This window comes from Nuphar pumila, chromosome 2, assembly GCF_984573655.1.
Source record: "Nuphar pumila chromosome 2, dmNupPumi1.hap1.1, whole genome shotgun sequence".
NCBI classification, from domain to species: domain Eukaryota; kingdom Viridiplantae; phylum Streptophyta; class Magnoliopsida; order Nymphaeales; family Nymphaeaceae; genus Nuphar; species Nuphar pumila.
Genome location: NC_143250.1, coordinates 68,794,208 through 68,865,799, shown reverse-complemented (window position 1 = coordinate 68,865,799; position 71,592 = coordinate 68,794,208). Strand labels below are relative to the sequence as shown.

Here is a 71,592-nt window from a genome sequence, read left to right as displayed (position 1 = left end):
GCAATATACCCTACCCTTGCGATGAAGATATGGACTACCCGAATAAAATGTAAGTTCTTATTAAACTAACTAACCCACTTTCATAGGAATCACGGTTGCATTTAGCTTATGCAACAAGTGCTTTTTAAACACCTGGGTTACCTCAGTGGACGAGCAAGGTCTCGTGAGGGTTTGCAGAGATGCTTCCCACAAACAACAGATATCATGCAGAAATTCAAAATTTTCTTCTAAAATGCTAGGCAATTTCAGAAATCAATCTTAGCAAATATTTCATGTGATTTTCATTCTCAGAACACAATTAGAGATTTTATGTCTCCACGATAAAAATCTTTCTTTCACTCTTCTAAAAATCATATTTATCTATGATTGTTTCTCAGAAAATCGTGTATTGTCATGTTATTGTTCATTTTTCATCACTTGTGTCTTTTTCTGCATAGTCTTAAATAAATGCTAGGCAATTTCAGAAATCAATCTTAGCAGACATTACATGTGATTTTCATTCTTACAACACAATTAGAGATTTTATGCCTCCACAATAAAATTCTTCCTTTCACTCTTCTAAAAATTGTATTTATCTATGATTGTTTCTCAGAAAATCGTGTATTGTCATGTTATTATTCATTTTTCATCACCTGTATCTTTTTATGCACAGTCTTTCATTCTACTTCTAAGCAATAAATTTTTTTTTTTCATTAAGCTCTCTTTTTCTTTTCATTGGATTTTCAAAAAAAAAAAACAATCTTTAAGATTCTTTTCTTTTCTTTTCTTTTCTTTTCTTTTCTTTTGATAGCTTGCGTGTGGTCTGCTTTTGTGCCCTAAGCAATGTTAATGCCTTCTTATATCGCTATTTGTATGTTAAAGACAATAACTAGACCCAAAAGTGACTTCCTTCATTTACCCCTTCGACATGAGGTTCAGACACTTTAACTTGTGTCTGATCCCAACTTCTAAGGCTCACGAAGTTCTCACTTTCCTTTTCGAATGAAATTCAAACTTGCATCTAAACTCATCTTACTCAGAATTGTAAGATTATCCAAACAACCTAACGCATGCTCTTTTCTTTTGAGCTCGAGCTTTTTCTTTATATTTTTCATTTACCTAGTAGTTTATTTCAAACTGTGCATACTTATACTTTGTGATTCAAAATTATGTCTTCACATTCAAATACAGTCTTTTCTTTGAACTTCTCATAAATACTCGCTCTTTTTAGCTTTGTTTAGAAAAAATTTTCCTTATAGGGCTTCTAAAAAATTCTAACATGTCAGATTATGTCAAAAACATTCAAATGTGCTTAAAACTTTTCTGAAATGCCTAATTTATGAGTTTTAGTTACTGAAACATGATAAACATGATAAAGTAGTGTGTATCTATTGAACCACTCCTCCATGCTTGAATGACTCTGTCCCTAGTGGCATGCAGAGATATAAAAATGCAATGTAGATGCACACTAAAAGAACTTGAAATCAATACAGGAGAACGGATATAAACAACCTGATATGCGGGGCCGCTTGAGCTGATTCTTGACTGGATCATGCTCCACCACTAAGCATATGCCGATGCTCAGTTTTTAGCTGACCTAATCGATTGTCTGCTCTAAAGCCATGTCCTAAATTCAATAACCTATACTCACACATTGAATATCAGATAAGCCTGTATGAATCAAAGCAAATATAAGCTCATGTGAAATCAAATAACAAAACAAAAACAAAAATAAATGCTATACTGAAAATCCTAATTCTAGTATATGCATATGATACATCTTTCTGCATTCAAACCCTAGTCTTTTTCTTTAGGGTTCATCACAGCCTGACCCGGCAAGCTTCCCTCAGGTCTCCTATTTAGCACTTTCGCTAATTGTCCCATTTGTGATTCTAACTTTGTGATCGACTGCATATGGGAACTCAACAACTAACTGCACTGCGCAAAGGCATTTTGGCTTGAGGTTTTCACCTCGTCGAATGCTTGGAGAAGTCTCTCCTCGAAAGAGGTTTGCAGAGCAGACTCTCGTGAAGGTTGGGGAGGATAAGGAGTGGATTGAGGATAGATCAGCCTCTGAAATGTCTGAGTGAATTTAGGCGACCGAGTGGGTTGAGTCTGGGTTGAAGATTGTGGGTTCTTCCATGAGAAGTTAGGGTGATTACACCACCCCATACTGTATGTAGACGAATATGGGTTGTTTTGGGGCCTGGCATAATCCTGAGTTGTTTGAACCTGCTCTTGCACAAATTCAAGGTACTGAGCTGCCGAAGGGCACTCAGTAACAATATGTGTCGGGCTGGCACAGAGAGCACAAACCTGATGGATGGGGGGTGGGCCTACGATAAGTTGATCTAGCTTCTACGAAAGCATATCCACTTTGCTTTGCAGCGCAACAGTCGAATCAATCTCAAGAACGCCACCTTTCCTAGAGGTGTTGGGTGTGATTGTGGCTCTCTCAGAGCAAGAGGTAGAGGCATGGTGTAAAGAGTTCTCGGCAATAGTATCGAATAAATGCCAAGCCTCATCCTCACTCTTCAACATAAATGTCCCACCACATGAAGCGTCGATCATCTGAAGATTTCTGTCAGGCAATCCATCGTAAAAACTTTGCACCAGCTGTCATCTCGGCACCTAGTGGTGGGGACATTTTCTAAGAAGCTCTTTCATCCTTTCCCACGTCTCGTGAAACTGCTCATCATCCAGTTTTAAGAAACTGGTGATGGCTCGCCTAAACTGGTTCATCCTACCGATGGGAAAGTATTTCTTCAAAAACTTTTGTTGTAATTGATCCCACGACCCTATAATGATCATATCTAAGGATTTAAGCCAATACTTGGCTTTATCCTTTAACGAGAAAGGAAAGAGGTTCAACTTCAGCGTGTCATCCTCAAAATTTTAAATTTTCACTGTTGAACAAATTTTGAGGAACTCGGCCAAATGCCGATAGGGATCTTTGTGACTAAGGCCATAGAAATATGGGAGCATCTGTATTACACTAGCCTTAATCTTGTAATGAGGCGCCCCAATAGCTGGTCTGCGAATGCATGACGCCTGGGTGTACTTCGTGGGTAGGAAGTACTCCCTCAGAGGGCGCACAAGAGCTTTGGGTTCTAAGTCCCTCATTTTGGATCGGTTCCGAGATGAATGTATAATTCTCTCTGGATCCTCAACGAGCGGTTGGAGCGGGACACCCAAATTCTTGCACCCTTTTATACACTGGAACTAAGTCTGGATGTGTGCAACGTAACCTAACTAACTAGGCGACCTAACTACATAAATGAAAAGAAAGCAGTAAACAACGAACAAAAACAAGAAATTAAAACTAAATGCATATAAACTACGCTAATCGTGCTTAAAGGGAAATTCAACTACAAAATTAAATCTATTCTAAATATACTTAAGTACAGAAATAGGAATTCAAACTATGTTATCTTGGACTCACCTGTCTAATCGCTCCAGAAGCATGCAAGTGTGTGAATCCTAAATGCGCAGAACGTGAATCTTATATGTACTCACTACGTTAATCCTACATTTACTAACTAGTCCTACTATCTAGAACAATCAAAATACGACTAACTAAACAAATATCAATAACTTACAATGTTAGAATTAACAAAATATATACGTCGTTCCCCGACAACGGCGCCAAAAACTTGATCGGATTTTTGTAATCGTTATTTAAAATGTTTTTTTTATCGTTGAAAGCGTTTTGGAAAATCACCAATCAAGTAATAATAAAAACCGACTTTCCATGAATGTGGTGAGTCAGATCGATCCACACGAAATAGGATATATTCAAATTAAAACTAAAAATTGCATTTCATTGATATCGAACTTGTTCAATTACAGAGAATAATACAATAAAAATTAAATTTAACAAGTTATGAAAAAAAAAATAACGAGATGAATCCAAAGCTTTACGAAGTATGCTGAGAGTTGCAACTTTGTATCACCTGCAAAACACAAAAACGAAGTTAGTTAAGCTAACTCAATGATTTAGCAATAGCTAAGTCTATGTTAATACTAAAATTAACTAATAATCTAATTTATATGTAAATGAGAATTTACCAGATCTAACTCCCTAAACTAATTATTCTAACACTTCAATTAACTCTGGACTAATATTAGAACAATTAAAAAAAATAGAAAAAGACAACTAAACCCATGTGCAACCCTAAACCCTAATTTCAGATAGACTTGTAGAAAATGAACAATGGGCTACTCAACCAGAGTCCGATTGAAATGATTTTGGTTCTGTTGTATTTCTGACTCGATCATGAATCCAACACAACTTCCAGAATATGAATACCAATCCGGAAGCTCTGGATATAAGCATCACAATTTCAGCGGCAAAACAATGATAGGTCTAACGAGAAAAATCTAAACTAGCAAGGGTTAAAACTACAAAGACATGAACCCTAAGAGGCTAATAGCAACACTAACACATGCAGACACTTAGTATTCCACTGATTACCCAAACAACTTGCATAAAATCGCAACTCTAAATTGCTAAGGCTCTTCTCATAAGTTGGCCCTCCGGTTAGGGGTGGACCCTAATCGGTTTTAGGCAAACAAGCAAAGTTGGTTGCGATGAAACTACGAGACACCAACACATACTTCATCTAACATAATTGCACTCTAACTTAGATTGGATATTAATTGCTTAAACTCAGGAACAAGCTAGAGCACAGTCCTAACAACAACTCACAGACTTAGGAAATGAAACACCTCAATCGACTAGAATAACTCTAGTCGAATTGGGGTATTGGGACAAGATAACTATTAAGTCAATTAACAATCACTAAACCTAGATACTACAAAATTGTCCAAACTAATTATTACCGCATCTACTATCGAACTAATAACTAGAAACATACTAGATAACTGGAAAACACTAGCAAACTCGCCTACCTAAAAACCGCAATCGGCTAGAATAACTCTAGTCGACTTTTAGTTTTCAAGTAAATTAACTATCAAAAAAACAACAATGAGAAATAACTGATCTAAAACATCTAAGCTAATTAATTTAGTATTCACTAACTAATCAGTAATCAAACATGCTGGAATTGTAAATCTAATAACTACTCTACACTCCTAACCAAATACACAATACGAAAATAGCATAGAATATAACTATATCAAACAATGCTTAATCAAAAGAGCTAAGCTAATCTCTAAACACAATTCGGCAACTTATTTGAAACTAATACTGAATTGAACCACCACTTAGGAAATAATCTGATGCTAATATGCTGCTAAAACTGAAAATCGATAATGTATCTAAAACTAAACTAAAAATTGGCAATGCCTTTTACTCAATTTTTGGCTTTTTGATAAGAACATTAAAACTAAGAATCTAAATTGAATGCAAGTAAGCTACATAAATATATATTAATCCAAAATACATAACACAGGAGTGAAGCATGCAACAAACTGAGTTGGACTCCTCTTGGAACAAGACCCATGGTCTACTAGAAGGACTCTAGTCGATTTAGGGGCAAGAGGAATCCATCACAATGCAACTTTCAAAATTCAAAACAACAAACACTTACCGAGCTAAATTCTACTAGTTCTAGAATTTAAAACTACTAACAAATCTCCAGAAATAAACTAAGCCACAAAACGTAAACAACCCAAAGGCTTAAAGCTACTAAACCACAACCAACTAGAAGGGCTCTAGCCGGTTTGGATACAAAATGGCAATCGGTTATAATAAAACTTTCAAAATTCAAAACGTATAACCTCTTGCATTCAAATTACAATATATTAACTACAACTAACAAAATACAATTAATCTACTGCTATTCCTATTAAAAACTAAACATCAACTACGTAAAACCTCTATACTCAAGACATCTAAATCGGGTAGAAGAACTCTACCCGATTTTAATGTTTAGAGGCAACTAGAAACCAGACAACATTTAAACAACCAAAACCTTGCTACAGAATTAAAAATGACGCATAACATTCAGCATAATAAATTCTATGCTAATCTATCTAGTTATAGTTCTAAGGAAAACGCCAACCGGCTAGAAAAGAGGAATATGTTCAGTCGAGTGCTGAAATAACCAAAAACTGACATCGACTAAAAACAATATCTCTAAGATACGACTTAGATGTTGTTTGACACACCATCTACACGCTAAGGCTGGAAAACCAAAAAAAAAAATGCATACAACCGAAAATCAATCACACGCATGTGGGTTTTAACTAGAAGAAGTAAAGGAAGAAGACATACTGATCATGCGGCTGTTCGACGAATGATGGGGTAGACGGGGTGCAGAATCTGCCTAGGGGAATATGCCTACAACCTTTGGTGGTGTTGTAGGGGTGTTCTCTTTGCTGCAAGTTGTTGTAGCACGCAGATGGGGATTGCTCGGAGATGTGGCGTGAAGAACGAGCCTAGCTCAAGTGGTATAGAGAGCGAGAGTGTTAGAACTGGCTAACCATGGAGGGGTAGATGACACCCCATCCATGGCTAGTGCATCCTACAGTTGTTGTACCTGCAAGCATGAAGCAAACAAACATTAGCTTCAGCACGGTGAGAAGAAGGGAAGATATGAACGAAGGGAAATGGAAGGAGTTAGAAATGGCAACTCCATGGAAATGCTTGGAGTTCCATGCATAACCAAGGAAGAAGGAGAGGTGGGGTGTAGGGGCGACTGAGAGGGTAGATGATGGTCTGAGATTCAGGCTGGGAGGCGCATAACCCTAGGCAAAAACGATTTCCTAGGGTTAGTAGCCATTATTTATAGCAAAAATCTATCTTTTGGTTATTTCCAAAAAAAGGATTAAAAACAATAGTATTGTTGGGCACCCTTTTTGAGGGGGGTTTTAGCAATTCTTTTCAAAATCGGGTTTGGGTCTGATGTGGGGTGGATTTGATCACTTTTGCATTGATCCATGGCCCAGATAGGCCAATTGGATCCATTTTTTACCCATTTCGCCTCAAGGTCCGACCCGCTACATTGTAAATGTGATATCTCTCTCATTTTAAGTTTGATTCGAACGAAATTCGAACCATATCTCAATGACATATAAATGCATCTAAATGTGTGTTCTAAACCTATAATTGATGTGTTTATGCAATACAAATATATTATCATTACGAGTATTTTACGCATCATCATTAACATATATGGACGATGAACTCATTACGGTTTTTGAGGATTACCCTACATCAAAGTCAATGTTTGAAGCCATATCCAAAAAATATGACACAACCTCAGAAACCCACATTCAACTTCTCTTGTATGCAAAAAAATGAATATGTTATTGACTCTATCAATAAAAAGATAGTTATGGCCATGAACCTGACAATTATTGAGAATGTAATTCCTGACTGGATGCAAATATCTACCATTCTGCATAGTTTACCGTCATCTTGAAATATGATACAAATTGCTCTTAGGTTGAATTCAAAAAACCTAACCTTAGAAGAACTTCTTGCTCAACTAAAAATTGAGCAACAACACATGCAACAAGAACGAAAGAACGAATTACACTTCGCTAAAGATGAACCTTCTTGGGGCTATAACTCTTCTAGACGCACACAATTTAAGAAGAAATGCTTTAAAGAAAATGGCAAATTTGATAAGAAAAATGGCTCAACATTCTGTAAGCTGCCTCACAAGTGAAGTGTTTCAAGTGTGGAAAACCTGGACCCTTCAAGAGAGATTGCAAGAGCTGGACAAATAATAACACTGGTAGAAACAATGAAAGTAATCAACAAAAGGAGAGGCAAGATATTATCTGCGTGATATCAGAATGCTCTTATACGGACCAAGCTCTTTCTAGTTGGTGGGTGGGCTCTGGGGCAACACGACATATTATTATGACAAAGGAGGGGATAGTGGACATGATTGACTATAAACCTGGTGTACATGGTCAACAACACCTACTCTGATGTTATGGGTGTTGGGACTTATCAAATTGAAACCTTTAAAAATAATGTTTTGTTGTCCAATGTCCTGTTTGTATTATCTTTGAGACGTAATCTAATGTTTGTCCCGACCTTGGTTGCCAAAAGTTTTGAAGTTCATTTTTTACCAGGGAAGGTCACCATATGTAAACATGGTCAAGTTCTGTTTGATGGGGTCTTTGATGAGAACCAGAGATTGTTCAAAATTTGCGACTGAGACATGAATAAAATTACTTTGACTTCTACTTATATTGGTATTGTCTTTAATGTGGATGTAAATGTATGGCACCAGAGACTTGGTCATATTAACCTTAAAAAGATTAAAAAAATGTGTTGAATTGCAATTAATACATGACTTTAATGAATCTTCATTTCATAGATGCAAAACTTGTATTTATGAAAAAATGACAAGGAAACCATTCCCAAAAAATGTCACTAGAGCATCTGAATTATTAGAAATCATACACACAGACATATGTTATCCCTTCAGGACTCCAACTCATAAAAGGAATGTAATATTTTATATCATTTATTGATGATTTTTCTATATACAGTTATGTTTATCTTATAACTTATAAATCTGAAGCATTAGATAAATTTAAAGAAAATCATAAGAAATCGAAAATCAACTTGGTAGGAAGATTAGAGTTTTACGATCTGATCAGAGAGGATAATATACCTTAAATGAATTTGCTTAATATTGATAAGTCAATGGGATCAGACTTCAAACTACTACTTCGGACACACCTCAACAAAATGGTGTGGCTGAAAGATTTAATAGAACTCTTCTTGATATGGTTAGATGTATGTTATTTAACACTTTATTACCTAAAGTATTATGGAGAAAAGCTTTGCATATAACATATGTCCTAAATAGAATTTCATGTAAAACTATTCACACAACCCCTTATGAGTCATGGACATGAAGAAAACTTAGTCTAAGTCACATTTGTAGATGGGGTTATGTAGCTCATATAAAAGTTATAAACTCGATACAATATCTATAAGGTGTATTTTTATCGAATATCTCAAAGGATCTAAAGGCTATAGATTCTATCACCCAGATAAGGGTTTAATCGAAAGTAGAGATGTTATCCTCTTGGAAGATCAAAACATGAAAAAAGTTATTCTAGAAATAAATAAAAATGTTCATCTTGATCTACAATATGATTCTGATGACATACAAGAACCTATAAGTAACAGTGAACCTTTTAAAATCATTCATTCTTCTTCTTCTTCTCAACAGTCTCAGGTTGGACACAAAAGGTCTAGAGCTCCTCCATCTTATTTAGATGACTATTATGTCTATCTATCGGAAGAATTGGGTTATGCTTTAGACATAAATGACATGGAAGTTAACTTGTCATATGGTGATGCAATAAATTCACGTGAGTCAACAGACTGAGTAAAAGTCAGAGACGAGGAAATTAAGTCCATTAAGAAAAACAGGTCTGGGAATTGACTTATTTACATAAGGAAAGAAAAGCCATTGGTTGCAAATAGATATTTAAAGCAAGATTAGTTGCTAAGGGTTTTTCTTAGAAAGAAGGATTAGATTATGTTGACACATATTTGTCGGTTGCAAAATTTGCCTCGATAAGGATAATTCTAGCGATAGTAGCTCACTATGACTTAAACCTATATCAAATGGATGATAAAACAGCTTTTTTTAATAGTGAGCTTAAGGAAACCATTTTTATGGAGCAACATGAAGGTTATATAATAGAAGGAAAAAAAACAAAGTATATAGGTTGAAAAAATCTCTATACAAACTCAAGTAGTCACCACATCAGTGGTACTTAAAGTTTTATAAGGCTATTATGTCATTAGGGTTTGTGGCAAATAAGTTTGACCACTGTATTTATGTCTAAAAAAGTGAGAGTAAATTTGCTATTCTCTTACTATATACGGATGACTGGAAACGACAATGATAAATGAAATACATGAGAGAAGCATTCTATGTTCTTGGAATTAAAATCACTCGAGATAGAAACTCTAAACTATTAAGCTTGAGTCAAGAAGGGTATTTAAATCATATATTCAAGAAATTTAAAATGAGTGATTATAAGCCAATTAGAACACCTGTAGTGAAAGGTGTCAAGTTGAGTAAAAATGATAGTCTAGGTGATGGGCAAAAAAGACTAAATATCTCTTACACTCAAGTTGTCAGAAGCTTGATGTATGTTATGCTTTACACTAGGTCGGATATTAGCTTTGTTGTTAGCCTTGTTAGTTGCTACCAGAGTAATCCTAGTTGGCTACACTGCAAGCAGTAAAAAGAATATTTCGATATTTAAAATGGACTATAAACTTGAAATTATATTTTCAATGTAATTATTTAGAATTAACTGGATATTTTGATACTGACTTTACAGGAAACAGAGGTGACATTAAATTCACCTCTAGATATGTTTTCCTCCTGAGAGGAGGAGCAATTTTTTGGTCTTTTAAAAAACAAGGTTGCGTAGCTCAGCATACTCAGGAAACTGAATATATTGCATACAATGCAGCTGCCACATCTATCATTTGGATAAGCCACTTCATTAATAATTTAAAGCATGAAATAACCAACAAGCTAGTCTAGATTTATTGTGATAATCAGGTTGCCATCTCTCTTATGAAGAGTGAAGCTTATAATTAAAAAAGTAAACATATAATGATAAAATACCATTACATTCATGATATGATTGAATGAAATGAAATCAAAGTCAGCTACTTACCTACACCTGATATGATTGTTGATTCTTTAATAAAGGATATATCAGAGGAAATGTTTTCAAAACATGTATCGTGCATGGGATTAAGATATGTCTAATATAGACATATGTCTGGATGAGAAACTCAAATATATAACTCATTCCAGGATATTGATGCAAGAAAAATACTCAAATAGTGGGAGGCCAAATCTTGCATCTAGTTTTTGTTTCACATGGCCAAGTGAGAGATGTTGATAACCGTGACCATGTTTCATGGAGAACTTTCACCCGTTAAAGAGAGAGGAGGGCCCACTCTTTGTTTTAACAGATGAAACTCCCTTGGATCAGGGCCTTATCTAGAATGATCTCCTAATTATGGATAAGCTCCAGGTGAAACAACGTAACAGTTGCTGGAATAAACGACTACCTAGAGGGAGGTAAACTCCCAACAACCCTCTTCTATAAATTGAAGGACAGATTACTCACTGAAACACAAGCGTGAGTTAAAACCTCCTTTGATGCAGGTCGTTTACAAACCAATCTCAATCCCCTTGTTGACTTGGTAATCTTGTTCCTTCAATTTTGACGTTCTAAACCTTTATCAGTGGTTCTATCTCATCTGGAGTTGTCAATGGGTTTAGTCTTTTTTTCAGTTATCGGATTTGACCTGAACCTAGATATACACATGGGTGTAGAAAATGCTGACATGAACTTGACTCAAGTGAGTTGGGTTTTTGGCATGAGTATTTTTGGGTTCAAGCATTGGATTTATTAGATATTTTACCTCAACTCACTTGACGTGATTATTTTTTTATGAAAAAAAGAAAAAAGATTTGCAATTTGTAAATATTGTAAATCAGGTTTGAGATTCCATTTTCATGACCCAACTTAACCCAAATCTAAAACCAGAATGAAATATTTTGTTTATTTATTTATTTATAACAGAACACAATGACCAGGTCGCACCGGTTAAACCTGCCATGCCTATGGTCATCGTGCTGGTAGCATAAAACTCTGAGGCTAAGGACCCCCATCAGCTAGGCTAAGGATGCTCACACCCGATCTTGGCTGCCTGTCTAATGCCCAAGGCCTCACCCCACTACGCTATGTTTTAAATTTTAAAAACATAAAACATAAAAAAGTATATATCACTATAAGAAAATATGTTGTTAGCGACGGACGTTAGTGACAGAATCTTTTCGTCACTAGTTAGCGACGGATTAACAAGCGACAAACATCCGTCGCTATAATTAATGAAGTTTATGAAAAGAGCGACGGAATATAGTCCGTCGCCCAGTCCGTCGCTACTTAGCAACGAATTTTGCGACGTAATGTTTTGCCGTTACAGTCGCACCATTTACCGACGAAGTTGGCAACCGAATCTAGTCCGTCGCTACTTAGCGACAGACGTGGCGCCGGAATATAGTCTGTCGCTCGTTCTGTAAATTTGATTTACGTTGGCTTAGCGACGGAATTAATCCGTCGCTAATTTTCGAATAACCCTAATCCCAGACAGCTTTTCCTTTTCTTCTTTTGTTGCTCCCGCCGTTCGCCGGTCCCATTCTCGTTGTTTGCTGGTCCCACTGTCCACTGGTCCCAACCCTCGGAGATAGGTAAAGGAAGGCCCCCCCCCCCCCCCCCCCCCGCGTTTTCAGGCAGAGGGGCAACCCCCTGCTGTTCTGGCAGGGGGTTTAACCCCTGCCTTTTCGGCAGGAGGTCGACCCCGACAGGGAGTTAACCCCCTGCCGGAACAGGTAGGGGGTCGACCTCGGCAGGGGGTTAACCCCCTACCGGAACAGGCAGGGGGTCGACCATTTGCCTGATCAGGCAGGGGGGCGACCCCCTGCTGTTCCGGCACGGGGTCGACTCACTGGCGGAAAGGCTGGGGGTCGACCCCCTACCCGAACAGGGGGTCAGGTAGCCCCCTATGTTCCGTAAGGGGGTCGACCCCCTGCTGGAACAGCAGGGGAGTCGACCCCTTGCCGGAACAACCTCTTTTTTTTTATGGTGACTTCATTTTAAAACTGTGTTTTTTTTTGCAGATTTTTCAACGGAATCAGCTCGTGCTCAGCCACTTGTGGTAAGTAAGTGACAAAAATAATGCAAATCGGGTAAATACTTGTGATAAGTAAGTGATGCAAGTGTATCACATGTTATTTAAATTATTAGATGTAACACTTTATTGTTCACACACTCACTTAGTGGTTGATATTTAGGGTTACTTTGTTGTAGTTCGGAGATCATGCTGAGCATGATTTTAATGTATGAATATTGAAGTGTTCTTATTTTTAGAGTACGGAGTCCATGATAAGCATGGTAGTAGTTAGTGAGATATTGAAGTGTGTTTGTTGCAGGTACATGTTTGTCATTTGTTTGATATGAATGATTACGATGTATTGTAATGTTTGATGTAATTGTATTAATGCTTGCATGTAGTTACTTTCAATTTGATTATGACTTCCATGTGAAATTGTATAATGAATGCATGTTTCAAATGATTGTATCGTGTCATTAATAGTTTGCACATGAAAATATTAAGTTATCAATGCATGCATCAAAATTCTTGTTATTGCATGATATCATATATTGCATGATAAATTTGATATTTTCTTCATCGTAGCATTCTGATTGTTCTCTTTTAATTCGTTAGGCTATTATTCGTAACATCATAAGAAATATACTGCAAACCGTGAATGGATGTACCGTAGGATAGTGGACAATGAGTTATCGCATGAATATATGGATGGTGTTGACAGTTTTATAGAATTTGCAACGGCAAGTGTCAGTACAGTGGATCCCACAGGTCAGATTAGGTGTCCCTGCAAGATTTGTAAGAATAATCTATTTGTAGAACCTCATAGCGTTAGACATCACCTATACAGGAAGGGTTTTGTGAGTGATTATCAGAATTGGACGTTTCATGGAGAAGAATTTAGAAACGATTTTGATGCACGGGTGAATGTGGTGCACGATAATTCATATACGGATTTGATATTTGATGCTGCAGGAACAGAACTGGGTTCTGCTATGAGTTCTAGTGATGTAAGAACTGTCGTAGATGAAGAATCACCAAACGATGCAGCTAGTAGATTTTATGATTTACTTAGAGATGCTGATGAGCCACTTTGAAATGGTTGCGAGAGTCACACTATCTTGTCTGCAGTTCTTCAACTAATGAATTTGAAATCCGAGTATAATTTGAGTCAATCATGTTTTGACCGTTTGTGCATGATTGTGAAGAGTATGTTGCCCAAAGATGAGAAATTGCCACAAAATTTCTATCGTGTGAAAGTTATGGTCAACGCTCTTGGTATATGTTACAAAAAGATTGATGCTTCTCCAAATCACTGCATGTTGTATTTCAAGGAGCAGGAAAACAACATATCATGTCCGTCATGTGGGCATCCTCGGTTAAAGTCAAAGACAAGAGGCAATGGTAGCACGAGATCAAAGGAAGTTTCATACAAGCCGCTCTCCTACTTTCCTATCACTCCTAGATTGCAGCGATTGTATATGTCTTCAAGGACAACTAAACACATGAGATGGCATGAAAATAAAGTTTAACACGATGAAAACAAGATCACGCATCCTATTGACGCTGAAGCTTGAAAGCACTTTGATCGTACTCATCAGAACTTCGCAATGGAAGTGCGAAATGTTAAACTCAATCTATGTACAGATGGATTTAATCCATTTGGGGGTAAATCAACTTCATACTCATGCTGGCCAATATTTGTAACTCCATACAACCTTCCACCAAGCTTGTGTATGAAACGTTCAAATCTTTTCTTGTCTCTGTTAATCCCTGGTCCGACCTCACTTGGCCAAAATCTTGATGTATATTTAAGACCATTGATTGATGAACTAAAAGTACTGTGGGATGACAGTGTTATCACGCATGATGCCCACCAAAAACAAAATTTCAACATGAAGGCCGTTGTTTTATGGACAATCAGTGAATTTCTTTCATATGGTATGCTATCTGGTTGGAGCACACATGGGAGGTTGGCATATCCGTACTGCATAGAGGATTTCAAAGCTTTTAGATTGAGGCATGGAAGGAAGCCTTGCTGGTTTGAGTGTCATCATCGATTTCTACCCAGCGACCATTCGTTTCGACGACAAAAGAATGCGTTTAAAGCAGACACAACTGAAATGGAAGGTACATCCTCAAGATTGTCTGGCATAGAGATTCTAAGAAGATTGCGATACTTTTCAGATGTATTAACAGATGCCCGCAGTCCTACACCCTTTCGTGGATTTGGGAAGGATCACAATTGGACGAAGAAATCTATTTTTTGGGAACTACCGTATTGGCTGACCCCATTGATACGATATAATTTGGATGTGTTGCATGTGGAGAAAAATGTGTTTGATAATGTGTTCAATACAGTAATGAATGTTAAAGGAAAAATGAAGGATAATCCGAAGGCCCGTATGGATTTAAAATTAATATGTAAAAGACCAGAATTGAAACTCAAAGAGTATAATGGCAAAGTACTGAAACCAAAGGCAAAGTACATGCTCAGACCTGATCAAATAAAAAATATATGTCAATGGTTGAGACAATTGAGATTTCCATATGGATATGTCTCTAACATTGCTCGAGCAGTGAAGATTGACGATAGACAGTTATATGGGTTGAAGAGCCATGATTGCCATATCTTTATGCAACGATTGATACCCCTAGCATTCCATGATATGTTAGACAAACCTATATGGGGGGTACTGTTTGAGTTGAGCGGATTTTTCAGAACATTTTGCACATCGGAGGTCGTAGTATCAGATGTAAAGAATCTCCAGGACTCTGTCATCACCACAGTTTGTCTGCTAGAAAAGATATTTCTGCCAGCATTTTTCGATGTTATGAAACATTTGATCATACATCTGCCATATGAACTAAGGGTTGGTGGCCCTGTGCAATATCGATGGATGTACCCATTTGAAAGGTATATGTTTTTTTATATTTGTCTCTTTAATGACAGATATTTAAAATTTGAAATATATATTTTTGTCAGATGCATGTTCGACCTCAAAAAAAAAGGTTCGTAATAAAGCAAGAGTAGAAGGCTCTATTTGTAAGGCGTACACTTTAGACGAGATTTCAAATTTCTCATCTATGTGCTTCGAACCTCATATTCCAACACGTTACACATGCCTGCCCCGTAACGATGATAAAGAACAAGTAACTGTAGCTGACAAGCTGTCGATATTTTAACCACTTGGACATGCATTTGGTAGTTGCCGATCAAGACTCTTGACAGATCGAGAGCAAGATGCAACACACATCTATATTCTTTTTAATTGCTCAGTGATCGACCCATACATCGAGTAAGTATATGTAGACGCAACACAATTATAAATCATTTTATGTTTTATATGTGGATACATGGCTCGGTAATATAAGTATTTGTGGTTTGCAGACGATTTGATCTGGAGTTGCAAAGAGAAGTTTCACATCTCACTGATGCAGAAGTACAAAAAGAACGTGAAACTAAGTTTGTGGAGTGGTTGAAACAGTTGGTAAAGAAGCTAACATAAATTTTGTACTTATAAACAACACTAAGTTACTTAATTGATCGTGATCACAATCATTGTTTATGTTTGTGCGTAGGTCTGCCATGATGATGTTAAAGATCAAGAAATATGTGATTTAGAAAATGGTCCGACCAAAGTTGTGCAATGCTACAACGGGTACATCGTAAATGGTTATCGATTCCATACAAAAGATTACGGTATAAACAAATCAACGATGAATAGTGGCGTGTGTGTCAAGGGTAGCAACTGCAGTGAAAATGAACATGATTACTACGGTGTTATAGAGAAAACAATGGAGTTGACTTACTTAGGCATAAATAACAGGGTAACTTTATTCAAGTGTCATTGGTTTGATCCAACTGCAACAAGACTCGACAAAGCTTTAAGCATTGTGGAGGTGAATCATAAATCCAGGTTTGGAACATATGAACCATTCATATTAGCCTCGCAAGATCAACAAGTTTATTATACTTCATATCCGAGTATAAAAAAGTCAATTAGAAATGAATGGTGGGCAGTTTGAAAGGTGAAGTTCAAACTATATCCAGAGTATGATCAGTTACAGGAAGATGAGTTAGCTGAAGACAGTGATTACTATCAATCAGATGATGTCTATGACTTCGCTTATGGTCACGATGTTGCGCATGATATGCATGTCATATCTTTATTGGCCGATGAAACATTCGTAGAGGAATGTGATCCAAATGATGTACCAAGTGGATGGGCAAACAATGAAGAAGAAGAAAAAGAAGAAAAAGAAGAAAAAAAAGAAGAAGAAAGTCAAACAAGTAACGAGGAAGAATTCTCAAGCTAGTGAGCAAATCTTGTAATACAAACCTCTATTTAAATGCATTGCAATACTTGATGTGAATGATTTGAATTATTTGAATGTATTGTAATACTTGATGCGAATGAATGAGTTGTATTGCAATACTTGATGTGAATGATTAAAAAATTTATTTGAATGTATTGTAATACTTGATACGAATTATTTGAATGCATTGTAATACTTGATGTGAATGATTTGAATTATTTGAATGTATTGTAATACTTGATACGAATGATTCGAATGCATTGCAATACTTGATGTGAATGATTTAAATTATTTGAATGTATTGTAATTTATGCAACGAATGATTTGAATTATTGCAATACTTGATGTGAATGATTTGAATTATTTGAATGCATTGTAATACTTGATGTAAATGATTTGAATACATTGCAATGCTTAATGTGAATGACTTGAATGCATTGCAGTACCTGATATGAATGATTTGAATGTATTATAATACTTAATGTGAATCATTTGAATGTATTGCAATACTTGATGCGAATGATTTGAATTATTGTAATACTTGATGTGAATGACTTGAATGTATTATAATACTTGATGTGAATGACTTGAATGTATTGTATGACATATGTTATTTGTTAGAATATGGTTCGTGGAGGTTACAGTGGTCGCTCATTCAGTAGTAGCTAGGCCCAACCTTCATCTTCATGGGCTTCTGTGATAGGTATATCATTTAACTAATTAGATGCTTGATTAGTTCAAATGCGTATTCTGAGAAAGTCTAACGTATTTTTTTACAGATGATGTTTTGCTTGTACACGACCCACCTACACCAGTTGATCAAACAAGTCATGAGCCAACACAGGAAGCAGAGTCTTCTCAGTCTGCCACAAGAAGACTCATTCGAATAGTGTATATCGATAATCGACCGTAAGTATTTCATTTTCAATTATTGCATATCTTATAAATATTTTATATTGATATTTACTGTGTACCAATTCATGTGCAGCACGAGGTTTGAGCCACAAGTAGTACGGGAGATTAGGAATTCACTTCTTCAACATCTACCAGGACCGGTGGCTCAATAAAAAGAGTACCCAAAGGAGGTGTTAGACAGATTGTGGTCCTCATTCATGGTATACAGTTGTTTCTCATAGTTAATGTGTTTTATATTTAATTTATTTAAGTAATGTCTACTAACTTTCTGAAAATATTTGTAAGCTTCGAATCGCTTCTCAACTACGGTAGAAGAAAATGATGCAAGGAAGGTGTGGCAGAAGGTCACTGTCAATCGATTTGCAGACATGTTGCACACTATGAAGACTGCAGCAAAAAAAGCATCGGGCGTAATAGATGGTCCACTACAGTGGAAGGGCCATAGCCCTATTACTATTAGGAGAGATTATTGGGATGAAATGTGCGATAAGTGGGCGGGAGATGCATTTCGAAATTGCTCTGCGAAGGCTGCACAAAATCAAGCGAAAATGCTCGAAGCCCATCTACACACAGGTGGATCTAAGACATTTGGTAGCCACCTGAAGAAAATGGTAACTCATCAATATATCATATTAATTTTATAAGTATTGTTGCAAACTTGTGAACTAAATCTTTTGTCCTTTAACTTCGCAGGAAACAGAAAAAGGAGGCAATGTACCATATAAGGATGTGTTTGTTGAAACATATAAACAGAAGACCACGGGAGTCTTCATATCAGAGAAGGTGAGAACGACAACAGTATGTATTTATTCTATTAATAATCATTGCAATATGCAAGTTATCATAATGTTATCATTAATTATTAATACATACTTTGAACATTATTTTGTAGGAGGCATATGAGTAACAGATGGTAGAGCGATATGGCAATGACGCTACTCAACATCCATCATTTGATCCTGCAGCATGGGTGACTGCAGCAGGTGAACCCAAAAAGGGTCGCGTGTTCGGGTTTGGGAGTAATCTGAACACTTCACCAGTTATTGCTTCTTCCAGTTACGACACACCGACTTCTTCCGTCGACATAAGCTCCAAGCAGCAGCATATTTTTTCTGGTGATGATGTACGCCAGATCATTAAGGACACAATGAATGACTACTTCCATGACATCGTCTCCCCCTTTCTCCGAGATGAGATCAACAATCTTGTGTTGAACAGGGGATCTTCGATTGCAGGTCCCTCTCAGGTATAATCACATATTTAGTTTTTTGTCTGTCTGCCTTAGAACACATATGAGCATAATCGAATCACATATATAACTTTTTGTCTGCCTTAGAACACATATGAGCATGATAGAATCACATATAGAGTTTTTTGCCTGCCTTAGAGCACATATGAGCATGCTATAATCACATATAAAGTTTTTTGCCTGCCTTAGAGCATATATAAGCATGATAGAATCACATATAACGTTTTTTTGACTGCCTTAGATCACATATGAGCATGATAGAAACACATGTAGAGTTTTTTGCCTGCCTTAGAGCACATATGAGCATGCTATAATCACATATAAAGCTTTTTGCCTGCCTTAGAGCACATATGAGCATGCTATAATCACATATTCAGTTTTTTGACTGCCTGCGAACACATATAAGCATGTTATAATCACATATTCAGTTTTTTTACTGCCTGAGAACACATATGAGCATGCCAAAATCACATATAGAATTTTTTTACTGCCTTAGAAAATATATCATTCATGATATATTCACATATAAAGTTTTTTGCTTTGCCTGCCTTAGAGCACATATGAGTATGATAGAATCACATATAGAGTTTTTCTGTCTGCCTTGGAACACATGTGAGCATGTTATAATCACATATTCAATTTTTTGACTGCCATAGCACACATATGAGCATGATCGAATCATATATATAGTTTTTTGCCTGCCTTAGAGCACATATGAGCATGATAGAATCACATATAAAGTTTTTTTATTGCCTTAGAACACATATGAGCACATGATAGAATCACATACAACAACAACAACAACAATTATGCCTTCATCCCAAAACAATTGGGGTCGGCGATATGAACCAATAAAGAAATTCATTTTGGGTCTTCCACATGTATCCTTTTCCTCCAATCATTTCTATCCAATGCCATGTCCTCGGTGAGGTTCAAAGCATTCATATCCTTTCCTATCATCTCCATCCAAGTCTTCCTAGGCCTACCCCGACCTCTTTTAACTAATATATTTTCCCATTTCTCCAACCTTCTAACGGGAGCATCATTAGGCCTTCGCCGAATATGTCCAAACCACCGTAAACGATTCTCTCGCATCTTATTTTCAATGGGTGAAACGCCTACCTTCTTACGTATCTCCTCGTTCCGAATTTTATCTTTTATTGTATTTCCACACATCCATCTAAGCATCCGCATCTCAGCTACACTCATTTTTTGAATATGATGTCTCTTAGCAGCCCAACATTCTGTACCATATAGTAAAGCGGGTCTAATAGTCGTCCTATAAAACTTTCCCTTCAACTGCAATGGCATTCTACGATCGCACAACACTCCAGTTGCACTTTTCCATTTCATCCACCCAACCTTTATCCTATGATTTACATCTGCATCAATTTCTCCATACTTTTGAATGATGGATCCCAAATATTTGAAATAATCATTCACCGGTATTTCTTGCTCACCAAGCTTTACTACTCTCCCATCATTACTTCGTTGCTTACTAAACCGACATTCCATATATTCAGTCTTACTCTTACTCAACTAAAAACCTCTAACTTTCAATGTTTGTCTCCATAATTCTAACTTAGCATTAACCCCAGCTCTAGACTCATCAATCAAAACAATATCATCAACAAACAGCATACACCACAGTACATTTTCTTGAATTGATCTCGTAAGCTCATCCATCACTATCGCAAATAGGAAAGGTCTTAAAGCAGATCCTTGATGTAACCCAACCGTTATCGGAAAATTGGTTGTCACCCCTCCACAAGTGCGGACATTGGTTACTACTCCTTCATACATATCTTTAATTATACTGATGTACTTGAGAGAAACACCTTTCTTCATCATTGTCCACCAGAGAACGTCCCTAGGTACTCTATCGTATGCCTTCTCTAAATCAATAAAAACCATATGCAAATCTTTGTTCCTCTCTCTATATCTTTCAATAAGTTGTCTAAGAAGATGTATAGCTTCCATAGTTGATCTTTCAGGCATAAAACCAAATTGATTCTTTGATATCATGACAACCTTTCTCAACCTAGACTCAATCACCCTCTCCCAAAGTTTCATAGTATGACTCATGAGTTTTATACCACGATAGTTTGTGCAATCTTGTATATCACCTTTATTCTTATATAGAGGCATCAAAGTACTCTTCCTCCACTCATTAGGCATCTTATTTGTCCGCTAAATCTTGTTTAAAAGATTTGTCAACCATTCTAAACCTTTCTCTCCCAAGCATTTCCAAGCCTCGATAGGTATACCATCTGGACCAACTGCCCTTCTTGATTTCATTTTCTTTAAAGCCTCTGCAATTTCTTTCTTTTGAATCTTGCGCATGAAGTCACGATTTATCTCATGAAAAGGAATGGAGAAGTCTCCAAGATCTTGAGCATGACTTTCATTAAATAGCTTATCAAAATAATCTTTCCATCTCTCTTTAATCTCCTCATCTTTGATTAAAACCCTTTGCGTTTCATTTTTGATACATCTAACCATACCCAAATCTCTCGATTTCCTATCTCTCATCTTTGCAAGCCTATAAATATCTTTCTCGCCTTCTTTGGTATCCAACTTGTCATAAACCTCCTTATATACCTTAGCCCTTGCGTTTCGAACTACTTTTTTAGCTTCTTTCTTTGCTATCATATACTTCTCCAAATTCTCATTATCACGACTCCTACTTAGATTTCTATAACACTCTCTTTTAACCTTAATAGCTAATTTGACATCCTCGTTCCACCATGATGTATCCTTACCTAGTGGTGCACCGCCTTTAGACTCACCCAATACCTCCTTAGCCACATTTCTCATGCCACCCTCTATCGTATTCCACATTGATTATGAATCCTCCTCGAGACACCAATCAGCTTCCTTAACTACCTGTTCTACAAACATTCCTTGTTTAGCTCCTTTCAGTGCCCACCACTTAATTCTAGGATTTATCCTATGTCTATCCCTTTTGCGGCATTGTCTAATTCTAAGATCTAAAATTAAGACTCTATGTTGTGTAGCTACACTTTCTCCCGGTATAACCTTACAATCGATGCAACAACCCCTATCTCTCTTTCTAAGTAGAAAAAAATCTATCTGACTCGTATTAACCCCACTTTTAAATGTTACTAGGTGAGACTCCCTCTTCCTAAACCAAGTGTTTGCTAAGATCATATCATAGGACAAACCAAAATCTAAAATCCTTTCTCCACTTTCATTTTTTTCTCCTATACCATAGCCTTCATGGATACTCTCAAATCCATCCCTACTAATGCCTACATGTCCATTAAGGTCACCGCCAATGAAAAGCTTTTCTCCATAAGATATCCCTTGTACTACTCCATCTAAATCTTCCCAAAATTGATGCTTAATGGAATAATCTAAACCTACTTGAGGTGCATAAACACTAATAATATTAAAAATATCCGTACCTAATACTAATTTAATAAGCAAAATCCTATCACCCTTCCTACGGACCTCAACTACATTATCTATAAACTCACTACTCATAACAATCCCTACTCTATTCCTATTCCTATTTATTCCTGTATACCAAATCTTATATCCCCAAGGTTCTATCACTTTTGCTTTCTCACCTACCCATTTGGTCTCTTGTAGACATAAAATATCAATCTTTCTCCTACACATAACATCTACTAACTCTACCAACTTACCAGTTAAAGACCCTATGTTCCAAGTGGCTAACCTAATTTTATGGTCTTGGACTAACTTCTTTACCCCCCACCCGTCCAACAAAGTGAGAGAACCCTTGCTTATTTGACACCACACCCGGGCGCCGGTGTGACGCGTCGCTTCTAGGCGACGACCTAGCAACCCTTGCCCATTTATCACTGCCTCCGGGCCTAGAGAGTACAGCGCGTCGCTCAGTAGGGAACGCCCCAACGAAATTCTCATATTGGTTCATTTTCATAGGGTATGACTAAGTTTTTATGCTGGCTGTCACAGGCCTACCGCAACCCTCCTCTTTTATCCGGGCTTGAGACCGGCAGTGTATAACTAAACAGTAATACACAGGCGAAGTTACATAGTGTGTAATTTATTTCATTATATTTTGTTTATTAATACTGACTGTTCTTTTCTTGTGTAGGTTGCTAGCGATAATCAGCGTAGCGGAGCTGAAGGGACAGATAAAGGCAATGAAGAAGAAGACGCACAAAATCTTGGCGATGATTAGAGAACTGTGTTGAAGTTCTATTTTTTTTTTGTTTCTTAAATGTAATTATTGAATTGTAGTTAATTGAACTTGTTAATTTTAAGGTGAAACGATTAATTGTTGTAGATTCCTTTTATATAGAATTTTTTGTGTGGTTTATTTTTTATTTACAGGAAATATAAATTGTACAGGAAATATAAATTGTACCGTTCTCGGTATTTAATTTTCAAATAATTTTTTTTGTTTTTTTTCATGTTTGCGATGGATTAGCAATGGAACCATCCGTCGCTATGCATATAAATCTAGCGACGGACGTAAATCCGTCGCCAAGCCGTGGTCGCCGTTTAGTACCGGTGGATTGGCGACAAAATATATCGCTCGTTATTCCGTCGCAAGTAGCGACAGACCGGGCGACGAATTTATTCTGTCGCTAGCGTCGAAAAAATCGCGACGTAAGCATACCGTCGCCTAGTCGTCGCTAAGCCTGTTAGCGACGAAATGTGGTCGTCGCTAATCCACGACTTTGTTGTGGTGTATATAAATGTAAATATTTAAATAATGAGAAATCAAAACCCACCCACAAAGAAACATTTTGTTAGATTTTTTGGTGTTTTTTTGAAATTCTGACCTTAGAGACCTAAACATTTTGTCCGTTTTTTGATATATTTTTTTAAAATTCTGACCTTACGGACCTAAACATAGACCTTACATGCCTTTGTAGTTTTTTAAATTCTGACCTTGCTTTTTGGAAATTCTGACCTTACAGACCTAGATATTTTGTCAGATTCTCAGTATTTTTTTCAAAATTTTGACATTCCAAAGGTCAGAATTTGAAAATTACACAAAAAATGTTTATCGTTTTCATTTCTCTTGAAATCATATTTTAAAGTTAAGAAATATAATATATAAAGTATGGAATTGCGTTCAGAATTTTTTATTTATAAAAATCTCTAAATAAGTTCAAAGACTTTAAAACAAAGAGAAAGAGGCACGAGTGAAGTTGGGCCACGACTAAACCCGTTCAAGTTGCCAAGATTTTAAGTTAAGGATATTGTTAGGGTTTTCCCTTGGAAGGAAACGCCCTCGAAAAATAGGCGTATGCCGCTTTTAAGTGGCGAGAACACGGTATTCTTTAGTAAAAGGCGAAAGAATAGTTCGCTTTGTGCTCACCACGCGGCTGTGTAAGTAATCTGATAAGCTTTCATCCGACCCCTTTATATTGAAGAGAGTGGGCCACCGAAATCTCTTTCTGACCGATATGGGACTAAACTCCCGTTCATACTCATTTGAAACTGAGCTTCTATGGTTCGGGTGATGCTCCACTTTCCTGGTCTACTCCTAAAACTGGGAGAGCCCAGTCTTTAGTTTGATATGTTCGTGGTCTGCATGTTTGGACATGGTAAGCAGACCAGGGGCTTGATGCCTTATGGTAGGTCCTGCACCTGGGGTGCAAGTAGGTCTGAACAGGAACTAGACCAAGTTCATGAACATGGCTGCCTTGACCTGGACCCGGAACTAGACCCTACTGGAACATACTGCCATAGATCCTCGTACGGATCCAGCATGATCTGAAAATATGGTTGGTCAAGACGAATATCAAGACCGATTATTTATTGGACCAGATCCTAAAATCAAGGGCTGGATTAGAGTTCAGCTTAGGGGTGTAAACAGTCTAGTTTGGATAAGTTCTTGTCAACCTATTTTAATTGGATCTAAATAGATCTGCAACTGATCCAACTTGATTTTGGTCCAGTCTGGGTATGGCTGAAAATTGTGGACCCATATGGGTCTTAGCAGGTTGGGGTGAAAATGGGCCTGGTCTTAAGTAGACCCATTTTTTAACTGGGTATAAAAGTTTGACCCAATGACCCAATTTGATCCAGGTTTGAGTATGGCGGTAAATCATAGACCCATATGTGTTAATAATCAGTTCAAGTACAAAGCAGGTTGGCCATCATTTGTTTCGGGTTTGGGTTCAAGACTGAGTATTGTAGACCGGTAGGGGTTAATGTGTTCAAGTCTAGACTGGTTAGGGTACTCATTATAACAAGATTTTACATTCTCTTAAAAAAACAAGATTATACATTAAAAAGCCTTATTATAACTTAGCAATGATACGGTGCTCCGGAGTACCGACTTCCACCTAGTAGAAGCTTTAGATTGTCAAAATTAATTTTTTTTTTAGTTGATCAGACCCTATAGATATGATCTATAAGCATTATTTAGTAGAAAACAAGTTTTGGATCATATGATTATAGCATATATGTATGTTTTTCAAGACTTTTAAAAATCAATAGCTCACAATGTATCAAAATTTCATGACATAAAAAATCCTACTTTTATGTCAAAAAAACATGATCCAACGAATTATTCCTATCAAATAAACTATGTTGAGTACATCCATAAGGTTTAATTGAGAAGATACAACCTACAATCATGATTTGATTTCTAGCTAGTATGTAGAGTAGGTACTCCCGGAGCACCGAAGCATCTCTCATTATAATTTATAAACACTTGTAATTTGTAAAGCATATTAAAGATTACAATTATAAAGTATGCAGAAAATTAAAGATAACAAGAATATTATTCAAAAACTAACCAATTTATCAATTTAAAATAAAAAATGTCCATTCTAAACAAAAAAAATTGTCAATGTTGGTTCATATTTGAAATTAATCAAAATCAATAATTGAATGCAGTTAGTTTTTCTTTTTTTACTTTCTAAAGCTAGTAATGCAGCTGTCATAAAGGAAGCCTATTGGATTAGTGCTATGATATTTCTATCAATCCTTATTGTGATTAAAGCTATCATAAATACTGTGCATTGGGTTCGGGTTTCAGCCAGTCTAGGACTGGATTTGGATTTGGGTCAGGCATAAAACAGGTTCGGGTTCAAGTACATATTGTATAAAATTATTTGATGGGTACAAAATGGATTAAAGTACATACCTGGTTTCGGTTTAAGTCGGTTCGGGTATAGATTGCGAAGAACTGTTTGCACCAGGCAATAAAACAGTCAGGTCTAAACATGTACATATTGTATAAAATAATTTCTGTCGTGTATAAAATGGGTTCAAGTACATATCGGATTTGGGTTTTGGTCGGTTCGGGTATAGATTGCATAGAACTGTTTGCACCAGGTATCAAAAAATGGGTCTGGTGCAAACAGATTTTGTTTTATATATTTCACAACTTTGTAAACAGTGTTTTGCCTAATATGCTCAGGGTAACGATGCATGTAACAAGGCTTAGCGAAAATTACCATAAACGTATCAAGTGTTTCTGAACATAATCCTTGTAATTCTTTGATGGACATCGGGTCACCCCAGCCTAGCTTGACCAAGCCTTGTTATGGCTTGACAGGCCTGACCTGGGCTCACGCTCACTAAAGACAACCAGAGTCCAGACTCTTGTAGGGTTTGAGCTGGGCCCAGGACTTATTGGGCTGAGGCGGATCTCGCCGAGCCCTTTCAGTCCAAGTAGTGAATGGATCAGGTTTGGTTGGACCTCCAGACTGAATTTAGCATCTTATACAGATCATGCAACAAGATCCAATCTATAGATCAGATTCATTCTTATATGATCAGACTGTGTGATTGTCAATATTTTCAGTCCGTGTGTTGAACAAGTTTCCAAATCTTTCCCCATCAAGGTCTTATTCAAACTTCAAATCATCTTCCGATCCAATATCTCAATACGAAAAGTCTCATACCAATCCAACACACCTTCAAAGGAGCAGATCTTATCCACGATCATAACTGAATCAAACCGGTTTTCACCTCTTAAATTACTGATTAAAACAATAAAGAACAAAAATGAAACTCTGAAAGGCTCCCCACAATTGATAAACTAGTAAAAATTTAATATCTGAGATTGGTAGAGGCGCGCCAAGCCCTTGCAGTAGTAAAACGCATGGGCGACGCTTGAGGGGCCCAGTACGGTGGTGGCACCATCACCCAAAATAAATTAATTTAATACCATGTGGTCACATGGACCACGTATCAGATATTAAACTGATAAGAACAGATACCACACTTGATCTTAGCCAAAAGGCCGAGAAAGGTATGACTAATCTCAACCTCATTTTATACACCCTTCACCCCTCTCACTTCACTCTCGTCATCGATATGGGACTAAAAATGAGGACTCATTTTCTACCACCAAGCGCTAACACCCACCCACCTGAGCTGCCCATGGTTTTCCTCGCTTCGGCTAGGATTTCTCATCATCAAAACATGACGATAATACCAATGGGGGCACGGCCTGTCCGGCTGGAGCAGTTAGTGAACGTCACCTTGTGTTGGATCTGAATTAGGATTCATGTTGGTTGGTTAAAAATTAAAAGTCAGATTTGTACCAATAGCCATAATCCATTCAGATAACTTATCTTTTTGCACACCTACCATGGAGCTTGGATCACACTTTGAGTGTGCCTCTGCACCTAGCCATCCTTCATTTGTTTTTGGGATCCACAGCTAAAGATGGAGGGCATTAGGTGCAGCGGCACACTTCAAAGTGTGCCATCCTGACTCCATACCATGGGCCAAAAATACTTACATTTTTTTTTTATAATTCAAGAGAGAATACATCACCAACTGCACATTGGCTGGCCTCCAGTTGGTAAAACTCTTGAAGTCTTCCATAACCACCGAGGAGTATACCCAGCTTTGAGCTTGAGGTAAGGAACACCACTCGTGAGTTTCGAATTTGTGACGTCGCGTCTTGATGACATTCACAAATCACCCGTCAGATGTTTATCCTAACTCTCAACATCTTTTCCTTTTTCAATGTGCCCCATCTACAACGATCCGTGAACACAACCTTACTCCACCGGTCCTCATCCCCGAATGGTGCATGTGAACCCAATCTAGTTTTGACCCGTCTCTAATTGTATAAAAGCTTAACAAAGTTACAAATGTCGTCATTGGAATTTTCTTGGCAAAGAAAAATTGTGCCATAAATTAAGATAATTACCTTTACCAAGGATATATTTAAGTCTTAAAACATAAAAATATAAGAAAAAACACAAAATATAAATATTGCAATTATATTTTCCAAATAAGCATTATTTTGAAAATATCATATTGCATTCAAATTTTTTTAAAATCTCACTAGATTACCAAAATCTACCTAAACCTATGACGGTTGGAGTCGGCCTCACCCAAAACCGAATTAAGCCACAACTAACCTTACAAAAGACCGTACAAAGGAAAAAAATTTATGTTGGGCCAATGTTAGGGTTTTCCTTTGCGGGAACACCCTCCAAAAATAGGCGTATGCCGTTTTTATGTGGAGAGCACACGGTATTCTTTAGTAAAAGGCGAAAGAATAGTTAGCTCTGTGCTCACCACGCGGCTGCGTGTCTACCAATTTACCTCTCACCTCATTATATACAAGAGAGTGGGGGCACCGACATCTCTTTCTGAACGATATGGGACTAAACTCCCGTTCATACGCGTTTGATTTTCAAATCTTGAAGCACCCAACAGAGTTCCCACGTATGCAATTTTAACCACTTTGTTCCCTGTTGCACTCGTCACACGCTTCTGCTCGTCTAAGCCACATCACATTGGGGCAGAAACTGAGCCTCTATCGTTGGGCTTGGTTTGGACCTGAAACTGAGCTTCTATGGTTCGGGTCATGATCCACTTTCTATGTCTACTCTTAAAAGTGGTCTTTTTTTCGAAGGAGTTTTTTTTTTTAAGTTTGATATATCAAGGTGTGCTTGTTTGGGCATGGTGAGCAGCCCAGGGGCTTGATGCCTTACGGGGTCGTAAGTAGGTTCGGGTCCTGACCTAAGTCAGGACCAGCTCTTACCCATGTAAATAAATACAAATAAAAGTAAACAACAAACTGTTTTTATCAGCTTATAGGAGAGAACCTCCCCATCACCAACTGCACATGATAGGCCAAAAAAAAGGTGATGGTTTTAAAATAGAAGATATTATGAAAATATCGCATTTTTTTCTGGTATTGTACCAGCTTTAAAATTGTGATGTTTAAATAAAACTGGATCAAGTTTTATAAAGATGGTTATGGTGTTGGCTCAAGATGTCAAGCTCTTGTTGCTGATAAAGAAAGGCTGGTTTGGATCTTAATTTATTTCTCAAAATTTAACTAAAAGCCATACACAATGATTATACTTTTTTTTTTTTGAAAAAAGAAAATGTTGCCGTTACCATTTTTTTTTGGCTGTTTTTATTACCTTACTATCCACTTTTGAAGGTCTGGGTTTTTTTTTAGGGAAATGTGGGGAGATGGGTAGCCAAGGGAAAAGTCGCGAACACTAACGACACATTGGCAGGCCTCAGGTTAGGGATGGCAGCAGACCGAGGCCGGGGCGGGGGACAAGGTCTCCGGACCTCCATCCCCGCCTCCATTCCTGTACGAGGATGGATTTTAACCTCCATTGGCGCCTCGATCATGTCCTCCATCCCTGGTCCAAACGGGGGCGAGGCGGGGCCCCGTTTTCCCTTTGTCTATAGTCATCTCTTGAAGGATTGGGGACGGGACGGGGATTGAGACGGGGACGGGGCAGGGTGGGGGAAAGTAGGGATGGCAGTGGACCGGGGCGGGGCGGGGGACAAGGTCTCCACCCCTGCCCCGTCTCAACATTCTAATCCCCGCCCCGTCCCCGTCCCCGTTTGTCAAATTGCATCACTCTTTGATATTCTACAAAGTCTGTCCTAAGCAATATTACACTCTGTCATAATAATGCTTATTTTCATGAGTGACAGTGCGACATTACCAAGGTTTTGAATGGATCACGAAAGGTAACCTTCTTAACCATAAGCATCTCATAGGATTCCAATTAAACTAAAAGACCTTCATGTGCATTCAAAATATATGATATCCAACAGGGGTATCATGTGTTGGATTGGACTTCCACCTAAACCGTGATCCATTGAATTCTCATTAATATGATTACTAATGTATACAACATTACTAGATAAAAAATTTGCTTCTTCATGTTTTTATGTAATTGATAAAGTACCAAACATTGTAGTATGTAAAATCCAAAGTCAATAGACAGGAGAGGATGATAAATTCTTTTCATGAATGAGAACCTAACTCCTGTTTCAGAAATGACTCAACTCGATCTTTGCTATGTTTGGTTCAATTAACCTGGCTCAAACGTGATCCCTTTGAGTACACATTCAATAAAGGCATAAACAATATGTTTAATGGATTTAGTTCATATTCAAGTAAGTCTATGAATGTTAGTCACATGCAATTAATAAATGATAAAAGATCAAAAAGAAAAAGAAAAAAGAAAGATGATTGACACGACAAAAGATAATGACTGCGAAGGAAGAATAGCAAGACATGATGGCGAAGGATCCCCCAGTGCACGTCACTTTGTATTGGGATGTTGCAGGTTCAAAACCCTGGCAATAAGTGTTATAGCTCCAATGACTTGTGCAAGAGCCAATCCTTGAAAACTGAGACAACAGTCTGAGTACGTGTTCAAATTTACAGAGTAAAATAAAAGTTCTACCTTTCCATATCCCAGCATCCTCTTCATTCTTCTGGTTTTGGTAAACCGAGAGCAGACCATACAAAATAAACACCCGGACGCAATACTCGATTCAGCTCCAGCAAAAGTGCACCACCTGTAGGTACATGCAATCAAGTTTTTATTTTGGTATGTTAGAGAGAAGGCAAGTGCAAGACTGCAAGTATTCAGTGTGCCACAATGATACATTGCTTCTTTCAAAAAATAGACCAAAAGGAAAGAAAAACTTTCATTAAAAAACAAACAGCAGGAGGATGACATGTGGAATACTCTCATGATAGCTAGAATATTAGCTGTTAGAGCTGACATATAGCTAAAGAGGTATATATATGATATCATAATATTCGTGCAATACTTCTGGAGTTGTTAAAAGTTGTAATATTGTTTACCAGAGGGTGTCTAGGTAAATCTTGAGACCCAGCTGACAATCTAATAAATATCTTGGAGGTCAATGCCCAACACAATGCAAATATGCTGCATGGTACAAAACTTTGCAATTCGATGTTGTAGTCATACAACAGTCAAACTAAACAAGGAATATGAGCTTGAATATTCACATCCATTTGCATGATGTTGCTGCAATCATTAATGTTGTTGAACATGTTGTCTCCACTGATGATACATAACCACATTACCCAAGAACAATAGACCAAAATTGTCATTCTCATCACCTAAGCATGTTGTGGTCAGTACTGGCTTTAAAATAACATGACATCTTCAAAATATTCTCAATGTTTGTTATTATAGGTTTGCACCATCAGTTTTTCATAATCACCATACTTTAAAATATCATTATCTTGTAATAAATATATTTTCAATTTATTAGAATGTTGCAACAGAATTACATGAACGAGTGTGATCAAGTATTACATTACCTGCATTGAGCAGCAATCTTCCCTTTCCCCATCTTCAAGTCATTTCTTACAACCAAGACCTGTGGAATAGTCAAATGCACTATATCATTAGCTGCAATACAACATTAAGTGATTTTGTTGAACATCAAAGAATTACCATTAGCTCATTAAACTCTAAATATCATCAGCATTGATAGCATTTGTATCTTCTACTTCACTTTCCTATGAACCAAACAAAATAGATTTTGTTAACAAGTAATAGTAGCAGATAAAAGAAGTGAGTAAAAGAATAAAATTTACCACATCCATATCTTCTAAGAATGTGTAACATTGTGGATCCTTCGATGATGATGAACCTATAAATAAAAAAATAATGCATTAGTTATACATTATAACATACGCATTCACTAATTATAAAAAAATGAACTTTCATTACCTCGTGATTCAGCCCACAACCAATTTTGAGAGCACATCAAAGCCTCTACTGTAGTTGGAAGAAGTTTACTACGATGTGGACTGATCACCCTTCCGTCTGTACTAAAAGCAGACTCTGAAGCAACTGAGGAGATAAGAATGACAAATATATCCTTTGCAATCATTTGTAGAAGAGGATACTTGGGACCACTTGACTTCCAAAATGATAGTATATCAAAATCTGGAGTTCTTGGCATCATCTCATCTTCTAAGTAATGTTCCAATTCTGATCTCCCATATACTTTTTCAATATCTTTAGATTGTATAAACTTATCAAAGTCAGAAAGATCATCAATTAGTGGACATTTGGATCCAATACTTGATTGAGGAGGAGGAGGAAAAAGTTCAGGTTCATTGGAGTTGTTTTCTTGTTTTTCATATTCACTAATCAACTCCACACAAAGATTCTTAATCCTCATAATTTCATTTAAAGCCCCATTGTCTCCATAAATCGTCTTATAATAATATTCCAACATGCTCAACTTGTATCTTGGATCTAAAACTGTGGCCACTCCCATAAAAACATGGATCACACTCCAATACTTATTAAAATTTTCTAGCATTCTAAGCGTCATGTTTTTCACATCTTTTGGATCAATTAGCCACTTAGTCATCTCAACTCTAATCCCACAAATAGTTGGAAAGTAGGCATTTGTTGTAGGATACTTTGTACCTGAAAATAATTTTGTTGCACGATGAAATAACTCTAATTTCTCACAATTGTCTTGTGCCATCTCCCAATCCTTTTCCGTCGAACAACGCTTGTAGTGAGAATCTCGATATGTCAAACGAGTAAAAACATCTTTATAAAGCAAAGCAGTTTGAAGCATAATAAAAGTTGAGTTCCATCGAGTTTTAACATCAAGAGCAAGTTTTTTGGTAATTGAAATATGCATTTGATGAGCAAACTCTTCAAATCTTTGTATTCTCATGGGAGATGATGTCCAATAAGCAACACTATCACGAATTCTTTCAATTCTTTCTCCAATCACAGTCAAACCATCTTGGACAATCAAGTTGAGAATATGGGCACAACAACGCATATGAAACAACCGTTCATGTAATATTAATGAACCAAATGGAAGTTTATCCAATAAAATATCTACAACTGCATCATTAGTGGTGCAATTATCCATCGTCAAACTTATCAACTTTCTATCAAGGTTCCACTCAAACAAACAATCCATCAAACACTCAGCAAGAACTTCTTTGGTATGTCGATAAGGTATATATAAAAACCTGAACATAATTTAATAAGGTGATTAAATATTGATATTGCAAAAACATGTTAGTAAGAATTAAAAAAAAAATTGATTGACATTTGACAAGTACCTTCTGATTCGACTTTGCAATCTTCAAGAATTATCAATGAAGTGTGCAATGATAGCCATGTATCCCTTCTTTTGATTGGAAGATGGTCACATGTTTGTAGTGATGGCAATTCTACTCTTAGTTTTTTCCAACAACTTTATTGTCTTGTCTCGTTGCACATTATAAATTTTGTGAATATCTTTCTTCATAGTGTTTCGAGTAATCATTTTGAACAATGGTTGAAGAGTATTAGAATATTTTCTAAACCCATAATGATCAACCATACCAAAAGGATATTCATGTAGAATAATCATCATAGCAAGATCCCTTCTTCCAGCATCTTGAATAAATTGTCAATTCTCTATTGTTTTTTCGTCATTCAATGTAGCTTTGTTTGTAGCCAAAATATATTGCTTCATATTATTATGCTTAAGCCTAGGACATATCATAATATGATCATGCAAATGAGTAGTTTCAGCCTTGGCACCACCAGCAAGACATTTATGACAATGATTGCACTCTGACTTATCCTTTCCACCAATCTTTTTCTTAGTGAAATGTTTCCATACAACTGATTTATGCCTACTTGTTTGTTCAAGTGCAAATCTACCTGAATCAGTTGATTGATCTTCATTATCTTCCATTGAAACATGGTTGCTATCAACTGGTGTAACCAGAGCTTGAGACATACTATGTGAACTGGAAGGTTGAAAACTTAATTTATTGGTTATTGATTCTTCCTCTTCCATATCAAATTACTGGCCACCAACTTATAGATCTACAAAACATTCACAAAAAAAAAGACTATCAACAAATTTCCAGACTGCTTATCATATATGAACTTTAATTGATTTCTCCACAATTAAAATTTCATACAGAAACCAAAACAACTTGAACCAACCGAAACGAACCAAAATTGAAATGCAAGAAACAAACAGAAACAATATCAACTTGAACAAATATGACCAATATGGAAAAGAAAATACTAATTTGATAAACCAATATGGCATTGTTAGACATCAATATGGCATTGAATTACATGCATGTCTGCTTGCAAAATTAATCCGGTTATACTAGCCTGCAACACACACCCCACCCCCCATCCAATTGAAAGAATAGCCTGAACTAAGATTATGAACAAAGCAATATCATTGATGAAATTGTCATTTAAAAAAAAAAAGAACAAGAACCATTCTATTCCAGTAAGCTCTTTTTTTTAAACTGTCCAAATAGCAAGACGGCATGCACCCTGGTTTCACCTACAAGATTGCAAGTGCAAAGATTTTCATAGCTACCCAACAACTAACGGATGAAATCACACACAAAAAAAGTACTATTGCAAAATTCTTTGTCTGCAAGGGTAATAAATCTCCTGCTCAAATCAACCCATTCAAATCGCTTTGAGTCACACCATCATGACATATGCCATAAATATTATGCACGAAGACAACCAAATACACAACGACAATTATAAACAACGCCATTCTTATCTTTCAAAAGATCACCAACAATCATAAAACAATGGAAATCAGCGGAATTTTCAATCTTAACATAGAATTCCAAGATTGATTCATCCATCCATCAGACAAAAAAATGATAAAATTGACGTGATATTAATACTTTCCGTGTATCCTTAGTTTTCTTCCCTTGAAATTAACATCAACCAAATACTAACACCCTACAAATGAGCGTAGCAATCAGATCTACGCATGAACCTGAAATTCTGGATCCAGCGACCAGAATATCGTAACATCAACAGGAATCACACCGATACCAGCAGAAAATCCACATCAAACGACTCTTCAGAAATAAAAAAAATGCATGGAGAATCGAGTTGCAACCGAATCACGTAGTCAACACAAATCTACTATACACACCAGATACAAAACTTAACCACAGACCCGTAACAAGATGATACAAAACCGATAAACGATATTTCAAAAACTCTAATTCCGCTATAAGAGTTCCGACACAGATAAGCTTAGAAAGAATGAAACGATATCACAAGCCTAAGAGAAACAAAGCAAAGAAACAGCAAGACGGTGAGGAGAGGGGTCGGCGACGACGCTGCTCCGACGATGCAAGGCCACAGACGGGGAAAGGTAAAAGAAAAGAGGGAGGAGATGGCACCACAGAGGAGGCTCACGACAGTGGCACAAGGCAGCAGCAGAGATGGAAGGAGGAAGAGATCGTGTCGGCCAACGGTGGTCGGTGTCGGCCAACGGTGGTCGGCGACGGCCCGGCTCCAACGATAATGCGGATGGGGAAGGAGAAGAGGCAACGGCCCGGCTTGGCGGCTCCAGGGTTAGGAACTTAGGGAGTTAGGGTTAGTAAACAGTAAGAAAAATATAAAGGGTTGGGGGCGGGGATGGGACGGGGCCGGGACAGGGATGGGGCGGGCGGGGCGGGGCCGGGGGCGGGGCGGGGATGGGGCGGGGAGGGGGAACGTGCCAGTCCATCCCCGCCTCCATCCCCGTTTCATGCCCTCCATCCCCGGTCCAAACGCTGCGAGGCGGGGCGGGGCCCCGCTTTCCCCCAGTCCACTGCCATCCCTAGGGGAAAGCGTAAGTCCATCCCTGCCTCCATCCCCATTTCATGCCCTTCATCCCAGGTCCAAACGGGGCAAGACAGGGCAGGGCCCCTATTGTCCCCTGGTCCACTGCCATCCCTACATCTGTTGATAAAACCCTTGGCTACAAGTTTTTTGCTGGCACAATGTTAGTGTGCGCCAGGTAAAACTTTTTTCACTGACTCCTTAATTTTTGTGCCAGAAAAAACTTTTTGTTTGCGCAGTCAAATTCTGCGCCAGCAAAAGCAACTTTACGTTGGTGCTGCCGCTAGGGTGAGCTAGCAAAAGCTGGTTTTCTTGTAGTACTTATTTAATGTTATTTATACTATTATATGAAGAGAAGAACTAATTCTGTCATTCATGATTTCTTATACAATATTTGCTCATTGGAGGCTAACTATAGCCGAAATAATAAGTTAATTGACGATCATTTGTTGGAATTGTTTTTTATTTTTCATTAGTTGATGATGTTGGTTTTGTTGTATAGCAACATTTGACAGAATTCTAAGAAATTTTTTTTTTTTGAAAGGCAGGCCGAGCTTAGGCCGAGCCCAACCATTTGGATTTGAACTACTACATCCCTACACAAGGTGACGTGCACTAGCTGCTCCTACCAGACAAGTTGAGCCCTCATTGGTGACAGAATTTTAGGCCTAAAAAAAGAGGAATACCATAAAGATTTTAACATTTTCGTTCTTTTTGTTCTCAATCAAAACTGCACATTCTCTTCCACAATTTTTTCCCCATATGGTCCCGACATTTAAAACACATCGCTGGAATGTTGCAGGTCTCTCAGCCGGCCGGTGCAGTTCTAATCAAAAGTGTACTACTTAGTGGACTTTTTCTCATGCCAAGGAAAATTGAGAAGAAACAATCAATTCACAGTGGCTCCCTGTTATTCGACAACACTGAACGCTGGTGCCCAATGGCTCCCCGATGATACGTTATGGAGCTGAGACTCTAGGGCTACTTTCTTCGCCTGGTTACTGTTGGCTGACCATAGCAACACCCTTGATCATATGCAGAAATTGGGTTGCCACCTAGCAAATCAATGTTCCCTGTGTGGTAGGGATTCTGAATCGGCTACCCATCTTTTCTGGTTCTGCTTTCTGTTCCAGGCGATGTTTACACTTGCTTGGCCTGATATTATGATAAAGGTAGACCCTGCTGATTATTTTACGTAGCTTATTATTGGTCCCGAGCAGATTTGTCAATCTAAGAAATGGAGGAAGATATGGAAGTGGTGGATCTGTTCCGCATGGTGGCGTGTGTGGGAGGGGAGGAATGACCAGCATTCTAGAGACAGATCTAAGCAACTTAAAGCTATCATCTACACTATTTAGCAGGATCTATACTTTGCAGCTGCTGCGGCTTGGCCTAATGTTAACAAGGTTCGGATTGGAAAAAGCCGGCTGAGCTCCTTTATCAGATGTAAAGATCCATAAAGCTCACTGATTCTGTAACCTCTCTTGGTTTTTACATGTGAGGACATCTCAACCTCGTGCCTAGTAATTTGGATTTTACTTGATGAATTTTCTTCTCTCAGAAAACAGAATAGAACAGCTTACAACCAGCACCATCCTAGACATACATGGCAAGCAGGTCCGCGTATTTTGTTTGGTACCGTATTCCATAATCATGGAAAGCAGATTACAGCATTTCACACATTCAGGACAACCAGCACACTTGCGAGGCGTCCTGTTAATTTTGAATGTCTCCAAACTGGATTTGGTAGGGAGATCCCTGACCCACCAGATTCAAAGCCAAATACATATTCGACACTCATTCAAAAAATCATGTTCACCCATGAATTATGACCTCAACATGGGACCAAACTAGGAGTAACTTTTATTCAGGTGAATTCTCAGGAAAGATGTTTATTTTGAATGTCTCCAAACTGGATTTGGTAGGGAGATGCCTGACCACCAGATTCAAAGCCAAATACATATTCCACACAATTGAAGATAGAGAAACTGGATTGATCATAGTACCCACCTGAGCCCTGCCCCCCTACGACACTCATTCAAAAAACCATGTTCAGCCATGAATTATGACCTCAACATGGGACCAAACTAGGAGGTGAATTCTGTGGAAGAGAATTCACTTTCCTAATGCTTTATTGCCTCGTCAGATTCTTGTGTTTGTATCCAGTTTCAGTTTTGGGTAAAAGAATTCTGACTTGCTCTAATTCTTGCTCCCACCTGTGATATCAAGGAACCCTCAAATGTCCTCTCTGGAGTGGACTCAGCTCTCTGCATTGCGACAGCAGCTCTCTCTCTCTCTCTCTCTCTCTCTCTCTCTCTCTCTCTCTCTCTCTCTCTCTCTCTCTCTCTCTTCTTCTTGGTGGCATGACCTCTCACCCAATTTCTGTGCTATAGCCAAATAATAAGAGGGTTCGCAAGGAAAAACATAACACACCAGTCATCCAAACAAAGGAAATTTAGAGCTTGGGAATTCATTTTCTTGACATTTCTTTGGATTGAGAATTCTCCTCCACCCAAAGCAAACGGCATTCCTAAAAATTCCAGCATGGTAAGCATCAATATTGCAGAATTATGTGCATATCTTAAACCTGTGTTGCAGGACACAACAAAAGAGACACCAGATACAGCATTTTTTGTGTGATTTCCAATTGAAAACAGTATATAAAAAGACAGGACAAAGGGATAAGTTGGAGTATTCCTAATTCGGAATGAATGTCAATCTAAAACTCTTTGAAAAAAATACAATAGTAAAACCTAAAAGTGATGGCTACCAGAAGTGTCCTAACATGAAATGAGCATATAACAGTGCGACTGTCAATGGACTCAATTCAATGTTTAAGATTTTGATTGTCAATTTGACAGGTTGACCGGTTGGTGCTCCAGGTGCCAAAAGACCCCAAGGAGCAGCATGTGGTGGTAGAGGTTAGATTAGATTACAACCTACAACAGAAAACCAAATATACATGTCATATCACAAATACCATTCAAATGCCTAACACAAAATGAAGATTAAAGGCACAATTCTGGCGTTGTTAAACTTGGCATCATTGACTAGTCAGGAAAAGAAAACAAAAAAAAAGAAAGGAAAATGGTATTAGAAAAAAAAACAAGCAGTACCTAAGAAGAGGCATAACGGTTATGCATAAATAGGGTGTAAACATAAGGGTTGCTTGAACTGAAACACACATTCTAGTTGTTTTCTTGCTCCCCAAAATGTGTATTAACCAAATAAAAATAACTTAAGGAAATATGGATTTTGATAAAGTTTCTGAAAAACCACATGCACACACACTCACACACAGTCATCACACACACATACAAACATATCATTGACACATATGTAAGCAATATTTTGAAAAATTCACAATACTATCACGAAATAATGAATCTTGAAAGATTTCTCTTTTTCTTATTTTCTATATTCTAGCTTTTGATTCAGGAAAGATGCTGGTCGTGAAAATAAAGACTTGGAAGTGATAGTAAGTAAACAAAATAAAGTGACAAACAGCAACCACATGAACAAGTTAAACACAAGCGGGCAAGCAAACAAAAAACAACCTGAAATGATATACAAGTGAGAAACCATCAAATATATCAGGCTGCTATTTATTTGCCAATCTTAATTCGGTTCCATGACCAGCTTCCTAAACATCAAGCTAAAGAGGACACCAATGGCTACATTTTTTTTTTCCTTTTTTGGATACGCAAGCTGGGGGATAACCCCCATGGGGTTTGAACTTTGAACTCAGATCCCTCAATTATGATAGTGCGTCTTAACCATCCAGCTTCTCATTTGACCCCATCGATGGGCTACACTGTTAATTTGGAACAAACATATAAGTTCTCCGAGTAAGAAAACAGAATTTTCAACAACAGATCAATAAGTCTTATTTCCTCAGGTAGAACAGAATATCCAAGATGAATGAAAAACTCATCTCAAAATATGATGAAAACATTTGGTTACTTGATGTTGAAAGGAATGTCACTTCACATGCAAAGGATAGGGGATTTGTGCCTCGAATATGAAGGGAATGGAAACCAAAAGAATGGCTGAGGTATTTGCTTTGTGGTACAAGATATTACTTGCATCCATAAGCATGAAAATTTTTGGCAGTACAGGTGAACCGAATGGCCATGGCAAGGGTATTTGGAAAGGGAAGACTTGTAGTGGAGATCTCTCATCTCCTGAAAAAAGGTGAGAGACATAACACAATTCAAATGGAATGAGGAGGGAGGGGGGAATAACAGGGAAGCCCACTCTGGCCTTGCAGGGGACCCCCTACATCTCTGAGCCAGAGAAGCCGGAGCAGCCAGAGCAACCATAGCTTATGTCCAGAGTGGAGGGATGCAAGCAAAGAGAACAGTCGAGAAAATGAGTTCTGAGATGAAACATAGAGAACCTTGGTTGAATACTCTGACATCAAGAAAAAACAAAGAATGCTGAATGGTGCAGTAATGGTTTAGTCAAGCTCTAAGAGCCTAAGTTCATCTGTACAAAGGCTAGCAGTGCAAACAATCAAGTTGCAGAAATGGGGAAGCTAAAGAGTAAAGACTAACCAAAGTAGAAGTGCAGCATGAACATTTATGCAAAGGTAGAAATTTTACCATCATTATTAAACTTGAAGGGTATAACAAAAAAAGGACATGAGGAAGCTAATGATGTGCACCCAATACTGACATGCAGTAATAACATTCACACAAGGGACACTATAAACCTAAAAGACCTAAGATCCTTATAGAGGAGATAAGTGAAACAACCAAACAAGGGAATCAAGGTAAATATAGCTGATGCATGACTTAACAATCAGCCATAGACACAACAAGCAAAGGTGGTGAAGGTTGCAACGAAGTAGAGAAAGAGCCCACACAACCCACAAAAGGCACAAGCACAAGCCACTAAAGGCACACAAACACAAGCCACAATGGGCACAAGCACAAGAGCCACTAAGGGCCAAAGAGAGCACACAAGAACACTTAAAAAAATACATATTTTATTAATGTTCAAATGAACAAAGAATGCATAACTAGAATAGGGGGAGATCCCCTTTATATACACAAAGGAGCCTTAGCTGGCCGTTAGACTAGTCTAATGGCTAGCTAGTCAAAACTGGTCAACATCCAACAAAAAATACAAAAAATAAAAGGAAAAATACAGAAAAAATAATATTTAATATTATATATATAAGCATATACATACATATGTATATACATACAGATATATGTACATTTTAACAAAGCTGAGGGTAGGGTTTGCAAATTTTGCATGCATTGCTCAAACTGATACTGCCAAAAGTTATTACTAACATGGAATAACTTTTCAATGGTTTACTGGTGCCATAGCTGCTGAATACTTGCATAACTGACAACCTGAACTCAACTCTCTAAGCCTAGGTAAAATGGTGACTTTGGGATCTGTCAAGAAAAGCTACAAAGAAGGGCTTCATCATTTCCCAACTGGAAGATGTCCAAGCATGTTTACAGGCTCATAAGATGAATTACATGCAAAAGTAAGTTCAGTGCAGACCATCTTCTATCCCAACAAGTACGATGACATGAGCTAATGTTTTGTGGGTCACATGTTTGAGAAGTCATGCTTGCCAAGCAAGTATAGGGTCAGTTCACTTTAGTGCCACATTATCAATTTGTCATGTAACTTCCAAGGTTGGGCATCAAAATTTTAGCAGACTAACAGTTTTCGGCATCCATCCACTCCCTCCCATTCCATGCGATTGAGCTTGGAGTCATCCTCCTCGAAAATCCAGACAAAAGTTAGGTGAGGCAAGTCTACAGCACCCTTCTACCTTTGTAGCCATTCTTGCACCAGCGGTTTGGTAGGTGCACTTTCCCCATTCTCATCCATCACAACCATGAAGATCCAACTTCTCCGATCATGTCTCTTTTGTGGCTCTCGTTCTCTTATTTGAATTCTCCCATCTATTCCACCAAAGTTCAACCCATGCTAAAATAGGCTCTGCTACCAATGAAGATAAGAAAGGCAAAAATGTGAACCTGAAAAGAGAACAAAATACGTTCTCGACTTGAAATCCAATTTAGGCTTACATACACATGCAACAAAATGATGTTACATACATGAAAATTATATATGTGCCAGATAGCACTAGAAATTTTTCAGAATTACCAAATGAATCTTATTTTTAGGTTAAAACCACTGTATTTCACCATGGATTGTTTGCCTAAGAAACCGGCGACCTCTGCAAGCACTTCAGTGAAGATTTCAAGTTTTCAACAAGCTGTTTTCAGTCACAAAAGATTGCAATTCATTAAGAGTGAGCTGAATTGTCCCTATCATAGAAAAGGTTGTAAACTTGTGCCCCCATTGATGGTAGGGTCAACTTGATTATGAGTTCCCTCTTCACTTTGCTGATCAGTTTATATTCCATCATCTCTCCATCATCCAGCCTGGATTTCTTGGTTCCTTCGCCACTATCAGAGCCCTCCTAAAGCCAATAGCTTTGGCATTCACCAAACCACCAGAATGGTGAAACAATGCCCTATAACAACTTTTAACATATGTCTACTACTTTCACCCATCTTCAGCCGAATCCAACTATGTTCCTGATATTATCCAATTTTCACTTATAGGAATTACTAAACCTAGTCCCATGATACAATTGATGCCCCCATAGCATGATACAGTCTGGGTATCTAATTTTCCAGCAGAATTTTTCCTGTCCAAGGCTCCAAAAGAGATAGCCTGATTTCATTGCACCTTCATAAAATGAAAATGGCTTTGTTTTTGGGGGGTACTCATAAAACACCATTGTTCGTTCTTTCTTACACTTTCTTTTGCATCTTATTCCGTCCCAAGTGACTAGCTCAGTCCCTGAGATTGATCCCATTCTGAAATTACTTCATTGATTTAAAAATAATTGAAAATAAATAAATAACTATATTACCATTGATCCCTCTTCTGTATATGGCAGTTTATCTAGAAACAGTGCAGCAATTAAGAAGGCGTGTCAATCAATATCCAGTCACCTACTCCATCACAAAAGAGACTAACCAAGTGGTTACGCCTAGAACAAAAGGGTGATTCCTCGGTGCATTGCTTGTGTTGTCCATATTCAAAAACAGTGCAGCAATTAAGAAGGCATGTGAATCAATATCCAGTCACATACTCCATCACAAAAGAGACTAACCAACTGGTTACACCTAGAACTAAAGGGTGATTCCTTGGTGCACTGCTTTTGTTGTCCATATTTGAAAATATTTCCCTTCAAACAGCAAAAGAATCAACAACTTTCCTAAGGAATTTGCTTTAGAGTTGAAACTGTTGAAAACTTTGAAGAAAAAATGTCACATGTATCCATCTTTGTATTAAGGATGTAAAGTTATCAGTTGTCGCCTAAAGCAATTTCATATTAATCCAAAATATTTTAATTTTGTTAACTGTCACAAACTTCCATCAATATGATAATGTATAAATCCATTTTGACAAGTCCATCCATAGCCAAGATCCTTTAAAAATTTATAATGTCTGTGGCACAGTGAAAGATATCCATGAAAAGTCATCTGCCAAAATGTCTTTTTTTTTCTTTGTCCTTGTCACATATACTTTTCAAAAGAACCATCCATAAAATTCATATAATTACCAAAAATCCCATATACAATGACACCAACAAATTGAAGATGCAGATATATATGAAAATCATGTAAACGACTAGCCACTAGGAAAACGTACAAACAAAGCATGAACATAACATAATAATCTCTGCGGGACAAATACGACTGTCATTAGCAATCTTCATCTTTGTGCAGACATTTGTGCAGACAGATGCATAAATAACGAAATTGGCTTTGTATTAAGAAGTATATAACACATCTTCACCAATCAGTTTGACTGAACCATCCTCATAACATACCTAACAGAAGTTAACACAAATAGTAAATATAAAATTATCCTATAATCTACTCAACAGAGTTCAAACCCCAACTATATTTTTTGATACGTTCAATATGCAATATGCCATTTTCCTCCACACTATACACAGACATGAAGGTTCTTAGAACCCTCATCTTTCTGCATCTTTCCAATAGAAAAAACAAAAGGCAAATGGTTCCCCACATAAAAAGATCGATCAACATAATCAACAACGAACAAGACAATGATAAGACGGCACATTCTCACTACCCATAAACCATAAGTCTTTTTTTTGTGTGGAAGAAACACAAACCATTATTCAAGTTATAGATTAATCATATACACCAATCTTCTGCTAAAGAAAAGGCCTCCCCATCCAACAAACCACGGAAACAAGGACCACTGCCAATTTGCAAACACCAACAAAAGCAATAAACTAGCAATGGTTTTGTACGGCAATTTCAAGTATGCAAATCCCCATTTGCGCAAATTAACGGTAGACCGAGAGTCATGAATACAGAATTCCAAAATGGGTAGTCCCCAAACTTGCTCAGTACCACCCACAACTTTTCACCCCAAAACCATTAGAACCGAAAATGGAAAGGGGTAGAGAAACAGAAAGAATACGAAAACCCCAACCAATAATAACGAAAGAAAACCTCGCAGTCTCCTCTAGTCTTCGTCCTTCTTCTTGGGCTTCCGATAACTCTCTTCAACGTGTTTGGCCATGACGATGCCTGTATTTATGAGCCTCTTGATGTTGGGGACGTTGTAGTTTTGGGCTACGTAGATGCCGCAGACGGTGCCGAGCATGAACGAGAAGCTGCTCCTGATGATACCCATCTCGTCGATCTATCGTTATCGATCAAAAACGTAGACAGAATTGCAGACCCCAAACTCTGCCTTGTTCCTTGGCGAAGAGACTCCCTCTCTCACTCCCTGTCTCTCAAGCACGACGGAGTATCTGTACTAGCTTCTCCGATGGTTCGTCTCCATGGCCAACAGAGAGAGAGAGAGAGAGAGAGAGAGAGAGAGAGAGTTCCCCTTCCGCGAGACTACATTAAGGAGATCTTCGCATTTGAGATCCGAAGATCTTTTTACGGTCACTGTCGTAGTAGCGTGGGCTTACCCCTTGCCCAACTTCCCTAATTGGTTCTCATTTCTCAATTGAGGTAGGGGAGCCAATGGATCGAATCCAGAATGAAGGTTTTGCAATTTTTAGCTCTTTTAGATCCAAATCTTTGTGTATTTAGTTGTTGTGGATCCGAACAATTTGAATCCCTAAATTCAGGCTCTCTCCCTCATTTGTAGGTCTGAGAAACGAGACAAGTTGCTAGTGAGTTTGGTTCATCCGAACTCGTAACATGAGCTTGATGAGCCAAGCCACAAGCAGTTCATAAAACATATATGAGTTTGGCTCATGTGCCGAGAATCAGTAGAGGTTCACCCCTTGCAAGCTGAACCCAAAAAGCCCAAGCTCGGCTCATTAGGCTCCTTTACCAGCCTTGGTTCTCATATGAGGGATCGCAAATTCAGATATCAAATCTGAGAGAGAACCTCGGATTTGAGATTCAAAAATCTAAGGACTGACTTCCCACATTGATTCTCAGATTCAGAATATTGTCTCATTTATATAAGGGATCTCGGATTGAGGATTTGAGATCCTGCGTTTGAGTAGCCTTGGATCCTGGCATGGGCTCATGCCCACTATCATGCTTCGTGCCACCCAATATCGTCAGTATCGGCCCTGAATCATTGGGCTGCTGATTCAGCTGTATCTGCCCATACCGATACTCAGCTGAATAGTTTGTATCGGCCCAAAAATAATAAAAAATTATTACGCGTCAATCATAACGCAACACGTGTTAAAAACATTAAAATAATTTAAAAAGATATTTAAAAATGTTTTTTGGTATTTTTTACATTTATTAAAAATTAACCTAATCGAACCTGCAGCGTATCAAAATTCTGCCAATACGATGAGTATCGATAAGCACCGATACTGATAACATTGGTGCCACCTTAGATCGGATTTGGGGTTCTCAAATGTCCCCTAAGCAATTAAGTAACCAGTTCGGACCATGTTTCGAGAAATTACAGTATCCATGTCATAAAGTGGGTATGGATAGATCTAAATCCAATCTTTTTAGTTTTATGATAAGGCGAGAGGTGTATCATATGCATTGCCAGTGACAGCCATTACCCATATGCAAAAACGACAAAAAAAGTTAGAACTTGATTCTGACCTTCATACAAATTTCTTTATGATGAAAAAGATGATTCAACAAGACCTCGCCATACAGGTTTTGGATCTGATGTGGATTTGTAGAAGGATTACCAAACATCTGAAATGGGTTGGGCCCAAGTTAACTGGGTTTGAGCCTCCCTGCCCACACAAGGCCCAAACTTTATTCAAGAGTAGGAGGCAAAACATTGTCTTCAGCAATGAATAGAATCTAAGAATCAAGCACCAGGAAGGTGCTGCCATTTCTGCAAAATCAGGAGTCTACCTATACATGCATCACAAGAAATGCAAGCCATTACTACACCTGTTCTTTTAAGAGGTTATTTTTTATGCAGCGGTGTTGCATGCTTAGCATGCAGCTCCACTGCTGATGATCATCCATCTCAACATTTCTCGAGATGGACACCACACCCATCTTTAGAAATGCCAAGAAGGGTGGCTGTCATGCAGGTTGAATGCCCACCATGCAGCAACACTGCATATAATGTGATGTCTTTTTTTCAATGACAAGGAACCTTTCAGAAACACACCTAGACCATTAAAATTCCCATGATGAAAACTACAGTTACTACATTAATTAGCAAGACAGACTCTGTTAGGAGCTTCCCCCCAAAAATGCCAGAAGATCATATCCATAATGAGGAGTACACACTAATCATAGAGATCTCCGCAAAATTCCATATGCAAAAGCCGTCTCTTACTAAACTGTCAAAACCTGCTGTAAATACCTTAGTGTTGCTCCATTTGCACTAATATCTTCACCCAATCAGTACCAATATGATTTTGCCACAACCATTTTGGAAAAATTCTCCCTCATAAGCAAGCATTATGTTGCATTGCTACTGAATCAGTAATAGCAGGTATTTCTAGAGTATAGCCATGCCAACACAAGTTTGGTGAAAAAATAAGGAAAAAGAGTTTATGGTTATGACAAAGACAACAAGGAATATGCCTAATGCCATTTTTTTCAAACTTATCATGATACATACATAAAATATGGAACAATCACTTTATACTAACCTTATTAATACATCATAAATTGCATATAAACAATTGACTTTACAAACCTGGATGATTTAATCCCAGGAACAATCACCTATGTGGCATGATACTAGTGCTATATGGATAAACTTGAATATGCACTGGAGCACACATAAGAGCTTTGTAGCATATGTACACCTACATTTTTTACTTCCACACCTTGATTGCACCATCTCTGCTGCTTGATATTAGCAGTCTCTGGTTCAACTTGACAGATGCCAGAGACAGTACGGAATCATGGTGGCAACCTGCAGAATCTGTAGCAGCAGCAGCAAGCAGAGTTTTCGACACCAGCTTTGGTGCCACTTTTAGCTTGTTTGTTTCCTGCTAGGCATGAGGACGAGACGAAAAGAATTGATATTCTAGTAGGAATATTTTCGAAAATGCTCAAATTCCTGAGATTTCACTTACCTGCACGACTTGCACATCAAAACAAGACCTTGTACCATAATATTCATCTTTGGCTGTGGAATTTGTTGAGGGACCACAGACACAATAGCTACGATCCGGACTGCAACATGAATGAAGGATAGACAATTAAGGCAATCATTTCAGGAAAACAAAGTTTGAGAACAAAAAAGCAGGAAGTGATTGCCAGAGAAACAAACCTGCAATGATCCCAGAGCCGTATCTTGAGATCAGTTCCACCAGTCAACAAATCACCCCCCATTAAAGGAAGTAAAGAACGAATACCAGGACGGCGTGGTGGAGGTTCATTCAGCTCTTCAACTCGGTACTTTTGATTAAAATTCCGCTTTGTGTCAAATTTAAGATTAGACTTGCTTGTTGGTCTGGCCAAAGCCCAAGGAATCTCAGAACCATCACCACTATTTGCTAATCGGAATACCTACAAAATTAGTATAGAAATAACACACAAAATTACAGATTCCTATATTAGTTGAACGGCTCACAGAAACAACTAGATGATCATGTAAATGTAAGCACCTGGTGGCAACTTCCATTCTCTGCATTCCACAAGGACACCTCATTACAGCCTGCAGCAACATAAACCAATGGCCTTGATGTGGCTGACAAAGGCACAGTGGAAGGGGGAATAAGAAGGCACATTTTCTCAACAGGGCAAACCGCAGGAAACTGCCATGAATTGACAGGCAGAAGGAACCTTAGATCCCAGAGAGTAAGTACACCACGAGAGGACCCCGATACAAACCAATTTCCACAAGTATCAGTTACAAGAGATGACACATATCCCTCTTCGGGAGTAGCTTTCAGATTCCATGAATTGATATCTGCCCTCATATCCCACAGATGGATCCCACAACCTCGAGTGCTAAATAGAATGAGTGGACCAGGACCACCATCCATGGAATAATTTGACAGGTTCAGAACAGCACCTTCATCAGTCATTTTTTTCTTGATATCAGCAATGCCCAAGTACCTCTCAATACTGCCAGAACCTTTTGACACATGATCGACAGTGAATACATGAATAGTTCCATTGCTTGCTCCCACAGCAACTTGTGGTCCACCGTGGAGCATAGTAGCACATAATGCTCGACTACCATCCAAAGAATAAGTCAATCTTGACCGGAATGAAATATCCTTTTCCAATTTTCTGGTATCCCAAACCTTCACACTGGAATCATCTGATGCACTGATAAAAAAGCTATGGTCATTTGATACGGCAATATCATTAACGGCAGAATGATGCTCCTGAAGATGCGCCATCAGGACACCACGAGGTCTCCATCCAGTGTCGGTAACTGATGAAGCTCTAGCAAAATATGGCAACCCAGCCATATCTGAGATTGGAGATAAAACATCCCCCAAGACAATAGGTGGTGAATCGCATTTCAATGTTCCAGATATGCTAATGTCTTTCATCCTTCCAGATAGGTTCACTATTTCATCTTTTTCACGACCTTCTGCATCTGGTACTACCTTAAAAACTTGTTTATTGGCACTGTTAATACCAAAGGAACCAGCTACAACCTTTGGTGCAAGAGAACTTGCTAAAGTAAATGATCTATTCATTGAGTCCATCCAAGGCATGATGGATGATGAACCTATTCCAAAAGAACCCCATTGAGATAAAATCTCAGAACCTCCAGCAGATGCCCCGTCTGGGGGATGCTTATCAACACAAAATGAATACAAAGGAATGCCTTCTGTCGGTCCATCGCAAATGAAACTATTACCAGCACTAACATGTGGAAGACTAAGACCTGAGAATTGCAACTTCTCTGAGGTTGCAACATCCCTTACATCTAGACTACTTGAAGCATTGGGCATGACAGTTTCCACTATTATCGATCTAGCACTAGCCTCAACATCCGGGCGGGTTCGTCGTACTGCAGTGTACCCAGATTTGCTCCCCTGCAGCTCTAATGGTTTGCTAAGCCAGCTCCTCATGGAGCTTCTTGGGTCTTCAAATCCCTCAAGTCTCTTGCTCAGAATGTCTGAATCAGAATTTTTTGAGTAAGAAGATGAGTTATACCATATCTTACGCTGTCTCTCCAGCATGTCTGAAGTCCTGGTATTTTCTACAACTTGGTAGAATACTTGTCTAGAGACAGGCGGCTTGAGGCATGCATAAAATGATTTTTCAGAAGCTAATGAAGCTGGCTCATTGCAGAAGAAAGGAAGCAAAACTGGAGAGAGATAAACATAAGAATCTACTTCATCCAAACTTGCACAACTACCGGAAATGAAGGCAACAGCTGACCTCCTGACCCATTCACTGGGATAGCACAATAGAGGTGAAGCTCGCTCTATCATATCAAGAAGAATCCTTTTCCTCAGGAATCTATTTCTACAGAGAAGTGTCAAGCATTCTAATGCATTAACTATGACAGCCTCAAAGCTATCACTCAAAGCCTGCTCAATATATGGCAGAAGGTACTCCTCTACACTTCTTTTGCCAACAAAAAAGCACACGAAGACAATCTGCTCATAGAAAACTGCTCGTAGCTGATCATCTCTGTCATTTAGGAAAGCTGGGAGGATTGGCAGCAGGAAATCATTGCTCTGCCTCTTACCAAAGAAACAACATAGGTTGCCAATGTCATGCAAAAGTGCTCTCCTGATATTTGGTGTTTGCTTTGCCCCCATAACCAGTTCCTGAATAACTTCACCAATGGATTTTCTCAATTGAACAAGCTGGACATCACTACTTGGGCCCTGCAGCTGTTTAAAAGCTTCACTTGTACGATTACAAGTTGATGAGTTCTGGGAAGAGTTCGGTGAATCCAGGACTCCAGCTGCTCTCAAGCATTCTGAGCGAATGAGGAACCTGTAAGCCGTGAGAGCAATCTTGGAAATGTTGCTAGCATAAGAAATTCGCACACTTTCCTCAGGATCATCTGGCAGCATGGAGAGCATTGGAAGGATATACTCTGGAAAAATCTTTGCATCACTAGGAGGAAACTCCTGAACAAGAGGCAAGATGTCACACAAAGTTTGCAAAGCAGCACAGCGTACAATTGCTGCTGCATCTGACAGCATTGCTATAATGTAAGGCAGCACATGTTGCAAGCGATCCTCATCATCAATGTACAACAATGAATACTTCAACAGCAATATGGATGTCCTCCTCAACTGTGGCAATTTTACACTCCGAATGCATGAACAAAGCAATGAAGCAATCAGCACCATACCCTCACAGCTTAAATGATGCTGAGGACTGCCCAAGGGAAAGATACCAAAAGTATTGGACTCACTGTTGCACCCAGCAAGCAATGTAGCTAAATCACTTTTAGCTATCTTTTTCAAATTTAGGGATGTGATTCTCTTAATCCCCTCATCAATCGTTTGGTAGAGCTCACTTGAGGATTGCAGGTTATCCTTTGCAGCATTTTGAATAATGATTGAGTTCCTTTTCTCATTAGAACTACAAGATGCACAGGGAGGCACCTTATCAAGTGCAACCTTGTTATAAGATTGAGAACTGTGTTCGATGTCCTTAAGAAGAACACTGATGGTATTGACCAGCTGACAATGAGAATCACCAACCTTACCTTTCTCAAGCTCCCCATTTTTCACATAATGGTCCTTCAGTGTTATAGTGTTCTGGTCCCCACTTCTGGTCTGTGAAAAAGATTCCATGGATATGGTAGAGCTTGGACTCCTGCAGGATAGAGGAATATCATTCCCACTAGAAAAGTTGGTCATTTGCTTATGTATCTCAGGGAAAGCCCTCTCTGTCATTGCAACCTATTAAGAAAAAAAGGATACAAAATGGCTTAATACAGTTGATCTATCTCATCACTGACAAACACAAATGAATGCCAGTAAAACAGCCCTTACCCTAGTGTCTGAATCAAGTGGGACCAAGTAGGAAAAAAAATTATGTAGAAGAGGCGAGAAATAGCTTGGAAACACAATAGATGAATAGTTTTGCAAATAGCATTCAGCAGACAGTCGCGACTCTGGATCCAACTGAATCATATGAAGAATCATCCTACGTATTCCAGTGTCTGTTACCTACATTTACAGGTCATAGAGTCTCACCCACATATGATACAGAGCAATAAGGTGAGAGAATTCCATACGACACCAAGATAGATTGTGTAGAACTAACCTTCTCCAAGTATGGTCCTGGATCATATTGACCTCTACGGTAAGCAAGCAACTGGGATAACTCAAAGAGTGGCTGACCCTCAAGAAAAAGCTCTGCAATAACACACCTGAAACAAGAAAGAGCCAACTATGAGAGAAACTATGGCAAGAATTAGGTGGTTAATGGAAGTTTAATTTCATCAAGGTTCCTGCTGTCATAACATCAAAAGACAATTACATAAGGATCTTTCCCTGTGCATCCACTGTTGGCTTCATAAAGATATGAAAAAAATAATGCATCCATCTGTGATAAGCCAAGTTTTATTGTAAACAAGTTGACAAACTTAGCAAGATCTAGCAAATTGAGAAACATGGTGCAAACATCGAACAAGGTGGGATATAGAGGGAACTACCGGACCTAACATAGAGATCAGAACTAGTACCCTAGAGAGAAGATGTCCATAGATGGCTTCAAAGGTGCATCCGGTGAAACTTGAATCTCAGCTCCATGCTCAAAAAACCTCTGCATAGAGGGAACTACCAGTCAGACCTGTTCTGATTATCTTGCATGATCAGTTTATCTGAGACATATTTGTAAAATGGCTGAAATAACACACTGAACAGCATCCATAGCAATTTCTGCAAACAAAAATAGTAAACGTACTCCATAAAATGGCAAAATAAATTATACAAGGTACTGCCATCTGTTAAAATATGTGTATACACGTACGTATATATCTATATATACATATATTTAGTTATATAAGTAAATGCCCTATAGGGGTATTTTTGTCTTTTCATAATATGTAATAAAACTGTAACAAACAGTTTCTTTCTTTCTTTTTTTCTTTTTTTCTTTTTTTCTTTTTTTCTTTTTTTCTTTTTTGTTTTTTATTATCTTTTTGTAAAATGCCAATGGTTGGTCCCCCTCTACTCTCCTTAAGTTGTATATATAGGGGTGTGTTCCCCCTATTCTTCATTGCTTGGTGCTTAAGCATTTGTTCAATAAAGAGATTATTTTTATATTTTGTACTCTTTTTAGCCATTGTTGGCTCTTTGTATTGTCCCGTAGTTGAATTGTGCTTGTGCACATTGTGTTTGTGCTATTGTATGACCTTCGTGGCTCTTGTTCTTGTACTTTCACTTACTTCATTATGTGGTATCAAAGTCATAGTGCTCTTGGTCTTGTGAAAAATGGTCGCTAAGTGTTGGTGACCGTATGAAATCATCATCAAGTGTTCGTGGTGCTCATGGTGACTCAAATGGACATTTTCTTTCACTTTATTCTCTTTCTCCCTCTCTCTTATCATTGAAGACGAAGCATGAACAAAAAGAATGATCTATCCTTTAAGCTCAATAGATCCAACTACATTGTGTGGGCATCCGCAATGAAAAATAACCTCAAAAAAAAATTTAGGGATAGGTGAAGGGCACCATCCCAGAGCCACAACTTAAACTCACCAAGAGAGAAGAAGATCAAGAGAAAGCCTTAGAAGGTGATCACGTATGAAAGCTATTTAAGATCATCAAACTAAGGTAGATGATTGGGAAAGTAACCATGCCAAGATTTTTGCATGGTTTATGAACAATGTTGAGCTCAAGATATGTGTCAACATTGCCAAATTTCGTAAAGCCAATGAAACTTGGTTTTTTATGAAGGATATATATACCAAAAAAGACCTTGCAAGACAATTTTTCGTTTACGAAAAATACGAACCATCAAACAAGATAAAATGAGTGTTCGTAATTATTTTAGTTCTCTTGGCCCACTATGGGATGAATTGATTCTTCTTGAACCCAAGTGCGTGCTAGTAAAGATGTGGAGCTAAGAAAAGAACAAATGAAAAAAGAACACTTTTTCTAATTTTTACATTGGCTTAAGCCCGAATTTGAGCAAATTAGATCCTCCCTTCTCCGTAGATCTAAACATCGAAGTGTTGACCGTCTCTAAACCGGGCAACCATGTAAAATCTTATAAGCCTCCACACCTTGGGGGGCAAAATAACTATAATAGTGGCTATAGTAAAGCTATTTGTCATCATTGCTATGAACCGGGACACATAAGGCCTAATTGTCTCAAACTCAATGATACCTCCAAGAACAAGATAGCTTCTGTTGAAGAAACTACACCAAAAAAAGAAGAATCCATTGGAAGAGAAAGAGACACTTTTCACTTATTCAACTATCGAAAGCACTCTAACAAGTACTTAAATCTCCATCAACTTCGAAGGCCGCGATAACATCATCCTCTCCTCTGGTTATGTATTTTTGAATTCTTGACTCAGGAGCTTCTTTTCATATGACTCCATATGAAAATTGTTTATCCGACTTATGCACTAATTCAAAAACGTCATATGTTTCAACCGCTGATAGAACATCCTTACAAATTAAAAGTATTGGAACTTTAGATTTCTCAAAAAAAAATTTGTTCCAAAAATTAGAGTTCCAAAATTAAAATTATTATTTTTTCAGCTTCTCAAATATCTGATCATGGGTGTGAAATCTCCTTCTAATCTAAGGGTTGCTTCGTTCAGGATCTTCGGTCCGGGAAGCGGATTGGGCAAGGTCAGAGGAGAGGAAATCTCTACTTCATGGATTCTTTAAATCTCCCCTCAAAATCATTTTGTAATTATGTCCAAGATAAAGATATTGAAACTTGGCATAAAAGACTTGGACATCCAAGCTATTCAAAGATGTATTTTTTCCCTTTTAGGAAAAATTTTTGTAATGAAAAAGATTTAATTTGCAAGGATTGTATTTTTGAAAAAGTGAAAGCTATTCAATTTTCAAATAGAACATTTGTCTCTAAAAGGCCTTTTGAATTAGTGCACTCAGATGTTTGGGGATCTTCTTAGGTCATATAAAAAGGAGGATACTCATACTATGTTATATTTATTGATGATTTCACTAGGTATGTGTAGATTTACTTCTTTAGTCTCAAATCTGATGTATTTTCTTACTTTAAAGAATTTCATGTGATTATTAAAAACCAATTTCAAAGCAATATTTTCATCCTTAGATCGGACTCGGGTGGTAAATATCTTTCCAATGAATTTTAAAATTATTTAAAACAAAATGGGATTTGTTACAAAAAATCTTGTCCAAGGACTTCTCAACAAAATGGGCTAGCCGAAAGAAAACATAGACATATTATGGTCCTCCTATTGGGAGCTCCCAACGACTCTATTGGGAGCTCCCAATGGTCCCCCTCTACTCTCTTTAAGTTGTATATATAAGGGTGTGCTCCCCCCCCCCCTATTCTTCAAAGCTTGGTGCTTAAGCATTTGTTCAATAAAGAGATTATTTTTAGATTTTGTGCTCTCTTTAGCTTTTGTTGGCTCTTTGTATTGTCCCATAGTGGACTTGTGCTTCTGCACATTGTGTTTGTGATATTGTATGCCCTTTGTGGCTCTTCTTCATGTACTCCCGCTTACTTCATTACGCCATCATGCCTATGTTCCAATGGCATGGCAGTTCCAAAAAGTTTGCACATGGACAAACTTCATAGTTCATAAGAATAGATGTCTATTAGTTTTTGACAAGTCCATCCTCAATCAATGTGCAAGTCAGATTATATGGTTGTAAGTGTTCAATATAAGATAATGTTTTATACTAGGTTTGAGGTACTTCAGCAACAATTGGGCTACTGGTGAAAAGGCATAATAGAATTTATCCCAGATTCATTCATTTCTAGTTTATCATGATTAAACCAGGAAGCAGTTTAGGATCCCATTTTTGCTCATAAATTCAAGGAACAACTTCAACCCATGGTCAAGAATCAAGTTGCATACTTTAGATCAGAGTTACCGGAAGCGCCTAGGTAAAAGGGGAAGCGCGCTTCCCCGAAGCACGAAACGTCGCGCTTCCGAAGCATGAGGGGGAAGCGTCTCCCTTTTTTAGGAAGCGTGCTTCCCTTTTATGGGAAGCGCACTTCCCCATTTTTTCATTTTTTTTCCGCTTCCCCCTCGCTTCCGGTTCGCTTCCTAGGTCGCTTCCGGTTCACTTCCTAGGTCGCTTCCGAGACGGTTCGGAATTTTCTTCTAAGTAGTCCCACGCTTCCCTGCTTCCTAAATTTTTTAAAGTGCCTCGCTTCCCGCTCCCGCTTCCCGTATCGCTTCCCGCTCCCGCTCCCGCTTCCTCGACTGGTAACTCTGCTTTAGATCATATAATAACACAAGTTTCTCAAGTTCCCTACAAGTTTGGGATTAGTTGTTCCATTCTCATTCTTTCCATCATCGTGATCGTTCTAGTTGCAGCCAGCACTTAGTGTTGAAATTGCCAGGGTTATCACATCAAATGAGACCCTTTAAGGTACCGCCATAATACATGGCAGTTATCGTGTATGGTCATCACCGACCAATGAAACTCCGCACAGCAGCATGATGATGGTTAATTATGTTCTTGTATGTAAGAATACGGGTAGTCACTTCCCCACTAATTTCTCACAAAGATGATGAGATTAATCCATTTCCACTTCTGATTAAGAGGAGGCCACTCTAGTTATGCCTAGTTTTGTAAGTAGCTGAACCAATTTCCAGGATACACTTATCGCTAGTTCACTCAATTAACCTGTCACATGGGCATTATAATACTTAAGCTTCAAAAAAGCTGCTCAGTTTAGGCTTCTTTCCGTTTTTCTTTGGTTCTATTTTCCTCATGCAAGGTAGGAGGAAGCTTTTGCCAAGCATATAGAAGCAAAATTACAAAGAGATTAAAAGAGACAAGTAGATATGATGCCCAATGAAATGAATTATGAGGCAAGTTTAAGTGTAAATCTACTTGCATTCCAACAGATAGCATTTTCTTGCCTCTGCACTGTGGCATGCTTTATAGCTGCACCTTCTCAAAAAACTGCCATGTTGTACCCATATATAACATACATGTGCATGCTCATACACACACACACAATGTAATTATGTGAATATAAATATCATTAACAAACAACTCACAAATGATTAATGGTCTTTTCTTTTTCAAAATTTGAATCTGTTGCTTAATGGCTTAAAATAGTATGATTTCAAAAGGACCGATACAAACCAGATGACAACTAATCCTTCAATGTTAGGACATAAGGAAAAGCTAAAATTTGAAAGTTTCAAAATGAAAACCTCTGGTGCTAAGTAACAGCGCCTTCTTCCACCAGTATCGAAAAAAAATGAGAAGTCTGACGGATCATCATCAGGTACATATGTCGGCTTAAATGAAGCAAAATCCACAAGGTAAACCCAATTCCAAGATGTCACCAAAACATTCTCACACTTAATGTCACCTAAAAACATAACCAAGGGAAAGGTTAGGTATTTAACATTCAAATACTTGATAAAGCAATAATTGTTATAAGAAGCTCACCATGACAAACACCATTTTCATGACATTGCTTCACTGCATAAAGAAGCTGCACATACAGTCATTCCACATGGGTATACCATTCATCACAAGTTCTAAAAAAAAGAAGGAAAAAACCCCAGCATCACCTACCTGAAAAGCAATCCATTTCTTCTCAATCAAGCTGAGAAATGGCCGGGTGCTCAACCGATCATGGAGGTTGCAGAAAAAGTATTGCCGGAGAAGATATGCCGCTTTATCCGTCTCAAGCCAGCCCTAAAAGGAAATAAAGAGTTGAAGAATTCGTTATTGAACAACACATAGCTCATTCCTCCCGTAAAAGCATGTGCAGATTCTCTTACTTGAAAAGGCCAAACATGAGAATGTTCGATATTACGAAGAATCTCCCTAATCTCAAACAACCTTCTTTCGTAATCCTGCAATTGTTACTTGGGAATCTGATGTCATATACTCTTCCAAGGAAAATTGGATTTTATGATAGGTTTTGTGAATCAGTCTCAAAGTACAACTAATATTGAAGAATGGCAATATAGCATATTGGAAAAAGTAAATACAATTTTAGTTAGAATGAGAAAGGAGAAAAAAAGAGAAAAGAACCAAAGGAAAAGATAGAACCTTGAGATCGATGAAATCGCCACGTTTAAAATAGACTTTAACAAGGACTAAACCCTCATCATGCTTGCATTGAATGGATTTGAAGAACCTCCCTCCCCCCAAAACCTCCTTCAAAACAAGATTGTAGGAAGAGGGGAAATCGTGAAGGTAATACTCTGATGCTGATACCTGGGTTGTTCTAGCAATCTTGTTCCCCATCACACTTCCCTCTATATCTAGCTTCCAGAATTGGGGAGTTGGATTTATCCCCTTCTCGTTGCTTCCCTACATCTAATCTGCCACATGCTAAGCATCATTTAGCATTCACATACAGATACAAGAACTATACAGAAATGGTGGACATGGAATATTTAAGCTAAAGCATTGCATCAACCCAGCCCCTTGAAGCTGAAGTAAAACTAGAACATTCTAAGTTGTTACACATCATCATCCAACCCACATTTCTTAAGATTGATAGGAATAACATTAATAAAAGCTGTTTACAACCTTCCACAAAATTAACTTAAATGTCAAAGTAAAAAAAAACATCAAAATCAAGTTCACAGGTGAATCTGCTCTTTCATAATCAATACACAGTCCTTAAGAAACATGACAAAACAAAAAAGCAATAGTCACTTACACTATCATAATAAAAGAAAAAGACATTCTAGAACTCTCTTGAACAGAGTTCAAAGCGAATACACAGGGGGTGTTTGGATTAAACACAAGATATTTAAATTCCTAGTTTTGCAATTTGTATAGTTTTTTAGAGCTTTCTTTTTTTTTTTATTATGAAACTGTAGTGTTTTAGAGAGAAACGTTTACGGTGGTTTGGACATATTCGGCGAAGGCCTAATGATGCTCCAGTTAGAAGGATGGAGAAATGGGAAAATATATTAGTTAAAAGAGGTCGGGGTAGGCCTAAGAAGACTTGGATGGAGATGATAGGAAAGGATATGAATGCTTTGAACCTCACTGAGGACATGGCATTGGATAGAAATGATTGGAGAAGGATTCATGTGGAAGACCCAGAATGATTTTCTTTTTTGGTTCATATCGCCGACCCCAATTGTTTTGGGATGAAGGCGTTGTTGTTGTTGTTGTTGTTGCATGAAACTGTAGTGTTTTGGGTGCACCTCAAAATCTTGAAAAAAATCCAGGTTGTAATTATGTTTGGTTGGTTTCTTCCTAGATTTCCAATAAACTACACTATGCATCAAGCCATTCAAGTACAGAATTTGCAAAAGGTACCTTCTAACTAAAGATCCCAGCGAAACCATATTGCAACACAAGAGATCCTTAAAACCACAAATTATTTTAGTTAGAGAAAGATTCTACCAAATTTGAATAAGGTTTCGGCCTACCCAATCTGTTGAACCATTCTGTTTGGAGTCAATTCCATCTTTTTTTGGCCATTCCATCAAACAGTTGGCATGCAACTTCCCTTCCTCATAAGTCCCACAAAGATAAATGGCAACATTCAAAGAAACAACTCTCAACAAATTTCAGTCCATTCATCGATGACGGCAGCATGCCATACAGTATTACTTTTAATCACATTATGAAGTAATTGTCCGAACGAATAGTTTCTCTCCCTAATAACGAAATAGCCCTGACTGGTGCTTTGTGGTAACTCCACGTATCATGAATAGCTCAATCTATCGACTAGAACTCGCCAATTTGGGCCAAATTTTATGAAATCCATCAGCACAATTCAGAAGCAGGGAAGAGGGAGGGTGTCTGCACAGAGTCAGGTGAGAAAGGAGCTTGTGCTCAGTTCGTGTTCTTCTAACTATTAGTAGGAATTACCTTTTTCAGGATTTTCAAAGTGATCCTATCCCTAACTCTATTCACCCAATGTTACCAACACAAACACCAGAAAAGAAAAATCCAGAATAATTTCAGTATCCTAAATGGGTCTATCCAAACATCTGCCAAATGCACTAAAACACCAAATCCAATAACAATTTGCTAAGAAGAAGAGGGCATCACCAAAAAGTTGCAAATGGAAAAAAAAGCTGAAGAACAAAACCAACCAGTAGGAACCAAAAATTCTAGTTTCGAATGAGAACCAAGAAAAATTTACCTTAAATTATGAAGAAACACACGGTAGATTGTCTCTGAGAAAGAAGATCGGAACAAAAGAATTGGATTCCCTCTTGCTTTTTTTTATAGATTTTGGGAGTTAGACTGCTACCTCCTGCCTGCTGGGATGGACGCTAAGGATTCATGAGGAAGAGAGGTGATGACGCAGAAGGGGAAGAGGAACCGAATGGATGCCTCATGCGTGGAGAGTTGGTTTTTCTCATGATCCGGCATTTCGAATCCTGAGGGAAGCATCCCCAAGCTAGGGCTGCACAACGAGCTAGACTTAGCTCGGGCTTGACATGAACTCCGCTCAAAGTTGTTCGAATAAGTAAATGAGCTGAGCATGAGCTCGGGCTCGATGTCCTTTAAATGACTTTGTTTGAGCTTGATTAAGATTGATTAATTTGATTACGCTTGGCACAGGCTCAAAGTGATCCAAATAAGTGAACGAGGCAAGCTTGAGCAAGGGCTCATGTGTTTTAAACGAGCTCAAACAAACATTTGAGTTTGATTTTTTTTTTTAATTTATAACCCTAAGAAACCGCTCCCGCACGAAGACCTGGTGGCACACCACTCCCGTGCGAAGACCTGGTCCCACTGGCACGAAGACCTGGTCACACTGGCTCAAACTGCCATACCTATGGTCGTCGTGCAGACAGCTTAAAACATTTGTGTGATTAAGATTGGTTAATTTGATTAAGCTTGGTTCATGCTAAATAGGTAAGAGATATGTACTGTTTTTATGAAATAACATGTTAGTAAAAGATGCTTGCCTCATATAAAAAGAAGTGTGTGCCCTTTTATTGTGTTTTGGTCCGCATAAACAGGGTTAAGGTGTGTGAAAAAACCAAAACTTACAATTTTTAACAGCCTAGATTAGTTTAAAAACCGATGCAAGCCTGAATTGGACTGTAATCGTATCGGCAGAAAATCGATAAGATACTAACCTGAATCGGCTATTTTTTAATAAAATACAAAAAAAATGCTTAAAATTAAAATTTTTTAATATTATGTTAATAGTTTTAACACGTGTCACATTCTGACTGATACAAAATATTTTTAATTATTTTTTAGCCGATTGAGAACTATTCACTTGAAAATCGGTATTACTGAACATTTACCATTGTCGTAAACTACCCACCACAGGTTTTACCATGGGTTTGATGAAGGCACTTGAAAAGTTGTGTGTTTATGATTCCTTCCGTTTCATCTTTCCTGAATTTCCTTTGATCACACTAGCCCACATGTTTCGATGATCTGGAATCTTTGTTACCTTCATTCATTGTTCATTGACTGAGAAAAAAAAAGGACCTACTTTTATTAAAGTATCACATGACTCTATGTTATTGGGAACGGGTTTGGATGGCGGTAGGATGGAGGTGTCTGTCACCCGGGAAGGTGAGGCTTTGTTTATATGTCATTTAAGCAAATTCAAAACTTTATACCAACGGGGCTCCCTGTGGTTGGTAGGAGCTGTCAGTGCACGTCTCCTTGTTGTGGGTAGTTGCAGGTTCAAACCCCAGTGGTATGGGTCTGCCTAACCCCAGTTTACCTATAAAAAAAAAAGTTTATAGGCAAAAACTTGATGTAAGGCTCCACTAGGCAATAACTTGATGTAGGGCTCCACTAGTGAGCCCTGTATCCGACATCAAATATGGAAGTGGCAGTAGGGCGGGCGGGGGACAAGGTCTCCACCCCCACCCCGTCTCTAAAATTTAACCTTCATCCCCGGTCCACCCCCGTGGCGGGGGAGACTTTGGACCTCCAACCCCGCCCCGTTTCAAAATACTAATCACCGTCCCCAGTCCCCCGTCCCCCGTTTTCTTGAAAATGAAACCAAATATTATTCGTAATCTTCTCAATGGAACGTCATATGCGATGGAAGAAACCAAATATCAGCAGAAAACAATGCATAATCCATTTCAAACAATACAAATAAGCACTAATTGCACTAATTTATCAGTGGACAGGAAATCAAAGCAAAAATGTATTCAACTTGTCAATCAGTAAAAGAAATACAAGTGAATAAAGAGAACCTTGTGGAAAAGATCTTCAATTTCCCACTCTCGGATATCACCTGGCAGATTTTCAACATATATTATTCGAGATGAACGACCACTCATTGTCGCTTCAGGGGAAAATATTCAATACTATGTATCTGCAACAAAGAAAGAAAAATCTTAACCAAAGATCAATATTGCCTGGTAAACATAAGATATCGTAGAAAAACGAAAAGGTGTTAATGATTCAATATTGCAACATTCTGAACTCTGTCTTTCTACAAGATAAACCAAACCGAAACCTAAACTATAAAATCAAACCAAGAGCAATCTTTGATGTGGGCAATGCTCCACAAGCTCCAGTGCAAACCCTAGACGAAGCTCACGGCAGCGGCACAGCGCGGAGACAGAGATGGAGTGAGGGAAGAAGGAAGGAAGGAGGGAGAGATGGCGTCGGCCAACGGTGGTCGGCGACGGCCCGGCTCCAGCGCGAAATTCAGGGAAAGAGGCGACGGCGAGAATGCAGATGGGGAAGGGAAAGATGCGACGGCTCGGATTTATTCAGGGTCTTTTAGTAATATGGGGCGGGGCGAGGCGGGACGGGGCGGGGCGGGGGAAAGTGTTGGTCCATCCCCGCACAGGGATGAATTTTAACCTTCATCCCCGCCTCAATGCCCTCCATCCCCGGTCCAAACGGGGTGAGGCGGGGCGGGCCCCCGCTTTTTCCCGGTCCACTGCCATTGTGGAAGTCCCGCCTTAATGGGTTGCGTTTGTAACGCTATATTGCACCAAAGGGGTGTCTTGGACTCTACGGTCCAGAACAACACGTTCTCGTGGACAGCCGTGTCCAGGTGTCAAATGCAACCTATGGGCTGGCTGCTGTCTAGATTTTCTTGTTAATTGACAATTTCCATAAATTTGACCATTCATAAATAAACCAATGACCGGTGGTAGATATTGCCACAATATTTCTTAAAAAATTTGAGTCAGATGTTGGATTCTTGATTAGTAAAATCATATTTCTTGATTTCTAAATTTGTTCATGTTAAATCATTGAAAAGATCAAAAATAAACAAATAAAACACAATGTGAAAGTGTACCCGAATTTATTGTTGCATCGGTAGATCTTGATAAGTTAGATTTTTCAAAACCTCAATAGGTGGTATTTCCTTCTTCACTAAACCTAACGAGAGAGGAACAATTTTCTTTCTTGATGGGAAGGTAAAAGAGAACAACCACAATATATGGTTTTGAGGACCATAACCTCATTGTAACTATCCTATAGTCTTCTTTTCAATTTAGCTTATCATAAAAATCAAAAATTGACATATGAAGGCACATGAGGTATTTAACTATTATTATAATCATAGTTTATAAGATGTCATATGGCTCAATCGTATAAGATCACTTTATATGGGCTTTCACCTTAGACAATTTATAATGTGTGATCAATTATATATGTAAGCCCATATGAAATATCTAATAATCTTTCACTTGGGCCACATATGTTATCATACAATTATGCATTATACAATATCTTTATGAGCTCAAAAACACCGTCTTACCAGATGACATCTCCAAAAATCTGATTCATCGATCATGTCAACATAGAACCAAAGCGATCTTCATTACAATCATCATAATTACACTCATCAATGATCACGTATATTGACATAACCAACGACATAGACCAAGTATGAATGTAAAGCATGAAAATTACATGTAATGTGATCTGAACATGTCTATTTCCAATTGGTCCTACTTTATTCTTTAGTGAGATCACAATAAATGAATATAAAATGAAACTGAAACATGAGCCTTATACTGAAGTAATAAAATAAAACTTTATTTTATCTTAGAACATCCGAATACAAATTTTTACTAAAGCAACATATCATTAAATGATATAACACCCATTCAAGCAGTATGCTCGTGAAAGACCTTGGGTGGTAAACTTTTGGTAAGTGGACCTGTAATCATAGAGTTTGTGTTGCCAATATGTTCAATAGATATCTGACCATTCTACACTCTTTCTTTAACAAAAAGGAACTTAATGTTTATATGTTTTGACTTTGACGAGCTCATGTTGTTGTTGCAATACAATACTGCTGCATTATTGTCACAAAATAACTTTAATGGTCTTTCAATGTTATCTAAAATCCATAGCCTAGTGATAAATTTGTGTAACCATATTTCATGATTGGATGCCTCATAATAGGCTATGAACGTTGCCGCCATAGTGGAAAATGCAATGAGTGTCTGCTTAACACTTCTCAAAGAGATAGATCCTCCGACCAACAGATAAACATAACCTGACATGGATCTGTGACTGTCTTGGCATCCAGCAAAGTCAAATTCAGAATACCCAACGATCTCTAACTGATTCGACGAGCATGTAATCATTTGTTCTCTGCAAGTACCGTATAACCCATTTGGTTGTTTTCTAATGATATATACTTGGGTTATGAGATGTCTGTCTAACATCCCAATAATGTATGCTATATCCGGACGTGTACACACTTGTGCATACATAAGACTCTCTACAACAAATGCATAGAAAATCTTTTTCATATTCTTAACTTCAAATTGGCGTTTGAGGCACTAAGCGAGACTAAACTTGTCTCCTTTAGCAACAGGGGTGTCACCCGGTTTATAATCATTCATGCTAAATCTATCAAGAATCCTTTTGATATAGCCCTTTTGCAATAATCTAAGAATACCTCGAGAATGATGTCGATATATTTGAATTTTTAATACAAAAGAGGTATCACTAAGATTTTTTATTTCAAATTTCTTAGTTTCATGCAATAAGCTTATATCATTATTAACAAGTAGTATGCCATCGACATATAAAACCAAGAAAATGAATTTACCTCAACTGAAATTATGGTATATACACTCATCAACCATATTCATCTCAAAATCAAATGAGAGGACAATTTGATAACACTTATGATACCATTGATTGGAAGTCTGCTTAATTCTATAGATGAATTTCTTTAATTTGCAAAATATTTTATTTGCACCGCTTGAGACAAAATATTCTGGTTGCACTATATATTTTATCTCATCAATGTCACCATTAAGGAATGCAGTCTTTACACCCATCTGATATAGCTCCAAATCAAAATGAGATATAAGTGTCATCATTATTCTGAAAGAGTCTTTCATAGAAACTGAAAAAAAAAAGTCTCTATATAGTCAATGTTTTTCCTTTGAGTAAACCCTTTTATAACAATATGTGCCTTATATCTTTCCATATCACCTTTTGAATTCTTCTTGGTTTTAAATGTTCATTTGCAACTAATGAGATTTACACTTTCAGATAATGGAAAAAGATCCCATATATCATTGTCTTTTATGAATTTAAACTCTCCATGCATGACATCTATCCACTTTTGAGAGTTGGAACTCTGTATAGCTTAATGAAAGTTGATTGAATAATATTCCTTTAAGCCAGTATTACCCTCATGTTCTTAGAGAAAAACAATATAATCATCTGGAATTGTCATTCTCCTCTCTCTAGTAAATTTTCTCAATGGCATTTGTTCTTAAGTTACTTGAGGTATTTCTTCAGGTGTTTCTTGAGATTGTTGAATTTGTACTCCAGGAGTAAAAACTTGATTTTGGATAGAGAGATCTTGAACATTGCCTTGTTCTGAATTTGTTTGAACAATATCAAAAATTACAATATGATCATTGTCAACAACAACTGTAGGAAGAAAAACATATTTTTCTTCAAAAATAATGTTTTTTACCTTATCACCTCTCCTAAATTCAGCATCCTCAAAGAACCAAGCATTTTCTATCTCAAAAAAGGAATTATTCACAAGGTCATAAAATTTATAACTCCTAGATCTTTCAGAATATCCAACAAAATAACAACTAATTGTTCTTGAGTCCAGTTTTTTTCCATGTGACCTATATGGCTTTGCCTCAGATGGACATCTCCAAATATAAAAATACTTCATACTAGGTCTTTTGTTTGTTAACATTTCATATGGGGTTTTGGTTACTGTTTTAGTTGGTATTATCTTTAATACATAAGTTGCAGTCTTTAGTGCCTCTCTCTAGAGGAATTCAGGTAAAGTCGAATGATAAATTATACTCTTTACCACATCCTTTAAGGTCATATTTTGTCTCTCAGCAATACCATTCATGCTAGAAGTGTAACGCCCTAAAATCTCAACTTGGAAAATCCATGAAATTTTAGAGTAATTTTTTTTAAAATATTGCGTAAAGCGAAAAACCATATGGGAAAATAGTTGGAAATTCTGAGTGGGTTACAGGATGAACCAACAAGTAGAAACAACACATTGCCATTAGTTTACAAAATGAGACAGAAAGATGTAAAATTTATTTCTTTACAAAATGTCTCTCAAAAGATGGGACATTCCCCCAAATAACTGTCAGAATCATGAGAAGTTTTAGAAGTGTGGGATCCAATCTTCGCAGCACATCGAGCCCCATCACACAACCTGTCAATCACCTGTATCCTCATAAAACGGGGTCAGTACTCTTGCGAGTTGGTGAGATAAACCATTCACAATATACTATTTTCAGGAAATCATGAACATGATAGAAGTTATGGCATGAATTAAAAGTACGTAACAAAACTACAGCTAACATGATGAAACTGCTAGAAACATGCAACCAAAGTATATGTGCATGTGAGCATATGTGCATTGTGCGACAAGTACGAGAACTGACAAAAGTAGCAATGCAAAGCTATGTGCATCATGATGAGACAGTTAGAAACATTTAACCAAAGTAAGGCATTTATAGAAACGTATAACAAGTTATGTACTAAAAAGAAAAGCACATGTAACTACACATTTCTAACATAAAGAAATAAGTGTAACTGGTAAGTCAGAGTCAGTATGTGATAGTTTTATGTTTATGTTCTTTCTTGCTTACTCCTTCGGGTACACGAAGGAAACTCGCATAGGTAACAAATTTTAATCTACATTCTTCAAGTCAAATCATTTTGTAAAATGGGTGACCGAGCAGTGAGACTTATAGCAACATTCCTTCATTCTGAGGTACTTAGGCCCATTTGGCATTGTATTCTCCACAGGGCAACATGAACAACGTACAAAGATCTAGCCCACCCATTCACGTGCTCTAATACAACAAAGTCAAGAGAAGCCTTTTGCCAGTGAAGGCGACATAACACCATTTTATGTTTTAAGGGTATTACGACACGTAAGCTCACTCACGAATGTGGGACAATCGCCCAACGCAACTCATATAGAGTTCAACAATATCAATTGAAAAATATGTCAATGCCCTAACGTGGTGTTCATCCCCAAACTTTTGTCGGGACACATCAAGTGTGTAGTGTGCGACATGCATCTGTGTATTATCCACGTGTAACACATTAGACAAACATGAATAGCGCACAACAAAAAACTACGATACTTGATGATAAGTAAGCAATAGTTGAGTCTAGTGACATGGTGTACCAAAGTGTGAGTGCAATGATATACAACATGTTTCCATTATCTTTACACACATAAAAATATTTAAATTCATAGTACCTACGTATGTCACATATAATTTATAATTGCATTCATGAAAATATATATGAGTGTGAAGTGTCATTGGTCAAAAACTAACGATACGTAAATAAATATGCATTTTCACAAGTTACAATAATATAAGCATTTACATTTCATGTTCCACATCACATGCCATTATGCATCACATTAGGTGCCCTTAAGCCCAAAAGTCGATTCACATAATCGCAATGCATCGTGCCATCATTCATACACAATTTAATGAAGGATTCTCATGCACGAGTTATGATGTGCAAGTGATGTGCGATAACCTGTGAAACATGCTTGCGAGAATTACATTTGTACACTTTTCTTTTGCAAAGATTCAAACATTGGAGATCACGCTTCAACGACACCCAAGCCAGGTTGATGCGAGGGACCACATGTCACAACCATGACATGGGTAGCTGCAGCCTACAAGGTTGCAGTGAGAGTGCCACACCACCCACAGCTACAACAAAATGAGGGTTGTGACCAACTGTGGGTGGGGAGCTCGAAATGAGAAGCAACTTGCAGCTCATTGACCACCTCCCTGTTGTCATGGTGCGACAACAGGGTACTAACAAAGGTCCAGCAAAACGGCCAACACACTGCCCCTTTAGGGTCAATGCGCGACAGCCACGACCTAACCCAAACTGGGTGTAGGTCGTAGCAACAACGAATAACCCAGGTCTAGACTGACTGATCCAAACCTGTGTTGGAATTGCTCAAACCATGAGCAAGGTCTGGACCGGGGTGTCCATACCTGGTGTGGCCCTGCCACGACCGAAAAAAATGATGCAGACCCACGACCTGCACTAGGACGTCGACACCCCTATGGCAGCCCGGTTGCAGCAGGCACCCAGACGCCAGCCGCACGATGTGGCTGCAAGAGGTGGTGACCCCGTTTGAGACCCTGCTCGATCCAAGGTGACCTCCTGACAGGTCTGAACCAGACTTGGTCCAGACCGTGTCAGGCCAAAAACTGGAAAGCTACTGCAGCCCCAGGCTGAAGGCCCTACTATAGCTCGACAATAGGCAAAAAGGGAGGGAGAGAGGTGACTTGGTTACAGTCAGCCTGGGGTCATGCCTACTGGACACCGTCCAGCAGCCTTGATAGGCCTGACCAACAGCAAGGGGGCCATGGCTAGGGTCCTCTGCTGACACAGAGCAGGGCATCCCCGGCGAGACAAAGAAAAAGAAGAAGGAAATGACAAGGGGAGAGGAGGGTTCAACATGGCTTGGCCTGGACTAGCCCATGCCAACAGCACCTGAACCCAAAGGGGCTGGCCCGACTGAGTAAGGCTGTTGGGCTAGAGTCGGTCACCCGAACATCACCATGGCAGCCCCAGGTTCGCTGCCATAACAGAGCAGAACCCTGAGCTGCCACTAAACATGCAAAAAGAGAAAGGAAACGAGGAAAGAGAATGTCGGGAGGGTGTGAACACCCCAAATTGTTCAAAATTTTGTAAAAAATCTCCTTTGTGCCCTTGACCCCCATTTTTTGAGTAAATTGAGTCATTTTCAATCTAAATTCCAGTTATTTCTTGAATTCACTAAAATCCAAATCTATTCACTGTATCTGACTCAATTTCGGATTCGGATCCAATATCAGAATCCAATTTTGAGCCTCGTTATCCAATTTTCAAATAAAAATTGCAAAAATACCAAAAATAATCATTGAAAGACTCATACACCCCATCCGGTATCCATTTGGATCCACTATTCTATATTTCTCGATTCAAGGTCCAAAACTCAAATATTTTCTCAAAACCTTGGATCCAAACCCGTTTTTTGAAGAAAATTCTAAAGGATAATTCCGAATTCTCAAAAAACCCTTCTTTGTAAATATTTTTAAAATTTTGCAAAAATAGTTTACAATTTTTTATTTTTCTCATAGTTTTTAAAGTTTTTATTTCAAAAACATAAAAAATTCGAAAATGCAAAGAAAAGAACACAAAAATAAAAATAGAAAAAGAAAATACGAAAAAATAGCCTAAAAACCTCTTTTTGAAAACATTCTCGTAGTTTAAACCCACCTTTTTGAAAACTTTGTTAAAGAGACCCCCCTTTTAAAATTCTTTAAAACCAAAGGACCCATTCTGAAATATTTCTAACGGCCTTCTCCTATTTAACAAGGCGCAGGAGAGTCGATACAGGCATCGCCTTCACCCCTCCACTTTGACGCTTCTTCTGCTTCTCTTCCCATCCGCGATTCACCTCATCATGTTCTTCTTCCTTCTGATCCCCTTTCTTCTTCTTCTTCTTGGCATCCCTGAAGGAAAACCATTCCTGCAGCAAAGCCCACTTCATCTACAGAAACTGACCATCCCGGCAGAAGAATTACGATAAGATCCTCTCTCGCTGCTCTTTTCTTCCCCTCTGTTTCCTTTCATGAATTTCTATCGTTTTATTTAAAATTAAGCACAATTGTAGAATCGATCTGTGTATGACAGTATCAGTCTACTTGTTGCTACATTAAAGGAATAATTAATTCCAACAAATTTGTCCCCTTTCGATTCATTATTGTGTTCCTGCAATTTACATATGCTTGAATGTCTATACTTTTATTTATTTATTTATTTTTCTTGATTTCATAAATATTTTTTGTCTTATTTGCATCCTAATAAATGTGTTTCTTGATTCAACACATCACTGCCTTATATGTTGGTATTCGATGATGTCTCGTAATGGCATCATCGATCTACCTGAGTATTGCATTTTTATATACGCTTTATTTCAGTTCAATTCCCCCTTTTCCTTTGATTCCCTGTTTATATTCTATTTTTTTATTTCATTTTGATAGTTTGTTTTCACTTTCTTCTATTCCTCTTCCTACGCTGATTTCATATTCTTAGTTTAACTATCCATTACAGATAACTTTTATTTGCATTATCGACGTCCCATGCCGATTCTGGTTTTTGATTTATATTTAATCTCCTATTTTCCATTGCATTTATACTTGTTTTAACCTTGTTTAAAATCGTTATTTCCCCCTTTCTTACCTTATTTTATTTGTTTTTCTGAGTTCTTATGCATACTTCAAATAGTGAGTCTCATATATGATGCCAATTTGTGTATAGCAGCCTAGGCTCATACAAAGCAACATCAAGGGAGCACCCAATTCAAACAATCGTTTCTCCTTTTACAAATTTACTTTTGAATTCCCTCTTAATCGGCTCAAAACATTTTCAAAATTAAGGTCAAGTGAGACCTTTGCAAAAGAGTTTCTCTCTTCTCTTCTTTTCTCTTTTCTCTTCTTTTGTATCTTTTATCCCCCTTCAAATAGAAAATAGAGGCTAGAAAGGAAAAGAGAAGAAAAAGAAAGAACCGAGAGAAAAAATTTTGCAATGATCACAAAGGGGGCTCTCACGACGATGAAGTCGAGAACCTCAGCCAAACCAAAGAAAAATGTGAGTGTGTGCGCATAAACGGTGGAAACATGACAACACAAGGTAAAAACCAACATCTACATGCTCTAATCCACCAAGATCTCTTGCATTTCAACGAATGCAAGAAGGATACGAGGCTTCATGCTCCCATCAAGACATACATATATAATATTCCAATAAAAATGGTAAGAAATGGAAAGAAACACCTCACTTTGATCAGATGGTGGAAGAGAAGATGATTTTCTTCTCTTAGTTTGAAGATGAAAACCACTAAAAAATGAGCACACACACTCATTCACACCTGAATTTTTGGTGGAAGAGGAGGAGAGAAGAGAAAAAGGGAGAAGGAGCAAAATCGCCCCTTTGTTCTTCTCTCTCCTACTTCTCAAAAGTTTAAATATGCTAGGTTTTACAACGGATGGCTAGGATTATAAGTTGAAAATCAAGGGCTTATAAGGGGCTTCACACCCTTCTAGGCAATGGCAAGGGTGTAATACACTTGCATTGCCGCCCAAGGGACTCCAATCAACATCCTCTTTTCAAAACTACTTTTAGTTCTTTCAAAAACGCCATGGAGTTGCCGCCCCATGCAACCAATAGGAGCATTCCCCCTCATAATGACCACTTTAGAATATTACAAAGGTACCATGGGGCTGCTGCCCACATGGTCAATCCGATTTCCTCTTTTTAAATCTTACCTTTTTATTACGATGTAGCCATCGCCCAACTTGGTCAAACTTGACCAGCTAGGCTCCCTCACATGGGTGACGCCCAATGAGGTCGAGCCAAGGCTAGGTTTGAGCCTTCCAGGTCAAGCCCAAACACAACACATATTTGAATTCCGTTTTATTAATTTTACACTTAGGGTTTTTGAACTGCTCTTTCTAAATTTTGGTAAAACCTAGAAATTTTCCTAAAACCCACATTCTTGTCATAATTTCTTAGAATGCCTAGAACT

The 71,592-nt window shown here is 38.0% G+C and overlaps 2 protein-coding genes and 3 non-coding genes across 7 annotated transcripts; all 5 read right to left on the bottom strand.

Moving 5' to 3' along the window:
• Positions 1-24,344: 24,344 nt before the first annotated feature.
• On the bottom strand, positions 24,345-24,462 carry LOC149845690 (U5 spliceosomal RNA). Its single transcript, XR_016430689.1, has one exon. It is a non-coding gene; the product is annotated as a U5 spliceosomal RNA (small nuclear RNA).
• Positions 24,463-27,160: 2,698 nt separating this feature from the next.
• Positions 27,161-27,349, bottom strand: LOC149845689 (U2 spliceosomal RNA). Its single transcript, XR_016430692.1, has one exon. It is a non-coding gene; the product is annotated as a U2 spliceosomal RNA (small nuclear RNA).
• A 1,172-nt stretch (positions 27,350-28,521) lies between these two features.
• Positions 28,522-28,641, bottom strand: LOC149845688 (U5 spliceosomal RNA). Its single transcript, XR_016430691.1, has one exon. It is a non-coding gene; the product is annotated as a U5 spliceosomal RNA (small nuclear RNA).
• Positions 28,642-44,284: 15,643 nt separating this feature from the next.
• Positions 44,285-44,917, bottom strand: LOC149845687 (uncharacterized). Its single transcript, XM_089997702.1, has one exon. The coding sequence runs from the start codon at positions 44,714-44,716 to the stop codon at positions 44,546-44,548; it is 171 nt and encodes a 56-aa protein (XP_089853828.1). The 5' UTR covers positions 44,717-44,917; the 3' UTR covers positions 44,285-44,545.
• Positions 44,918-47,070: 2,153 nt separating this feature from the next.
• LOC149845686 (serine/threonine-protein kinase VPS15-like) lies at positions 47,071-62,210 on the bottom strand. Of its 3 annotated transcripts, XM_089995909.1 has the most exons (14): positions 62,027-62,210; positions 61,742-61,863; positions 57,639-57,913; positions 57,365-57,439; positions 57,156-57,278; positions 57,027-57,072; positions 56,786-56,946; positions 52,121-52,200; positions 51,700-51,805; positions 51,426-51,602; positions 48,105-51,332; positions 47,768-48,006; positions 47,571-47,670; positions 47,071-47,483 (listed from the first exon to the last, which is right to left on the bottom strand). In XM_089995909.1, exons 3-14 carry the CDS (start codon positions 57,834-57,836, stop codon positions 47,307-47,309), a joined length of 4,710 nt encoding a protein of 1,569 aa, XP_089852035.1. In that variant the 5' UTR covers positions 57,837-57,913; positions 61,742-61,863; positions 62,027-62,210; the 3' UTR covers positions 47,071-47,306. The 3 variants fall into 3 exon arrangements, with proteins under 3 accessions (XP_089852035.1, XP_089852036.1, XP_089852037.1); XM_089995910.1 differs by lacking the exon at positions 51,426-51,602 and having other exon boundaries at positions 61,742-62,210; XM_089995911.1 differs by lacking the exons at positions 57,639-57,913; positions 61,742-61,863; positions 62,027-62,210 and having other exon boundaries at positions 57,027-57,059.
• Between the last annotated feature and the right edge of the window lie 9,382 nt (positions 62,211-71,592).

Bases quoted from the DNA above. Each gene is read 5' to 3' on its own strand.
- LOC149845687 (XM_089997702.1), bottom strand. From the start codon at position 44,716: ATGGGTATCATCAGGAGCAGCTTCTCGTTCATGCTCGGCACCGTCTGC.
- LOC149845686 (XM_089995909.1), bottom strand. From the start codon at position 57,836: ATGGGGAACAAGATTGCTAGAACAACCCAGGTATCAGCATCAGAGTAT. The intron at 57,073-57,155 runs GTAGGTGATGCT...CTGTATGTGCAG, and splicing joins AGAAATGGATTGCTTTTCAG to CTTCTTTATGCAGTGAAGCA. The intron at 47,484-47,570 runs GTAAGTGAAATC...CATGCCTAGCAG, and splicing joins TTGATGTGCAAGTCGTGCAG to GAAACAAACAAGCTAAAAGT.